Source organism: Hypanus sabinus, chromosome 11 (assembly GCF_030144855.1).
Source record: "Hypanus sabinus isolate sHypSab1 chromosome 11, sHypSab1.hap1, whole genome shotgun sequence".
Classification (NCBI taxonomy): Eukaryota; Metazoa; Chordata; class Chondrichthyes; order Myliobatiformes; family Dasyatidae; genus Hypanus; species Hypanus sabinus.
The window spans coordinates 1,498,860-1,570,948 of record NC_082716.1 but is presented as its reverse complement, the minus strand read 5'-3'; the positions used below and the strand labels follow the sequence as shown (position 1 = coordinate 1,570,948).

Genomic DNA, 72,089 nt, shown 5'->3' with positions numbered 1-72,089 from the left:
TGAAGTGCCAGTTTGGACTGTCCGTGGTCAATTTCCCCGGACACCTCATCAATGCAGCAGGGGTAGTTCTCCTGCCAGCTAAAGTTGATGCCATTAAATGCTTCCCTTGACTAATCACCGTTAAGGCCCTGTAGGAGTTTTTGGGCATTGTGATCTTTTTTCACCGTTTGGTTCCAAAAATGGCTCAGCTCCTGTGACCTCTCTACGAGGCCCTTCAGAGCAAAGTGGCCAAGCATGTTTTGGACTGGACGGAGGAAAGCTCTAAGGCATTCTTGTACACTAAGCAGACATTGTCTAATGCAATGCTGTTGGTGCACCCCTTCCCAGACACCACGGACATGTCAGATTGTGCGGTCAGCATGGTCCACAAGCAGTGGGATAATGGCGTTTGGCAGCTCTCGCCTTTTTTAACTGTCAGCTTCACCCCTGCGAGCGTACGTACAGCAGGTTCGACCGTGAACTTCTCGCCTGTACCTGGCAGTGTGGCATTTTCATTTTCTCCTAGAGGGCCGTGCACATATGGCTCTTGTGGAGCATTCGCCATGGCTAAGGTCTCTGAACCTTGGTCTGCTCAACAGCAGCGCCATCTCTCTTTTATATCAGAGTTCACTATGAACATCCACATGTTGCGGGGAAGTTTATCCTCATGGCTGACTGACTTTCCAGTCCTTCGCTGGTGCTGTCCATTACGCTCAGATGGCATCAGACCAGGTTTCGGACCTGAGCGTGTAAGCGCTGCGTTCAGGAGACACAGGGTTGGAATTGGTGAACGCTGCTTTTGATGACAGTGGCGTTTCACTATTGTGTGATGTGTCCAGGGGGCGACCCAGACTGGTGGTGCCAGCGGTGTGATGTGTCCAGGGGGCGACCCAGACTGGTGGTGCCAGCGGTGTGATGTGTCCAGGGGGCGACCCAGACTGGTGGTGCCAGCGGTGTGATGTGTCCAGGGGGCGACCCAGACTGGTGGTGCCAGCGGTGTGATGTGTCCAGGGGGCGACCCAGACTGGTGGTGCCAGCGGTGTGATGTGTCCAGGGGGCGACCCAGACTGGTGGTGCCAGCGGTGTGATGTGTCCAGGGGGCGACCCAGACTGGTGGTGCCAGCGGTGTGATGTGTCAACAGGGCGACCCAGACTGGTGGTGCCAGCGGTGTGATGTGTCCAGGGGGCGACCCAGACTGGTGGTGCCAGCGGTGTGATGTGTCCAGGGGGCGACCCAGACTGGTGGTGCCAGCGGTGTGATGTGTCCAGGGGGCGACCCAGACTGGTGGTGCCAGCGAGCTGGCAGTGGTGCATTTTCGATGTGGTTAATGGGCTTTCTCAACCAGGCCAGAGGGCATCACAGAAACTGGCTAGAGAAAAGTTTGTGTGGCACGGGCTTACGAAGGACTTCAGGGACTTGGCTAATGCTTGTTTAGCATGTCAGTGTACATAATATTAAATCATTAGAAAGAGGTGACATAGAATCGGAAAGTGTAGGGCAAAGGGTGTACTTGGATTTTCAGAAGGCCTTTGACAAGTGCCACATATGAGACTGCTCGGCAAGATAAGAGCCCATGGAATTACAGGGAAGTTACTAGCATGGGTGGAGCATTGGCTGATCAGCAGAAAACAGAGAGTGGCAATAAAGGTTTGCTATTCTGGCTGGCTGCTAGTTACCAGTGGAGTTCCATAGGGGTTGATGTTGAGCCCGTTGCTTTTTATGATGTATGTCAATGATTTGGACTATAGGATTAATGGATTTGTGGCTAAAAGTGCCAATGATACAAAGACAGGTGGAGGAGCAGGTAGTGTTGAGGAAACAGAGAGACTGAGATAGTTTAGGGGAATGAGCAAAGAAGTGGCAAATTAAATACAATGTTGGAAAGTGTATGGTCACGCATTTTGGTGGAAGAAATAAATGGGCAGATTATTATTTAGATGGGGAGAGAATTCAAAATGCAGAGATGCAAAGAGACTTGGGAGTCCTTGTGCAAGATACCGTTAACCTAACATAAGGTTAACCTCCAGGTTGAGTCAGTTATGAAGAAGGCAAATGCAATGTTGGCATTCATTTCTAGAGGTATGGAATATAACAGCCGAGATGTGATGTTGAGGCTCCATAATGCACTCGTGAGACCACATTTGGATTATTGTGTGCAGTTTTGGACTCCTTATTTTAGAAATGATATACTGACATTGAAGAGGGTCCGGAGAAGATTCATAAGAATGATTCCAGGAATGAAAGGGTTACTGTGTGGGGATCGTCTGGCAGCTCTTGGGCTGTATTCCCTGGAGTTCAGGAGAATGAGGGGGGATCTCATAGAAACATTCCAAATGTTAAAAGACCTGAACAGACTAGATATGGCAAAGTTATTTTCCATGGTAGGTGAGTCATGGGAAGAGGGCACGACTTCAGGATTGAAGGACGTCCTTTTAGAACTGAGAAGTGGAGAAATTACATTAGTCAGGGGGTGGTAAATCTATGGAATTTGTTGCCACAAGTGGCTGTGGAGGCCAAGTCATTGGGTATATTTAAGGCAGAGATAGATAGGTTCTTGATTAGCCAGGGCTTTAAAGGGTATGGGAAGAAAGCAGGGGCATGGGGATGACTGGAAGAATTGGATCAGCCTATGATTGAATGGCAGAGCATACTCGATGGGCTGAATGGCCTACTTCTTTTCCTATACCTTATAGTCTTATGAACACAGTAAGGCTCCTTTAACTCCTTTTGTGGTCCCTGAGTGGCGTTTTGACCAGGTGAATGTCAATTTGGTTGGCTTGTTGCCCTCGTCCTGCAGGTTCACTCATCTCCTCACCATCGTTGATAGGACCATACGTTGGCTGGAGGCAGTGCTGCTGTGGTAAATTCCAGCGATGGAGGTGGCACGAGTGTCCGTTGTCTCGTCGATTGCTGGGTTCTGACCAAGGGATGCAGTTTACATCTGAGCTTTGGTGTGCCATTGCTCTTGACCTGGGGGTCCAACTGCACTGAACCACACTTGGCCCTCAGGCCAATGGTCCATGCAAATGGTTCCACCGTTCGATGAAAGCCACTGTCCATGCATTCCTCAGTGATGATTGTTCAGTGGGCAGACTGCAATGGGTTACGTTGGGCCCGAGGACCCTCCTTTAAGGCGGACCTTCTGTCCTCTTCCACAGAGCTCATTTTCAGACAACCCCTGCAGGTGCCGTGAGAGTTTCTGCCAACGTCCAAAACTTTAGCTCTGGTGCCCACAACACAGCATTGCCCGCCGTGGGTGCCCCTGTTGCCGGGTCTGCGGGAGGCCAAGTATGTGTTTGTGCATCATGATTGACATCGGGGCCCCCTGTGGTCTCAGTATGGCAGCCCCTTCTGCGCGTTGGAAGCAGGGGATAAGTTTTTGACGCTGAACTTTGGAGGTATCCTGGAAATTACTACTGATGAACACAGAAACATAGAAAACCTACAGCCCAATACAGGCACTTCGGCCCACAAAGCTGTGCCTGTATTTCTACCTTAGAAATTACTAGGCTTACCCATAGCCCTCTATTTTTCTAAGCTTCATGTACCTATCCAAAAGTCTCTTAAACGACCCTATCGTGTCCGCCTCCACCAATGTTGCCGGCAACCCATTCCACACACACACCACTCTCTGCGTAAAAATCTTATCCCTGACTTCTCCTCTGTACCTACTCCCCAGCACCTTAAACCTGTGTCCTCTTGGGGCAACCATTCCAGAGAGATCTGGGGAGGTGCCGGGCTTTTCTACTGCAATGCGAGCAGTAGCCATCCACGTACGCCGCGAACAGATCGCAAATAGCTTACATTATGGGGTTGTTGCGAGGAAATGCCTTAGCATAGGCCATCGATATTTGGGAGAAGCAGCCAGAGACCTGCTCTTCCTTCCCCACATTCATCTCAGGAATAAGGAAGATTTTTGACCATGCCGTCTGCGTTAAAGATGCCGCTAAGCGTCTGGTCACCCTCCGTCAAGGCCCACCCAGTGTAGTCGAATACTCCGTGGAGTTCCGGACGCTAGCGGCCGACTCGGGCTGGAATGATGAGGCACTCCAGGAGGTATTCTGGCAAGGTAAAGGACGAGCTGGCGGCTAGGGATGACACTGACGGCCTGGATTCAGTGATCTCCCTCGCTACCAGGCTGGAAAACCGACTCCGAGGACGTCTGAGAGAGAAGACCGGTTACCCCGTTCCTCGGGCCATCCCACGGTCCACCTTACCTTCTCCAACCAGCCCTAACCTCTCTCCCCCTTCCGTTCCTCGCAGAGCTCCCGCTCCTACTGTTCTGGTGAGTCCGATGACACTCCCTTCAGTCCCCCCAGACTCGGATACAGATCCCGGCGACCGTGAATTCCCAACGACACTCTCCGTCCCTATCCGCTTTGGTGGATTCCGGTGCCGAGGGCAATCTGCTGGACGAGGACATAGCCTCCCCGTTGGAATACCCCGTGAGCCGCTAACTACCCCCCGGAGGCCCGGGCCCTGGACGGAAAACTGCTGGCTCGGGTGACCCACTGTACGCCGCCCCTGACCTTGATCCTATCCGGCAACCATCGGGAGGAGGTACGGTTCAGTCTCATTCATTCACCTCAAGCCCCGGTGGTTCCAGGGTGTCCATGGCTGACCCAACACAATCCCCACATCGACAGGTCTACCGGGAGGACAGCCAAATGGAGCCAGTCTTGCCACGCCAACTGTCTGCGGTCAGCCCCATCTCCCGGGAAGCTACCGCGACTCCCCCTGTCCCGGAACCCCTCGATTTGTCCCGAGTCCCCACAGAGTACCATGACCTGTGACCAGTATTCAGTAAACAACGGGCCCTTTCCCTGCCTCCGCACCGCCCATATGATTGTGTCATCGACCTTCTCCCCGGGGTCTCGCTACCCACCAGTCACCATTTTAACCTATCCCGACCGGAGAGAGAGGCCATGGAGAAGTACACCAGCGAGCCCCCGGTAGGGTAGGAAGGGCATTATCACACCTTCATCCTCCCCGGTAGGTGCCGGTTTCTTCTTTGTAGAAAAGAAGGACGGGACGCTTCGCCCTTGTATCGACTACCGAGGCCCAAATAATATAACAGTCAAGAACAAGAACCCTCTACCCCTCATTAGTTCGGCTTTTGAACCACTGCATGGAGCCATCATTTTCTCAAAGCTGGACCTTCGGAACACATACCATTTAGTCAGGGTGAGGGAGGGGGACGGCCTTTAATACACCTCTGGGCCACTTCGAATATTCGGTCATGCCGTTTGGCCTCACCAATGCTCCCGCCGTTCTCCAAGCCCTGATCAATGAAGTACTGAGGGACTTTATCAATCGGTTCGTATTTGTTTACCTTGACGATATCCTGAATTTTTCTAGCACTCCCCCCCCCCCCGAACACATTCACCATGTCCGTCAAGTCCTCCAGAGACTGTGGGAAAACAATTGTCCGTGAAAGCGGAGAAATGCGAGTACGTCGCTCCTTTGGTCAGCTTCCTGGGCTGTATCATCGAGAGCGGGCAGGCGAGAGCAGACCCCGAGAAGATCCGGCCGAGGCCCACGACCCGCAAACAACTTCAGCGATTCCTGGGGTTTGCAAACCTCTACGGTCGAGTGGCGGCCCCCCTTACCCGGCTTACCTCACCTACTACCCCCTTCTGTTGGGACTCCGAAGCTGACCCGGCGTTCACCGACCTGAAGAGATGTTTCACCACCACTCCCACCCTGGTCCAACCGGACCCAGCCCGTCAATTCATTGCCGAGGTGGACTCCTCAGACTCGGGGATAGGAGCAGTCCCCTCCCAACGATCAAGTTCGGATGAAAAGCTTCACCCCTGCGCCTTCTATTCCAGCCTACTGTCCCCCGCCGAGCGGGATTACGATGTGGGGAATCGGGAACTCCTGGCCGTCAAACTAGCATGGGAAGAATGGTTGCACTGGCTGGAGGGGGCAGAACAACCGTTTGTGGTAAGAATTATCATAAAAACCTGGGGTACATTCAGACCGCCAAACGCTTGAACTCCCGCCAGGCTTGTTGGGCGTTATTGTTTGGACGGTTCAAGTTTTCCCTCACATACTGTCCGGGGTCCAAGAACGGGAGGCCGGACGCGCTCTCCCGTCAATACGACTCCAAGGAGGACACTTCCAGCCCAGGGACTGTCCTCCCACCATCCCGCGTGGTTGCCACCCTCACTTGGGAGATCGAGTCGAAAGTAAAAGAAGCCCAACGGGATGACCCCGGCAATGGAGCCGGCGATCGCCTGTTTGTGCCCGTTTCCGTCAGGCCTCAGGTTCTCCAATGGGGGCTCACGTCCCGGTTCGCCTGCCACCCGGAGAGTGATCGGCCCCTAGCGCTCCTGAAAAAAACTCTTTTGGTGACCGTTCATGGAGGCGGATACCCGTTCCTATGTCTCGGCATGTTCCATCCGTGCCCGGGGAAAAGCCTCTCATCGGCCACCTGCGGGTTTATTTCGTCCTCTCCCTGTCTCTGGTCGTCCCTGGTCGCACATCGCCCTGGACTTCATCACTGGTCTACCCCCTTCACATGGGAACACCGCCGTACTCACCGTGGTAGTCCGGTTCTCCAAGGCGGTGCGCTTCGTAGCCCTCCCTCCCCAGACGAACGGGCAGACGGAACGAGTTGTGTAACGGCAAACAACCCGTCGACCTGGAGCGACCACCTCCCGTGGGTTGAGTGCGCCCACAACCCGTCGACCTGGAGCGACCACCTCCCGTGGGTTGAGTGCGCCCACAACCCGTCGACCTGGAGCGACCACCTCCCGTGGGATGAGTGCGCCCACAACCCGTCGACCTGGAGCGACCACCTCCCGTGGGATGAGTGCGCCCACAACCCGTCGACCTGGAGCGACCACCTCCCGTGGGATGAGTGCGCCCACAACTCTCTAGTGACCTCGGCCATTGGCAGGTCTCCATTCCTGTGTTCCCTGGGGTACCAACCCCCGCTGTTCCCCGCGCAGGAAGAGGAGATTGCGGCACCATCTGTTCAGGACCATATCGATGGGTGCCTTAAGGTGTGGGAGGAGACACGCACGACCCTTCTCAGATCAGCAAAACGCGATAAGAAGACGGCCGACCGACACCGGACTCCGGCGCCTGAGTACCAACTGGAGCAGATGGTGTGGCTTTCATTCAAAGACATCCCGCTCAAGAACGAGCATAGGAAGGTCGCCCCTCGCTTCCTGGGACCATTCAAGGTCGAAAGTGCTATCAATCCTGCAGTGGTCCGCCTGAAATTACCAAGATCTATGCGCATCCACCCGACTTTTCATGTTCCCCAGTTAAAGCCAGTCTCCGTCAGCCCCTTGTGTCCCCCGGCTGAGACTCCCCCACTTGCCCGTATCATCGGCAACCATCCGACATACACCGTCCGAAGACTACTGGGTGTGTGCCGGCGGGGCAGTGTTTCCAATACCTGGTAGATTGGGAAGGGTACCGTCCAGAAGAGCGGTCCTGGGTCCCCCGCTCTTTCATCCCAGACCCTTCCCTCATCCAGGATTTTCATCGGGACCATCCAGACAGACCTGGAGGATCGCCCGGAAGCTCCCATTGAGGGAGGGGCACTGTCATGGTCCCTTCTGGCAATCCCCCACCTGGCTATTTACCTCAGGAATTGGAGCACAATCCCCTCTTTTAGTTTCCAATATCTCACAGCTTCCCCTAACTACAAACACCTGCTTTCCATCAGCAAAAGCAGAATAAAAACCCTGGGACCACAACAAAGAGCTGCCAGCTCGTTGGTCCACTCGAGTGTGAGTAACCTGGTTTCATGGTTCTTAGGACTGCCAGTTCTAAGTCTAACATCGCTCCTGGATACCAACTCCATGCTCACTACGTTAACAATGTCCCCTGATTTTGCATCCACCCCCGTGTTCTGCACTTGGGTTTGTCCACCGCCACACTCGTGTAACACATTTATAAAAATCACGAAGAGTAAGGGTCCCAGAACAGATCTCTGAGACACTCCACTGGTGACCGAACTCCATGCAGAACATGACCTGTCTACAACCATTCTTTGCCTTATGCGGGCAAGCCAGTTCTGGATCCACAAAGCAATGCCCCCTTGGATCCCATGCCTCCTTACATTCTCAATAAGCATTTCATGGAGTACCTTATCAAATGCCTTGCTGAAATCCATATACACTGCATATACTGCTCTTCCTTCATGAATGTGTTTAGTCACATCCTCAAAAAATTCAATCAGGCTTGTAAGGCACAACCTGCCTTTGACAAAGCCATGCTGACTATTCCTAATCATATTATACCTCTCCAAGTGTTCATAAACACTGACTCTCAGAATATTCTCCAACAACTTACCAACCACTGAGGTAAGACTCACTGGTCTATAATTTCCTGGGCTATCTCTACTCCCTTTCTTGAATAAAGGAACAACATCCACAAACCTTCAATCCTCCAGAAGCTCTCCTGTCCCCATTGATGATGCAAAGATTATCACCAGAGGCTCAGCAATCTCCTCCCTTGCCTCCCACAGTAGCCTGGGATACATCTCATCCAGTCCCAGCGACTTATCCAACTTGATGCTTTCCAAAAGCTTCAGCTCATCCTTTTTCGTAATAGCTACATGCTCAAGCTTTTCAGTCCACTGCAAATCATCACTACAATCACCAAGATCCTCTTCCATAGTGAATACTGAAGTAAAGTATTCATTAAGTACTTCTGCTATTTCCTGCGGTTCCATACACACTTTCCCACTGTCACACTTGATAGGTCCTATTCTTTCATGTCTTATCCTCTTGCTCTTCACATACTTGTAGAATACCTTGAGGTTTTCCTTAATCCTGCCCGCCAAGGCCTTCTCATGGCCCCTTCTGGCTCTCCTAATTTCCTTCTTAAGCTCCTTCCTGTTAGCCTTATAATCTTCTAGATCTCTAACATTACCTAGCTCTCTGAACCTTTTGTAAGCTTTTCTTTTCTTCTTGACTAGATTTACTACAGCCTTTGTACACCACGGTTCCTGTACCCTACCATAACTTCCCTGTCTCATTGGAATGTACCTATGCAGAACTCCACACAAATATCCCCTGAACATTTGCCACATTTATTCTGTATTTTTCCCTGAAAACATCTGTTTCCAATTTAAGCTTCCAATTTCCTGCCTGTTAGCCTCATACTTCCCCTTAGTCCAATTAAATGCTTTTCTAACTTGTCTGTTCCTATCTCTCGCCAATGCTATTGTGAAGGAGATAGAATTATGATCACTATCTCCAAAATGCTCTCCCACTGAGAGACCTGACACCTGGCCAGGTTCATTTCCCAATACCAGATCAAGTATAGCCTCTCCTCTTGTAGGCTCATCCACATATTGTGTCAAGAAACCTTCCTGAACACATCTAACAAACTCCACCCCATCTAAACCCCTTGCTCTAGGGAGTTGCCAATCGATATTCGGGAAATTAAAATCTCCCATCACAATGACTCTATTATCATTACACCTCAATTGTCTTAAGCCTGTCCATTTGGACCTGGAGCAGCTACCGGCGAGAGGCTGGTCTCCCACCTCCAGATACCCCAACATTGACTGTTCTTCCTCCCATGTAGGCAGGAGTAGGTTCAGTCAAGTTTTGCAGGCCCCTGCTTATCTGGCTTTGTGCGCTAGAGTGAATTCAGTGGGGCGGCGGTGGCACGGGTAGGGACTCCACTCCGTAATTCCATTACACAGAGTTCATTCAGACTGTTAGGGGAAGAAAGTGTACGTTAGAAGTCATTGCACTCATGCTGATTTTGTCAACATGCCTACAACATAGAACATAGCACATTACAGAACTTTAAAGGCCCTTTGGCCCATGATGTTGTGCTGACCCAGTAACCTATGCGGTTGTGTGTGTGTCAGGGTGTGTGCAAATGTGAGGATGGGTGTGTGTATTAGGATGTGTATGTAGGTGTGTGTATGTCATGTGTGAGAATGGGTACGTGAGTGTGTGTGTATGTGTAAGGGTGAGTATGCATGTGTGTATGAGACTGTGTGCGTGTGAGTGACAGTGTGAGGGTGAGTATGCATCATGTGTGTGTGAGGATGTGTATGTGAGGGTGTGTGGGTGTGTGAGAGGGTTGTGTGTTAGAGTGTGTATGGGGGTGTGTGTAGATGAGTGGCTGTGAGTTTGAGTCGATGCTACATTAACTTGTCCCTTTAAGATTTTTTACTTCACCTTCACTGTCCTGCTGCATCTGCTGGTATTGATAACACAACTCTGAAACCTGGCTTGGGTATGTTACCAAGGTGAACAGTCTGGTTCAGTTGCAGACAGTGAAGCTCCTTTCATAGAAACATAGAAATATGGAAATCCTACAGCACAATACAGTCCCTTTGGCCCATAATGCTGTGACGAGCATGTATTTAATTTAGAAATTACCTTGGGTTACCCATAGCCCTCTATTTTTCTAAGCTCCATGTACCTATTCAGGAGCCTCTTAAAAGACCCTATCATATCCGTCTCCACCACCATTGCCAGCAGCCCATTCCACACACTCAACACTCTCTGCATTAAAAACTTACCCCTAACATCTACTCTGTACCAACTTCCAAGCACCTTAAAACTGAGCCCTCTCATGTTAGCCATTTCAGCCCTGGGAAAAAGCCTCTGACTATCCACACGATCAATGTCTCTCATCATCTTATACACCTCTATCAGGTCACCTCTCATCCTCCGTCACTCCAAGGAGAAAAGGCCGAGTTCACTCAACCTACTCTCATAGGGCATGCTCCCCAATCCTGGCAACATCCTTGTAAATCTTCTCTGCACCCTTTCTATGGTTTTCATGTCCTTCCTGTAATGAGGCGACCAGAACTGAGCACAGTACTCCAAGTGGGGTCTGACCACGGTCCGATATAGATGCAACATTACCACTCGGCTCTTAAACTCAATCCCACAATCCTACTGTATGCTTTCATAACCACAGAGTCAACCTGTGCAGCTGCTTTGAGTGTCCTATTGACTTGGACCCCAAGATCCCTCTGATCCTCCACACTGCCAAGATTCTTACCATTAATTCTATATTCTGCCATTATATTTGGCCTACCAAAATGAAACACCTCACACTTATTTGAGTTGAACTCCATCTGCCGCTTCTCAGCCCAGTTTTGCCTCCTATCAATGTCCCACTATAAGCTCTGACAGCCCTCCACGCTATCCACAACACCTCCAACCTTTCCTAGGTGGGCACCACTGGAAATGACAGCATTTATTTCCTAATCCTGTCTACCCCTTGAGAAGGTAAAGGTGAGCCACCTCCTTGAACAGCTGCAATCTGTGGGGGGAAGGTAACCCGGCAGTGTTATAGGGATGCAGTTCTGGGCTTTCAACATGCTGACAATGAAGGTACGTCAATAGATATCCCGGTCTGGGAGTCGAATCTGAGGACAGCAGTGTTCCCCTACACCTGCTAGCCTCTCCGTATTGGGGTTAAAGGTGACGGATCCTACTCAATGCAATACATTGGACTTCCTCTTCATTGAAGACTGTAGGACCCTAAGATGCAGTAGCAGAATGAGGCATTCAGCCCATCGTGTATGCTCTACCATTCCATTATGACTGATTCATTATCCCTCTCAAATCCATTCTTCTGTCACCTTTGACACCCTGAATAATCAATAACCTATCTGCCTCTGCTTTAAAAATACCCAATGACTTTGCCTCCCACAGCCATCTGTTGCAACAAATTCCACGGATTCATCACCCTCTGGCTAAAGAAATCACCATTTCTTTAAAATTATCATTTTTTTTTCAATGTTTCCCCCCACAATTTCAAACACATCAAACCCTATCTGGCAACGTCCCCATGTGTGGTTATTTAGTTACTGGTCTGTATCTCTTTGTGTGCTGCTCTCTCCTTGCTGACCCAGCTGTCAGTATCATCAGCACGTTTGACGATGTACACAATCCCTTCACTCAAGACTTGATTGTTTCATGTCATTATCAGTACACAAGAACTTAATTGTTCTTACTCCGGAACTGATGCAGCACAAAAAAGCACACAATAATACAGAGAGCACAATAATAATAGGTTTCCAGCCTCCCGGGTAACCACATCTGCAGCAGGTGCATCGAGCTGCAGCTCCTCAAAGAGCATTAAGGAACTGGAGCTGCAGCTCAATGATGTTTGGGTCATATGGGGGAATAAGGTGACAGATGGGAACTACAGGGAGGTTGCAAGAGTCAAGTACCTGGATGACTATCAGGAGAGGGAAAGGCAATGGACGGCCAGTACAGAATACCCCTGTGTCCATTCCCCTCAATAATAAGTAAACCACTTTAAATGTTCAAAGGTTAATTTTATTATCAAAGTGTCTGCAGAATACAACTTTGAGATTCATCTTCTCCCGACAGCCATGAAATACAGAAAGAACATGGTAGCCATTGAAAGAAAAGACATCAACCCCACCCCCCATGAAAAAGAAAAAGAAACACAAACTCAAACCCAAAACCCCCAAACCCTTCTTCACATAACAACTAACATTTCCCCCCCCAAAAAAAAACAGCAGCTAAAACAACAAACCCCAACCTCCCTCTCTCGCACACAAAAAATAAAAGATCTCCCACATGGGAAAACACCAACAAGAACATCAGACCCAAATCCCCAACTCCCTCCCTCGCACAAAAACTTAACACATCCCCCACAAGGGAAAACACAAACAAAATTCCTCCCTCGCACAAAAACTAACATATCCTCCACAAGGACCAGACCCCTGACCCCCAACTACCGAATTGGCCACTTGAAAGAAAGCAGAGAAAACTGAAGGAGACCAATATAAACTACAGTCCACACCAGTAATCACTAGAATCTCAGAATTTTGAAAACAGCCTCTGTCAGCATCAAGGAGAGCAACCACTTGAACTCGGTCTTCCTTGGAGAGTGACTACCGACCCACTACTGGGGGGCACGACCAGCTGGGGGGAAGCAGCAGTAATCGATCTCTGGCACCGTGGCTCAGAAGGGAAGGGGAAGACAAGGACTGCAGTAGTGATAGGGGATTCCATAGTCAGAGGAGAAGATACAAGATTTTGTGGACATAATAGAGATACCAAAATGAACCACCTCACATTTATCTGTGTTCAACTCCATCTGCCACTTCTCAGCCCAGTTTTGTATAATATGAATGTCCCACTGTAACCTCTGACAGCCCTCCACACCATCTGCAACACCTCCAACCTTTGTGTCATCAGCAAACTTACTAACTCATCCCTTCACTTCCTCATCCAGGTCATTTATAAAAATCACGAAGAATAGGGGTCCCAGAACAGATTCCTGAGGCACACCACTGGTCACTAACCTTCAAGCAGAATATGCCCTATTTACAACCGCTCTTTGCCTTCTGTGAGCAATGTCTTCCACAGTGAAGACTGATGCAAAATACTTATTTAGTTATTCAGCCATTTCCTTATCCACCATTGCTACCTCTCCAGCATCATTTTCCTCATCCCTTTACATTTTCCACCTATCACCTTCCAGCTTCTTACTTCATACCCTGTCACCTATCACCTGCATATACTGTTTCCCCTCCTCCCACCTTCTTGTTATGGCTTCTGCCTCCTTCCTTTCCAATCCTGATGTAGAGTCTCAGCCCAAAATGTCAACAGTTATTACCCTGCATTGATGCTGTCTGACCTGCCGAGTTCCTCCAGCATTTTCTGTGTTGCTGCAGATCCCAGTATCTACAGTCTCCTCTGTCCATACTAATCAGCTTATTCCCTTTTATCTACTTTGTCTGTTCCCTTCTCAAAGAGATCGCCTCATCATTTTGAGAAAACCATGTTGACTTTGTTGATTATCTGGCAATTTTCTCAGTGTCCTAACACTATCTCTTTCATAATGGATTCCAGTGTATCTCTTATTCAGTTGTTCGGCTGAATAGCCAGTTGTTTATTTCCTGTTCCTCGTTCAACAGCAATGTCACATCAAGTACAATTCACTCTACTGCCGCCACAAAACAACACATTTCACAACATCTCTCAGTGATAATAAACCCGATCTGGATTTCTTTCCAGTCCTCTGGGATGTCTCTAGAAACCAGGTGATTTTGGTGGATTACAACTATTTCATCCACAGCCAAATGTTCTGATGCTGAGACCCTTCATCTGGCCTCCGTAAATGCTGCCTAACCTGTTGAGTTTCTCCAGAGTTTTGTGTGTGGTGGGCAGTCCTCTAGTGTACTTGGAAAGACAAAGTTCATACAGCACATAAGTGGGCCCCATGGTATCACAGCGGTTCGCGTGGTGCTATTCCAGATTGGGGCGTTCGAGAGTTCAGACTTCAATTCCAGCACTATCTGTAAGGATCTTGCACTTTCTCAGCATACTGCATAGGTTTTCTCCAAGTGCTCTAGTTTCCTTCCGTAGTCCAAAGACATACTGTTTGGCTAATTGGACTGTGATTAGGCTAGTGTTAAATAGGTGGGTTGCTGGCCAACAGAGCCTACATCTCTTAATAATTAAGAAAAATAAATATACAGGCCTTTCAGCCCATCCTGTCTATGCTATACTATTATTTTGCCTGGTCTCAATGTCCTGCCAATGGACTACAGATTTCCTTACCCCTCCCATCCAGAATGTGAGAACTCCCATGGCTGGCTGTACTGCATTAGAACAGAAAGGAGCCACAGAATACAGCATATTGGGATAAATCCATCATTTTCAGTACACCTTGGAATGGTCACGGACCAATACCTGGGCCTTCGACTACGTCGATTATACCTCTTCCCACTCTGCCAAATGCAAAAATGCTATTCCCTATTCCCAGTTCCTCCGTCTCTGCCGCATCTGCTCCCAGGATGAGGCTTTCCGTTCCAGGACATCTCAAATGTCCTCTTTCTTTAAGGATTGTGGTTTCCCTTCTGCCGTCATCAATGATGCCCTCACCCACATCTCCTCCATTTCCCGCACGTTGGCCCTCATCCCATCTTCCCATCACCACAACAAGTTCCCCTTGTCCTCACCTACCAGCCCACCAGGCTCCGGATCCAGCACATTATCCTCCGCAACTTTCGCCTCCTTCAACAGGACCCCATCACTAAGCACATCTTTCCCTCTCTACCCCTCTCCACTTTCCGCAGGAATCATTCCCTCCACACGTCCCTCCCCACAGATCTCCCACCTGGCACTTATCCCTGCAAGCGTAAGTGCTACACCTCCTCTCTTACCACCATTCAGGGCCCCAAACAGTCCTTCCAAGTGAGGCAACTCTTCACTTGTCAGTCTGTTGGGGTCATCTATTGCATCATTTGCTCTCGGTGCAGCCTCCTCTACATCGGCGAGATCTGATGCAGATTGGGGGACCGCTTCGTCGAGCACCTCCGCTCCATCCGCCACAACAGACAGGAACTCCCGGTTGCCACCCACTTCAACACTGCTTCACATTCCCATTCAGGTATGTCCATACATGGCCTCCTCTACTGCCATGATGAGGCCAAACTCAGGTTGGAGGAGCAATACCTCATATACCATCTGCGTAGTCTCCAGCCCCTTGGCATGAACATTGAATTCTCCAACTTCGGGTAATTCCCGTCCCCCTTCCCCCATCCCATCCCCTTCCCCCATCCCCCCATGCCTCCTCCTCCAGCTGCCTATCATCTCTCTCATGATTCCACCTTCTTCTACTACCCATAGTCTTTCCCCTTACATTCCTTCGTCACCTTTCCTGCCTATCCCCTCCCTGCTTCCCCTCCCCCACCCTTTGATCTTTCCCCTTACTGGTTTTTCACCTGGCACGTACCAGCCTTCTCATTCCCACCCTCCTCCCACCTTCTTTATAGGGCCCCTGCCCCTTCCTCTTCAGTACTGATGAAGGGTCTTGGCCTGAAACATTGACTCTTCATTTCCATGGATGCTGCCCAACCTGCTGAGTTCCTCCAGCTTGTTGTATGTATTGCTAAGACTATAAGACATAGGAACGGATTAGGACATTCGGCTCATCAAGTCTGCTCCACCATTCCATCATGGCTGATCCAAAATCCCACTCAGCCCCATGCATCTGCCTTCTCACCATATCCTTTGTTGACCCGACCAATCAGGATACAATCAACATCCGCCTTAAATATACCGATGGACTTGACCTTCACTGCACTCTGTGGCAAAGCATTCCACAGATTTACTAATCTCTGAATAAAAGAATTCCTCTTCATCTCTGTTCTGAAAGGTGTCCCCTCAATTTTGAGGCTGTGCCCTCTAGTTCTAGATACCCTCACCATAAAAAACATCCTCTGCACATCCACCTTATCTAATCCTTTCAACATTCATTAGGTCTCAATGAGATCCCCACATATTCTTCTAAATTCCAGTGAGTACAAGCCCAAAGCTGACAAACTCTCTTCATTCCCGGAATCATCCTTGTGAACCTCCTCTGGATTTTCTCCAATGACAACATATCCTTTCGGAGATATGGGGCCCAAGACTCCGTATGGCCTGACTAGTGTCTTCCCTGTAACACCATAGGATTTTATCTTGTTAAGCAGTCTCATGTGTGGCACCTTATCAAATGCCTTCTGAAAATCCAAGTCAATGACATCCACTGCCTCTCCTTTGTCCACCCTGCTTGTTACTTTAACAGACATGTCAGGCAATGTTTCCCTGTACAGAAACCATGCTGACTTATTTTATCATTATTCTCCAAGTACCCCAAAACCTCATTCTTAATAATAGACTCCAACAATTCCCTAACCACTGAATTTAGGCTAATTGGCCTATAATTTCCATTATTTCCATTAGGAAGACTTCCTGAACTCTTCCTCACTTTTTAAAGAGTGGAGTGACATTTGCAATCTTCCAGTCCTCCGGGACTATGCTAGAATCAAGTGATTCTTGAAAAATCATGACCAATGCATCTATTATCTCTTCAGCAACCTCTCTCAGGACTCTGGGATGTAGTCCATCTGGTCCAGGTGACTTATCCACATTAAGACCTTTAATTTGCCTCTCACTTTTTCCTTTGTAATAGCAATGGCACTCACTCCTGCTCCCTGACACTCATGGACCTCTGGCACACTGCTAGTGTCTTCCACTGATGCAAAGTACCCATTAAGCTCATCTGCCATTTCTTTGTCCCCCATTACTACCTCACCAGCATCATTTTTCAGTGATCCAATATCAACTCCCACCTCCCTTCAGAGAACTGAAAAAAACCTTTGGTATCCTGCTTTATATTATTGGCTAGTTTGTCCTCATATTTCATCTTTGTCCTTCCTATAGCTTTTTTTAGTTGCCATCAAAAGCTTCCCAATCATCCAACCTTCCACTCAGTTTTGCTACCTTATATGCCATTTCCTTAGTTTTTATGCCACCCTTAACTCCCCTTGTCAGCCAAAGGTTGCCTACCCTTGCCATTTGAGAACTTCTTCTGTGGGACCTATCTATCCTGCACCTTGTGAACTATTCCCAGAAACTTCAGCCACCTTTGGTTTGCCATCATCCCCACCAGTACCCCCCTCCATTCTACTTAGGCAAGCTCCTCTCTCATACCTCTGAAATTCCCTTTATTCCATTGCAATACTGATACATGTGACTTGTGTTTCTCTCTCTCAAACTGCAGTATGAACCCAATCATATTATGATCACTGCCTTCTCTTACATTAAGCTCTCTAATAATATCTGGGTTATTAGACAGCTTTGAATCTAAGATGGCCTTTCCCCTAGTAGGCTTGAGCACAAGCTGCTCAAAAAAGCCATTTCATAGACATTCAACAAATTCCCTCTCTTGCGATCGATACCAACCTAATTTTCCCAATCCCCTTGCATATTGTTTCCCATTATAATTGTGTTATTGCCCTTCTTATACGCCTTTTCTAGCCCCTACATCTTGGCTACTGTTTGGAATCCTGTATATGATTCCCACAATGGTCTTTTTCCCCTTGCAGTTTTTTAACTCTACACAAAGCTTCAACATTCTCTGACCCTATGCCCCTCTTTCTAAAGATGTAATTCCATCTCTTACCAACAGAGCCTCACCACCACCTGTGTCTTCCTGCCTGATCTTCCAATACAAAGTATATCCTTTGATGTTAAGCTCTCAGCTATGGCCTTCTCTCAGCCATGACTCAGTGATGCCCACAATGTCATCCTGACCAATCTCTCATTTAAATACAGCACCTTCGGTTCTGGATTCTTCACCCTTATGAATTTTGCTGCTGTAGTACAATTTCACTCTTTGCTCTGTCTGCATTTGTACCTAATCATTGGTTTGTCCTTCCTTACATCATGTTACATCTATCGTCCATCATCTGCTGACTCATCCTCAGCTCTATCATGTTGGTTCCTATCCCCCTACTATATTAGGTGTCAGCATAGAAGGATGTTGGCAAATGAGACTAGCACGGAATGACTCCTTGGTCAGTAATGATGAATTGGTATGAAGGGCCTGATTCCATGACCCTGCATCTGTGTCCAATGTCAGTGGCCATGACCTTGACACTGGAGGACTTCCTGCTCTGCCTGGGTCTGGACACACAGTCAGACAGTTCTTGGGATGGGTAGTGCACATGATCCCAAAATAGGATGGTACAAATGTTCCAGAAATAATGCAGATGATCCTGGAATGGGACAGTGCAGACATTCCCAGATGAAATGGTGCAGATGTTTCCAGGGATGTCACAGATCATCCTAGGATTTTGCAGATATTTTCTAGTATGAAGTGGGAAACCTCTCCCAGCTATTGGTGCAGGAACAACTATGCGCTCATGAATCCTCCTTCAACCCAGATATTCCCCTCTTCATCTTTTACCACACCTACTGATTTTATCCATCCCACCAGTAACTTCCCGAAGACACCACTTTCCCAGAGGGACCAGGACACTCAGTGTTTCCTTCTCTCATTTGCTTTTCATCTTTCCTGGTCACTCACTTGTCCCACACTGGTCATCCAACCCCATACCAGAATGAAGGGCCAGTTATAAAGCAAGGGATCAGACTCAGTGAGTGATCAGACAGTTTTTTGATGGTGGCTGAGGGGAAATGTGAGGAGGTGGATGAATCTCTGGAATTCCCTGCCCTGTAGCTGTGGCATTTCAGTCACTTTCAATCAGATCAGAACTGCTGGATCTGGAATCAAAGTTCAAAGTAGATTTATTATCAAAGTACATATATGTCACCATATACAATCCTGAGATTCATTTCCTTGCAGTCAATAAATCCATAATAGAATAATAATAATAATAATAGAATCGACGAAAGACTCCACCAACTGCGCACATCTGATGTGCAAACGACAACAAACTGTGACAAAGACATCAGCAATGAATATTGAGAACATGAGATGAAGTGTCCTCAGGTTGTGGGAACTTTTCCGTGTTGAGGCAAGTAAGGCTGAGTGAAGTTATTCCCTTTGTTTCAAGAGCCTGATGGCTGAGGGGTAATAATTGTTCCTGAAGCTGGTGGTGAGAGTCCTGAGGTTCCTGTACCTTCTTCCTGATGGCAATACTGAGAAGAGAGCATGGCCTGGATGGTGAGGTCCTTGATGATGGATGCTGCTTTCCTGCAACAACGCTCCATGTAGATGTGCTCGATGGTGGAGAGGGCTTTACCCTTGATGGAATGGGCAGTATCCACTACTCTTTGGAGGATTTTACATTCGGGGGCATTGGTGTTTCCATGCCAGGCTATGATGCAACTAGTCAATATACTCTCCATTACACATCTATAAAAGTTTGTCAAAGTTTTAGATGCCATGCCAAATCTTTGCAAACTCCTAAGGAAGTAGAGGCACTGCTGTGTTTTCTTTGTAATTGCACTTATGTACTGGGCCCAAGGAAAATCCTCTGAAATGATAACACCCAGGAATTTAAAGTTGCTGACTTTAATCAAGGGATATTGGGATAGTGCAGGGAATGGGCAGATTGATCATGTGATGGTGATAGCAGAGCAGATCAAGGGACTGATTGGCCTCCCCTGCCCGTAAACCTTTTGTTGATGAGGAATTATTTTACCAGCCACGGTACAAAGATGGGGGCAGGAACCTGCCTTTGCTCTCAGAAAGCAGGAGGCAACTTCTGTCCCTTGTTTCCCAACTCTCTGCACTTTCACAAACGCTGTCACTGAATGTTTCAGAGATGCGCAACTATTTATAGTGAGACACCAAACATCATTCTTCAACACTCCAGTGATGGAGTTATCCAGCTGTCTAACATACCGAGTGTGGGCCAGTGGAGCAGAGAGAGGCTTGTCAACGTGTATCTCTGAAAAAATTAATGTGTGGGTATTCCTCAATTTCACTCGGAATCTGACCCCAGGAGGGTGTGATGGACAGCGTGAAGGGACTTCACTGTGCCTGACCCCGAGACAGTGTGATGGAGTCATGCAGAGTGAATTTCACTCGGAATCTGACCCCAGGAGGGTGGGATGGACAGCGTGAGGGGACTTCACTGTGCCTGACCCCGAGACAGTGTGATGGAGTCGTGCAGAGTGAATTTCACTCGGAATCTGACCCCAGGAGGGTGGGATGGACAGTGTGAAGGGACTTCACTGTGCCTGACCCCGAGACAGTGTGATGGAGTCGTGCAGAGTGAATTTCACTCGGAATCTGACCCCAGGAGGGTGTGATGGGACAGTGTGAAGGGACTTCACTGTGCCTGACCCCGAGACAGTGTGATGGAGTGGTGCAGAGTGAATTTCACTCGGAATCTGACCCCAGGAGGGTGGGATGGACAGTGTGAAGGGACTTCACTGTGCCTGACCCCGAGACAGTGTGATGGAGTCGTGCAGAGTGAATTTCACTCGGAATCTGACCCCAGGAGGGTGGGATGGACAGTGTAAAGGGAGTACCCTGAGAGTGTGTGATGAACTAGTGGAGGGAGCACTCTCTGTCTGACCCTAGAAGTATTTATTGCAATGGTGTGGACGGTGTGTCATTCTGTGACTAACCCTAGGAGTGTGCAATGGGATGGTGGGGAGGAAGCTTCACTCTGTTTCTTACCCCGGGAGTTTGTGATGGGGCAGTGTGGAGGGAGATTCACTCTGTATCTGATCCCGGGAATGTGTGATGGCACAATACAGAAGGAGTTTCACTCTGTGCCTGACCCCAGAAGTGTGTGATGAGGTGGTGTGGAGGGAAATTCACTCTGTATCTGCTCTCGGGAATGTGTGATGGGTCAGAGTGGACAGAGTTTTACTCTGTGCCTGACCCAGGGAGTGTGTGATGGGCTGGTGCATTGGGAATGTCACCCAGTGCCTGACCCCAGAAGCTGTGTGACGGGCACCTGTCCCTGTGTCTGACCCTCTGTCCTCTCTATTTTCAGGAGAATCCGTACATGTGTTATAATGAATGTGACGCTAACACCCCCGAGCTGGCACACCCACCTGAGCTGATGCTGGATGACGAGGGCCGCATCCCTAACACCTTTTGGCAGAGTGTCTCCTGGAAGAGTTTCCCCAAACCACTGCTGGTCAACATCACCCTGTCCTGGGGCAAGAGTATTGAGCTGACTGAGGACATCATCATCACCTTTGAATCGGGTCGGCCGGAGCAGATGGTCCTTGAGAAGTCCCTGGACCATGGGCGGACATGGCAGCCCTACCAGTTCTATGCAGCTGATTGCCTCAATTCCTTTGGGATGGAGCCGCGGAGGGCACGGGAGCTGAAGTCGGCCTCCGTGTTGGACATAATCTGCACAGAAGAGTATTCCAGGGGCTACGTGTGGAAATTGGACAAGATGGTGCGCTTTGAGATACAGGAGAGATTTGCATTGTTCGGTGGCCCCCGACTGCGGGACATGGCCTCACTCTATGGTCAGCTTGATACCACCAAGGAGCTCAGGGACTTCTTCACACTGACTGACCTGCGGCTCAGGCTGCTGAGGCCCGCCACCGGTGCCACCAGTGTGGACCAGCAAAGGCTCTCCAAGTACTTCTACGCCATCTCCAACCTGGACATCCGCGGCCGGTGAGAGCCTTGACAACACTCACAGTTGGGTCACAGGTCAGGGAAACATCTGGAAAACAAGGTCAGGAAGACATATGGGGCATGGAATCAGGGAAACATCTGGGATACAGGGGCAGGAAACATCTGGGACACAGAGTCGGGGAACATCTGGGACACAGGGGCAGGAAACATCTGGGACACAGGGTCAGGGAACATCTGAGTCACAGGGTCAGGGAACATCCACCAGGGATGTGGTCTACAAATTATAATGGGAGGTAGAAAATGCATGCCAAAAAGGCAATGTTACAAAAGTCATGTGGAACTTCAATATAGATAGACAGATACTTTATTGATCTGTAAGGAAATTACACTGTCATGGCAGCATTATAGGTGCAGGGAGATTAGGAAAATCAAGTTGGTGCTGGATTACAAGATTACAGAAGGGAGAATTTCTGGAGTGCCTAGAGATGGTTCTTTAGTGCAGCTTGTGGTTGAGCCCACAAGAGGAAAGACAATTCTTGACTGGTTGTTGAGTAATGAACCAGATTTTATTAGAGAGTTTAAGGTAAAAGAACCCTCAGGGGAAAGTAATCATAATATGATCATATTCACCCTGAAATTTGAGGTGAAGGTAAAATCAGATGAATTGGTATTACAGTGGAATAAAGGGAATTACAGATACATGAGAGGAGTTGGCCGGAATTGATTGGAAAAGAACACTGGCAGGGATGACGGCAGAGCAGCAATGGCTAGAATTTCTGGAAGCAATTCCTAAAGCACAGGATATATATATCTCAAAGAGGAAGACGTATTATAAAGGGAAGATGACACAACCATGGCTAGCAAGAGAAGTCAAAGCCAACATAAAGGCAAAGAGATGGCATATAATAGAGCAAAAATTAGAGGGAAATTAGTGGGAAGTTTTTAAAAACCAACAGAAGCCAACTAAAAAAGTCATTAAGAAGGTAAAGATGGAATGAGAAAGTAAGCTAGCCAATAATAGCAGAAAGGATACCAAAGGTTTCTTCAGATACATAAAGTGTAAAAGAGAGGTGAGAGTGGATATTGAACCACAAGAAAGTAATGCTGGAGAGGTACTATTGGGGGAGAAGGAAATAGTAGATGAACCGAATAAGTATTTTGCATCAGTCTTTGCTGTGGAAGACACTAGCAGTATGGTGGAAGATCCAGGTGTCAGGCGGCATGAAATATGTGAAGTTACCATTACTAGGGAGAAAGTTCTTGGGAAGCTGAAGTTGCCTGGACCAGATGGTGTACACCCCAGGGTTCTGAGAGAAGTGGCTGAAGAGATTGCAGAGGCACTAGTAATGATCTTCCAAATATCACTAGATTCTGGAGTACTGGAGAATTTCAAATGTCACTCCATTCTTCAAGTAGAGAGGCTGAAAAAAGGGAACTATAGGCTAGTTATTTTGACCTCAGTGGTTGAGAATATGTTGGAGTCGATTATTAAGGATGAGGTCTCAGGGTACTTGGAGGCCTCAGTGAAAAATCTTGTCTGACAAAGCTGTTGGAATTCTTTGAAGAAATAACAGACAAGATAGACTAAGAATCAGTAGATGTTGTGTACTTGGATTTTCAGAAGGCCTTTGACAAGGTGCCACACATGAGGCTGCTTAGTAATGGTATTACAGGAAAGATTCTGGCTTGGATAAATCAGTGGCTGATTGGCAGGAGCCAAAGAATGGGAATAAAAGGAGCCTTTTATGGCTGGCTGCTGGTGGCTAGTGGTTTTCCAGGGTCTGTGCTGGGACCAGTTCTTTTTATGTTACATGTCAATGATTTGGATGATAGAATTGATGGCTTTATTGCAAAGTTTGCAGACAATAGGAAGATAGGTGGAGAGGTAGGTAGTTTTGAAAAAATATAGAGGCTACAGATGGACCTAGACAGATTAGGAGAATAGGCAAAGAAATGGCAGGTGGAATACAGTGTCGGGAAGTGTATGGTGATGCACTTTGGTAGAAGAAATGAAAGGATTGACTATTTTCTAAATAGAGAGAAAATACAAAAAAAAACTGAGGTGCAAGGGGACTTCGGAGTCCTTATGCATGATTTATAACGATATAACATATAACAATTACAGCATGGAAACAGGCCATCTCGGCCCTTCTAGTCCGTGCCAACACTTACACTCACCCAGTCCCACTGGCCTGCACTCAGCCCATAACACTCCATTCCTTTCCTATCCATATACCTATCCAATTTTACTTTAAATGACAGTACCGAACCTTCCTCTACCACTTCTACTGGAAGCTCATTTATACTGTATGTATGCAAATTAACCTTTAGGAATGCATACTGTTAGACCAACATACTGTTGCATACTGGGCTAGCTGGAGTGAGCCAAGTGTTCAGTGAGTTTCATGGCATGCAGAGATTGGAATATGCTCTTTTACTCTCAGCGAGGCTCTCAGTGTTCTCGGGCTCCTGATACCAAGCAATGATAAATCTCTGGGAGAGATCTATCTCTAGTTGCTATGGGGAGCAAGAGAGGAGATAATTGGGACCCTGGCAGAGGTTTTTGCACCTTTGTTAGCCACAGGTGAGGTATCAGATGACTGGAGAGTAAACAGATTTCACTACCACACACAGTTTTCCCTCCCCTAACTCTGGACTCTTTAGGGATCACTCTGTCTGTGACTCCCTCATCCATTCATCCCTCCCTACCAGACTCCCTCCTGGTACTTAACCCTACAACTGCAGAGAGTGCTACACTTGCCCCTAACCTCCTCCCTCACAAACATTCAGGTTCTCAAGCAGTCTTTCCAGGTGAGGCAACATTTCACCTGCGAGTCTGTCGGGGTCATCTACAGTATCCAGTGCTCCTGGTATGGCCTCCTCTACAATGGTGAGAACCAACGCCGAACACCTTCACTCCATCCACCACAAAAGGCAGGATTTCCCAGTGGTTACCCATATCAATTCCACTTCCCATTTCCATTCCAACATGTCAGTCCATGGACTGCTGCTCTGACATATTGAGATCAGATATTCCATCTGCGTAGTCTCCAATCTGATGGCATGAACATTGATTTCTCCAATTTCTCCCAACTATTCCCCTCTGTTTTCCTTCATTCCTGTGCTTCTTCACTCCTTCTTTCTCCTCCCCTTCTCTTACAACCTACAATCTTATCTCCCTCTGGCTCCCCATCTCCTTCCCTTTGCTCCATGGAAACAGATTACTGTTTCTTCATCCCATTACCTTTTCCCAGCTTCTTATACCCCTCCCCACCTACCCACCTTCCTTCTCACCTCTTTACACTTATTACCAGCCAACATATACTCGTTCCCTTCATTCACTGTCTTATTCTGACTTTCCAGTCCTGATGAAGTATCTCAGCCTAAAACATCAATAGTTTTCTCCCCTCCATTGAAGCTGCCTGACCTGCTGAGCTCCTCCCGTGGTTTGTGTGCTGCTGGTTAGCAAATGATCTACAGGGATAAGCCAGGTAACAACAGGTGGTGACCAGGGAAGCTTGCAGTTGACACTAGAACTACACTGAGGGAACTTGTCCAAAGCTATAACAGTGCTCAGCGGACAAAAGCTCTTGGAGAATCGATAGCAGGTCGGAGCGGGGATAGAATCCTAATGAATATCAGGAAGGGAGAGAGGCAGAAGAAAGGAAACTATAGTCCAGCAGACAAGTAATTGGCTATAAATAAACACCCAGTAGAGTTATCGCCCCCATCCTGTTTCTGACTTCTACTCATACCGACTCAGTAGCCCATCCATTGTTTCGGCCCGAGGTTGACTATTCTTTTCCAAAGGTGCTGCTTTGTCTGCTGAGTTCCTCCAGCATTTTGTGTGTGTCCCTCCATGGCTTCCTCCTTTTCTGCAGCTGTGATACTATCCCTGATGTGCAGTGCCACACCTCCACTTCTTTTGCCTCCCTCCCTGTCCTTTTTGAATAATCTAAAACCTGGCACATTCAGCAGCCATTCCTGCTTCTGAGTCATCTAAGTCTCTGTAATGGCCACAACATCATAGTTCCACGTATTGATCCACACTCTAAGTTCACCTGCCTTGTTTATGACACTCTGCATTAAAATAAACACATCTCAAACCATCAGGTTGAGTGCATCTTTACTCTATCATCTGCCTATCCTTCCTCACAAACTCCCTACAAGCTGTCTCTACTCGTGCACCAACCTCCCCATCCTCTGCCTCTTCACTTCACTTCCATCCCCCTGCAAATCTAGTTTAAACCCTCCCCAATTGCATTAGCAAACTTCCCTCCCAGGATATTGGTTCCCCTCCAGTTTAGGTGCAATCCGTCCTACTTGTTCAGGTCATTCCCTTTCCCCAGAAAAGGTTCCGATGATCCAAGAACTCGAAGCCCTGCCCCCTGCACCATCTCCTCAGCCACTCATTTGTCTGCACTGTCTTCCTGTTCTGATCTTCCCTATCTCGTTGCACCGGGAGTAATCCAGAGATTACCACCTTGGAGGTCTTGCTCTTTAGCCTCCTTCCTAATTCCCTAAGCTTACTGTGCAGTAACTTACACAGCAAGTTTACATACCCCTTTCCTTCCAATGTCATTGGTACCCGCTGCTCACCCACCCCTTCAAGAATATTCTGCAACCGCTCAGAGACATCCAGGACCTGAGGACCCGGGAGGTAACACACTATCCTGGTGTCTTTTCTGCTGCTGCAGAATCTCCTGTCTGTCCCCCTATTAAGTTCCCTATGACTGTTGCTCCACTTCACTTCACCCTTCCCTTCTGAGGCTCAGAGCTGACCGCAGTGCTATTGGTCTGGCTGCTGCTGCCTTGCCCAGATAGGTCATCCCCCAAAGCAGTATCCAAAGGGGTAAACCTGTTACTGAGGGGAATGGCCACAGATGGACCCTGCACTGACTTCCTTCTCCTTTTACTGCTTTCAGTTTTCATCCATCTACTCCCCGATTGATATCTATCAATTGCTTTGCCTACCTGATGATCCTTAGTTCATTCAACTCTAGCTCTAGCTCCTTAATCTGATCTTTCATGAGCTGGAATTGGCTGCACTTCCCGCAGATGTAGTCATCAGGGGTACTATCAGGTTCCATGAATTCCCACAACCTACAGGAGGAGCATTCCACTATATCTGCCATCCTGCCTACACTGTACAATGATCAGAAATAAGCCAGAACAAAAGGAAAAACCTACCCTTTTTCCCTGTTTCTTTGGCCTCGGCCTCTTCTCATCAAAGCCTCTAAGTTCCCACTCTGACTCTACCCCCACTCCAACGATGCCCACTGTGCTAGATCTTCTCTTATATGGTTTAAAAAAATAAGAAAAACTCCCATGCAAGGAGAAAAAAAACTCACCCAAGGATAGCGACAGTTTGGTGCGCTCAGATCACAATAGTCCAAAAGTCTATAGTAGGTGATTTTTCAGCATATGGTACTTTTAGCACTCAGGTAGCTGTTCAAACATCGAAAAATAGAAACACAGAAAAACTACAGCACAATACAGGCTCTTCAGCCCACAAAGCTGTGATGAACATGTCCTTACCTTAGAACTACCCAGGTTTACCCATAGCCCCCTATTTTACTAAGCTCCATGTATCCATCCAGGAGTCTCTTAAAAGACACAATTGTTTCTGCCTCCACCACAGTCGCTAGCAGCCCATTCCACGCACTCACCACTCTCTGCGTAAAAAGCTTACCCCTGACATCTCCTCTGTACCTTCTTACAAGCACCTTAAAACTATGCCCTCTCGTGCTAGCCATTTCAGCCCTGGGAAAAAAATCTCTGACTATCCACACAATCAATGCCTCTCATCGTCTTGTACACCTCTATCAGGTCACCTCTCATCCTCTGTCACTCCAAGGAGAGTAGGCTGAGTTCCTTCAACCTACTCTCATAAAGAATGCTCCCCAATCCAGGCAACATCCTTGTAAGTCCTCTCTGCACACTTTCTACAGTTTCCACATCCTTCCTGTAGTGAGGTGACCAGAAATGAGCACAGTGCTCCAAGTGGGATCTGACCAGGATCAAGTATAAGGGCAATATTACCTCTCTGCTCTTAAACTCAATCCCGCGATTGATGAAGGCCAATGCACCGTATGCCTTCTTAACCATAGAGTCAACCTGCTTACTGGGACCCCAAAATCCCTCTTATCCTCCACACTGCCAAGAGTCTTACCATTAATACTATATTTGACATATCAAAATGACCCACCTCACATTATCTGGGTTGAACTCCATTTGCCACTTCTCAGCCCAGTTTTGCATCCCATAAATGTTTAGCTGTAACCTCTGACAACCCTCCATACTATCCACAACACCCCTAATCTTTGTGTCATCAGCAAATTTACTAACCCAGCCCTTCACTTCCTCATTCAGGTTATTTATAAAAATCATGAAGAGTAGGGGGTCCCAGGTCAGATCCCTGAGGCACACCACTGGTACAACCTCCATACAGAATATGACCACTCTACAACCACTCTTTGTCTTCTGTGGGCAAGCCAGTTCTGGATCCACAAAGCAATGTCCCCTTGGATCCCATGCCTCCTTACTTTCTCAATAAGCCTTGCATGGGAAACCTTATCAAACGCCTTGCTGAAATCCATATACACTACATCTACTGCTCTACCTTCATCAATGTGTTTATTCACATGCTCAAAAAATTCAGTCAGGTTCATAAGGCACGACTTGCCTTTGACAAAGCCATGCTGACTATTCCTAATCATATTATGCCTCTCCAAATGTTCATAACTCCTGCCTGTCAGGATCTTCTCTATCAACTTACCAACCACTAACGTAAGACTCACACGTCTATAATTTCCTGGGCAATCTCTACTCCATTTCTTGTATAAGGGAACAACATCTGCAACCCTCCATTCCTCCAGAACCTCTCACATCCACATTGATGATGTAAACATCATCTCCAGAGGCTCAGCAATCTCCTCCCTCACCTCCCACAGTAGCCTGGGATACATCTCATCTGGTCCTGGCAACTTATCCGACTTGATGCTTTCCAAAAGCTCCAGCCCATCCTGTTCCTTAATATCTACATGCTCAAGCTTTTCAGTCCACTGCAAGTCATCCCTACAATCACCAAGATCCTTTTTCGTAGTGAATACTGAATCAAAGTACTCTTTATGTACCTCTGCTCTCTCCTCCGGTTCCATACACACTTTTCCACTGTCACACTTGATTGGTCCTATTCTCTCAAACCTTAACTTGCTCTTCACATATTTGTAGAATGCCTTGGGGTTTTCCTTAATCCTGTCCGCCAAGGCCTTCTCATGGCCCCTTCTGACTCTCCTAATTTCATTCTTAAGCTCCTTTCTGCTATCCTTATAATCGTATAGATCTGTATCATTACCTATTTTTTTAACCCGACGTAAGCTCTTCTTTTCTTCCTGACTAGATTTACTACAGCCTTCCTGTATGCTACCAACCTTTCCCTGTCTCATTGGAACATACCTATGCAGAACTCCATGCAAATATCCGAAGTATTTGCCATATTTCTTCCGTACATTTCCCTGAGAACATCTGTTCCCAGTTTATACTTCCAAGTTCCTTCCTGATAGCCTCATATTTCCCTTTACTCCAATTAAACGCTTTCCTAACTTGTCTGTTCCTATCCCTCTCCAATGCTATGGTAAAGGAGATTGAATTGTGATCACTATCTCCAAAATGCTCTCCCTCTGAGAGGTCTAACACCTGACCAGGTTCATTTCCCAATACCAGATCAAGTACAGCCTCTCCTCTTGTAGGATTGTCTACATATCATGTCAAGAAACCTTCCTGAACACACCTAACAAACTCCACCCCATCTAAACGTCTCATCTAGGAAGATGCCAATCGATATTTGGGAAATTAAAATCTCTCACCACGACAACCCTGTTATTACTACACATTTCCAGAATCTGTCTCCCTATCTGCTCATCAATGTCCCTGTTACTTTTGGGCAGTCTATGAAAAACACTCAGTAGAGTTATTGACCCCTTTCTGTTCCTAACTTCCACCCACAGAGACTCAGTAGACAATCCCTCCTTAACTTCCTCTTTTTCTGCAGCTATGGCATTATCTCTGATCAACGGTGCCACGCCCCCACCTCTTTTGCCTCTCTCCCTGTTCTTTCTGAGACATCTAAAGCTTGGCATTTGAAGTTAATTTGAAGCCATTCCTGCCCCTGAGCCATCCAAGTCTCTGTAATGGCCACAACATCATAGCTTCAAGTACTGATCCAAGCTCTAAGCTCATCCCCTTTGTTCATAATACTCCTTGCATTAAAATGGACACATCTCAAACCATCAGTCTGAGTGCATCCCTTCTCTATCATCAGCCTATATTCCCTCTTGCACTGTCTCCAGGCTTTCTCTTTTTGTGAGCCAACTGCCTCTTCGTTCGTCACTTCAGCAATTCTAGTTTAAACTCTTCCCAGTAGCCTTTGCAAACTTCCCACCAGGATATTGGGCCCCTTTGGATTCAAGTGCAACCCATCCTTCTTGTACAGGCCACACCTGCCCCAAAAGAGGTCCCAATGATCCAGAAACCTGAATCCCTGCCCTATGTTCCCATCCCTCAGCCACGCATTTATCTTCCACCTCGTTCTATTCCTATACTTATTGTCACATGGCACAGGCAGTAATCCCGAGATTACTACCTTTGAGGTCCTGCTTCTCAGCTTCCTTCCTAACTCCCTGTAGTCAGTTTTCAGGAACTCCTCCCTTTTCCTACCTATTCTTTGGTACTAATGTGTACCACGACCTCTGGCTGTTCTCCTTCCCACTTCAGAATAGCATGGACACAATCAGAAAGATCCCGGGCCCTGGCACCTGGGAGGCGAACTACCATGCAAACAAGACTTGCCACTCTGGCTACTGTGGAACTGTTCCGCGATGCTGCTGTATTGTAATATCCGCGGAGGTTTCTCACAGTGCAAACTGGGCTTCACCTTGTACAAACCACACAACGGCATGTTGCTCCCAAAACTGCGGCAGTTTGAAAATGACTGCTGTGTCTGATGTGGTCAGTAACTCTGGAATCATCCTGGACCATCAGGGTCATCAATGTACTTTTGTGTATATAAAACAGCAAAGCTATTTAACGTTGAAGGGAAACTGTAACAACTACTTTATTGTCCTACAAACACAGATCATTACATCATCATGTCAGAGTGAACCGCAACTCAATGTGGCTGGTTGTGATATTGCCACCCATCAGCTTGCCCTACAAATGCAAGTGTTTGTCAGGTCTATAAATGACCACAATGGGTGGGATGACACAATGATTGCTGCTATTATGTATAGTGGAGATACTTGGAAAGGATACAGTGATCCATACCGTACTGTGCAAGTCTTAAACGCATATATATATAGCTCAGATGCTGAAATTTTTGAACAGTACTGAATAGTTGTAGATATGAGCAAAGAAAAGGCAGATGACAAGTGTGAGGTGTTACAGTTTGGGAGGTCAAATGTAAATGGACAGGACACAAGTTAATGGCAGAACTCTTCTTGCAAAGAGGGCTATTGGAGTACAAATCCATAAGTCCCTGAAAGTGGCTGTAGTGAAGAAAGTACATGGCATTTGGCTTGAAATTATGAGGCGAGGCAAGTACACAAGTCTGGAAATAGTCTGGAGTATTGCATACAGTTCTAATCATCCCATTACAGGATAGATATGAAGATTTTGGAGAGGGCACAGAATGAACAGCATGCTGCCATGATTAGAAGGCTTGTGCTATAACGAGAGGTTGGACAAACATCAGTTCTATTCTCTGGAACAGCAGAGGCTGAAGGGAGATCTGACAGAGGTTTATGAGATTATTGGAACCACAGAGAGAATAATCCCCGGGGATGAAATATCTCATGCCAGAGGATTTCCAAAGAGATGTACATAGCAAGCATTTCACACAGTATTTTGGGTTCAAGGAATGCCCTGCCTGTGGAGATGATGGTGGTGGGTTTCAGGGACACTCAAGGATGTGGGTGTGTTGAACTACATATACCTGTCTGGACACGCCCCCCCCCCCCCCCCCCCGCTGACTGCTCCTGTGGCCCCTCCCACACCCGGTATAAAGGTGATTGGAGGCACTGCTCCTCCCTCAGTCTCCAGGATGATTTTGTTCAGGATATTTTGGGTTCAAGGAATGCGCTGCCTGTGGAGATGATGGTGGTGGGTTTCAGGGACACTCAAGGATGTGGGTGTGTTGAACTACATATACCTGTCTGGACACGCCCCCCCCCCCCCCTGCTGACTGCTCCTGTGGCTCCTCCCACAGACCCCTGTATAAAGGTGATTGGAGGCACTGCTCCTCCCTCAGTATCCAGGATGATTTTGTTCAGGATATTTTGGGTTCAAGGAATGCGCTGCCTCTGGTGATGATGGTGGGGGGTTTGAGAGACACTCAGGGATGTGGGTGGAGCGACTGAGGGTTTTACAGGCACACCTGGGTGTGCAGGGAATGCAGACAGAAGAGTTAAGTGTAATTAGGCATTATTACCTTGAACAATTCTGCTCATCATTGTGGGCCACATGGCCTGTCTCTGGCTGTAATGTAATTGTTTAAGGTGAGAGGAAGGGTTTCAACATGGATCTGAAGGGTTTTTACACAGGGTATTTCATATTTTCTATGCCCGTTTTGAGGTGGAAAATGACGTGGCGGCGAAGAAGTCCACCCCTCCTACAAATGACCAGGTGCTGTGTCTCACTCTGACCGATGTAAGAACCCCGTGTAGGGTCAGCCCACGGAAGGTTGCTGGACCAGACAACATCCCTGGTAGAGTGCTTAGAGGATGTGCGGACCAGCTAGCAGATGTTCTCACCAACATCTTCAACATCTCCCTGAACAGCGCCACCGTTCCAACATGCTTCATGAGTCATTATGACATATTGCACTCATATTCAGCCCATCGTTTCCTTGCTAACTCGTCTACACTGATGACATTTCATCCCTGTGCTGAACTCTCACCCGCTTGTAAATGCGGCAACTGATTCTCACCACTGAAATCTGCCCTCTTCCATTCCTTGATGGGGACTTAGGGACTGCCCCTGTTCCTTGGCAACATGTGACCTGGGCGCTGGAATCCGTCGCAACAAACAATCCACCGTGCGACTCAGCAAATCGAGCAGTGTCTGTGGGGGGAGCATTTCAGGCTGAAGCCCCATGTTAGAACTGTCAACAATTCCCTTTTACTCACAGGAGAGTCTAGGACCAGAGGGCACAGAATAGAGAGATGTCACTTTAGGACAGAGATGAGGAGGAATTTCTTTAGCCAGACTGTGGTGAGCTTTTGGAATTTTTTTGCCAAGCCACTTGGGATATTTAAAGAGGATGTTGATAGGTTCTTGATTAGTCAGGGCCTCAAAGGTTACAGGGAGAAGGCAGGAGATTGGGGTTGAGGTGCAGCAGACCCAAAGGCTAATTCTGCTCCTGTGTATTAAGGTCTTGGGGTCTTATAGATGCTTCTCAAGCCATCTGCTCCTTTCCAGAGTAACAGAGTTACCAACACTATTCCCAAAACTCCCCTCTCCCCCACTGATACCTCCACTAGCTTCCCTGCCCATTTTGCAAAGATTATGTCCTGTGTAACAGCTGAAGTGTCGGGGAGGATGGGGTGTTAGTGGAGAAAGGAGGGGAATCCCTCAGCCCAGGACTCGGCCGCCAGAGAAGGGCAGCACCTAGGGACTTTAAGCTTCTGTACATCTCTGGCAATGTGCAGAATATTCCCCCTCCAAAGGGTTCCATTGGGAAGGGGTGGCTGCAGTGAAGAAACCAGCTCCTGCAGGAAGAGCCAGTGACTGGCCCATTAACCAGAGAGAGTTGGGGAGGAAATCTTCACAGACCCCTTCCCATCAGGGATCACTGCCTTCTCATCCTCCTGCGGGTCAGCCCGTCTGAGGAAAGTTCTAAGCCCCAGTTTTGAAGGGGGTGCCAGGGAGAGGGCGCATTTTCCCAGCCAGAGGGAGCACTGTCCAGGGGAGAGGGAGAGGCTCCTGGACAGATGGAGCTTTGTCCCAGGAAGAAGGAGTACATCCCTGCTGTTGTCCTAAGGGGGGGAGTAGGGTCCATGACAGATAGAATACCCTCCTAGCGAGATGAAGAGGACCCCAGGCAGATCGAGTGCCATCCCAGGGAGACAGAGAGTGTCCTGGATGGCTGGAGTGCCATACAGGGGAGAAGGAGAGTGTCCTGTGTAGAGGGAACGACCTCCCAGGAAGATGGGAACTTTGTAGAAGGAACTCCCTCCTGGAGAGGGGTCCTGTGCAGACAGAGCTCTCCCCACCCCCTGAGAGCCGGACAGGCTCCTGTATAAAGGGAGCGCTGCCCCCACCCAGTGAGATGGAGAGGATCCTATGCAGAGAGAGTGCTCTCACGAGGAGATGGACAGTCTTGTCTAGAGGGAGCACCCCCCCCCCCACCCCTGGAAACCAGAGAGGTCATGTGTCAAGGGAGCACCCTCCCTGGGAGATAGACAGGGTCTTGTGTATAGGGAGCACCCTCCCTGGGAGATAGACAGGGTCTTGTGTAGAGGGAACACCCTCCCTGGGAGATAGACAGGGTCTTGTGTATAGGGAGCACCCTCCCTGGGAGATAGACAGGGTCTTGTGTAGAGGGAACACCCTCCCTGGGAGATAGACAGGGTCTTGTGTATAGGGAGCATCCTCCCTGGGAGATAGACAGGGTCTTGTGTAGAGGGAACACCCTCCCTGGGAGATAGACAGGGTCTTGTGTATAGGGAGCACCTTCCCTGGGAGATAGACAGGGTCTTGTGTAGAGGGAACACCCTCCCTGGGAGATAGACAGGGTCTTGTATATAGGGAACACCCTCCCAGGGAATTAGACAGGATCTTGTGTAGAGGGAGCAACATCCTGCAGAAAGGAAGAATGCTGTCCTGGGGAGATGGAGCAGGTACCTATCAAGCAGATGGATGCCATCCCAGAGTTTGCGAGAGGGTCCTGTGAGAAGGAGCACAATCCTGGGGATATAGGGAGGGTACTGAGCATATGGAATGCCATCCTGACGAGACAGAGAGGGTCCCAAGCAGATGGATGGTTCTCCTGGGGAGATGGAGAGGGTCCTAAGTAAAGTGCACTGACCTGGGGAGATTAAACAGGTTGCAAGTAGAGCAAGCACTGTCCCAGAGAGATGGACCCAGTCCCAAGCAGATGGGGTGACATTTTGGGGATGTGGATGGTCCCAGGCATAGGCTGAGCCCTTTTGGGGAGATAGAGAGGGCCCCTGGCAAATGGATCTCCTTCCTGGGGAGATGGAGAGGGCCCCTGGCAGATGGATCTCCTTCCTGGGGAGATGGAGAGGGCCCCTGGCAGATGGATCTCCTTCCTGGGGAGATGGAGAGGGCCCCTGGCAGATGGATCTCCTTCCTGGGGAGATGGAGAGGGCCCCTGGCAGATGGATCTCCTTCCTGGGGAGATGGAGAGGGCCCCTGGCAGATGGATCTCCTTCCTGGGGAGATGGAGAGGGCCCCTGGCAGATGGATCTCCTTCCTGGGGAGATGGAGAGGGCCCCTGGCAGATGGATCTCCTTCCTGGGGAGATGGAGAGGGCCCCTGGCAGATGGATCTCCTTCCTGGGGAGGGAGAGGGCCCCTGGCAGATGGATCTCCTTCCTGGGGAGATGGAGAGGGCCCCTGGCAGATGGATCTTCCTGGGGAGATGGAGAGGGCCCCTGGCAGATGGATCTTCCTGGGGAGATGGAGAGGGCCCCTGGCAGATGGATCTCCTTCCTGGGGAGATGGAGAGGGCCCCTGGCAGATGGATCTTCCTGGGGAGATGGAGAGGGCCCCTGGCAGATGGATCTCCTTCCTGGGGAGATGGAGAGGGCCCCTGGCAGATGGATCTCCTTCCTGGGGAGATGGAGAGGGCCCCTGGCAGATGGATCTCCTTCCTGGGGAGATGGAGAGGGCCCCAGCAAGATGGATCTCCTTCCTGGGGAGATGGAGAGGGCCCCTGGCAGATGGATCTCCTTCCTGGGGAGATGGAGAGGGCCCCTGGCAGATGGATCTCCTTCCTGGGGAGATGGAGAGGGCCCCAGCAAGATGGATCTCCTTCCTGGGGAGATGGAGAGGGCCCCTGGCAGATGGATCTCCTTCCTGGGGAGATGGAGAGGGCCCCTGGCAGATGGATCTCCTTCCTGGGGAGATGGAGAGGGCCCCTGGCAGATGGATCTCCTTCCTGGGGAGATGGAGAGGGCCCCTGGCAGATGGATCTCCTTCCTGGGGAGATGGAGAGGGTGCCGGGCAGAGTGAGCACCACTTCTGGGAGAGGTGGGGTGAGACCAGGGGAGCATACAGATGGCACAAGGGCTGGAGAGAGACTTGCTTCAGAAAGCACAGCTGAGGCCTCGGTCTGTCCTGATTTCCCATTTGCCCTGTCTCCAGCTGCAAGTGTAATCTACACGCCAACAACTGCGTGGTGGAGAAGGGGAAGCTGACCTGCGAGTGTGAACACAACACGACTGGTCCCGACTGCGGACGGTGCAAAAAAGCGTTCCGAGGCCGGCCCTGGAGAGCAGGGTCCTACCTGCCCATCCCCAAAGGCACGGCCAACATCTGTGAGTAGCTGGCTCCTCCACCCTGCTCCTACAGCATGGGATGGAGGGAATGAGAAAGAGGAGTGGGAAAGAAAAGGGACGGGTTGGGAGAAGAGTGAGAGGAGAATAGGGAGGAGGGAAAGAGGGAAGGAGAATGGAGAAGGTAAAGGAGAGAAGGGGTTGTAGGGGAGGGATGGAGGGAGATAGGGGATAGAGATAGGGTTTGGAGAAGAGGAGGAGATGGAGGGGAGAAGGAGGGTTGGTGAGGGGGGGAGAGGAAAAGGGAGGGAAGTGGGAGGAGAGGGTGGGAAGGAGCAGGAGAGAGGTAAGGAGGCCCAAGGGGAGAGAAAGAGGGGTAGAGTGGGAGAGTCTCCACAGCACGGATTGACACCCAAAGGGGCGGGGGAGTCTCCATGACACACAGACGATGGGACGGGGCTCAGCTGGTGAAATAGATATGGAGAAAGCACAAGAGTAAGGCAGAGTGCTGGATGAAGAGAGAGAGAGTGAGAGGTGGGAAGAGGGAAATAAATACATTTGGAAAATGGTTGAAGCATTCAAAAGAGATCAGACAGGATCTGCGGTGGGAGAATCAGTCGATGCTCTGGACTAGAAATGTCAGTAGGGGAGGAGGGAGTGAGAGAGGGGAGAAGGATGGAGAGAGACCATTGGGCAGGAAAAGTGAGGGAACGGGAGTGAGAGAGGGGTGAGGGATGGAGAGAGTTTATCTAGCAGAGAAAGTGAGGGCAGGAGAGTGAGAGGGGGTGGAGACCATCAGGCAGGGAAAGTGAGGGGAGGGGAGAGGGGGTGGATGAAAGAGTGAGTAAGAGAGAAAGGGGATAAGAGAAGGGAATGGGCACTGTTAGGTCCATCAGGACATTACCAGTACCAGAGTTTGATTTATAACAAGACTGAGACTGTTTACCCTGGACCGGTGGAGGCTGAAGGGTGGCCATATAGCGGTTTATTAAATCATGATGGGTGTATATAAGCTGAATAGTGACAGTTGTTTCTCCCGGGCAGGGGAGTTTACAAGCCCGGAGGGTGGAGAGTTAATGGAATCTGAGGGTCAGGTTTCTGGGTGTGTAAAAGCTGCCAGAGCGGGTGGCATAGGCAGGGACAATTACAACATTTAAAATAGCATTTGGACAGTCCCTTCCCTCCAGGACAGGGAGGTGTGAAAAGCCTCCCCCTGGAATAGAGTGGTTTGAACACCCCCCCCCCCCCAGTTAGTGAGGTCTAGAGTGATATGGGAAATAGGACTAACTCTGGATAAATATCATGGGTGAGTGAAGCTGAGGGGCCAGTGTAATCAGTGACTGGCTGTTGCTGGGGTGGGGGCTGTCACTGCCATGTGATGAAAGTGGGAGGAGGGGACATCCCCAAGGTGATGAGTATGTGAAGAGGTGGAAATAAAAGTTGGGAGCAGGAACCAAGGTGACGAATGGATACTGAAACAACAACACACACAAAATGCTGGTGGAACACAGCAGGTCAGGCAGCATCTATAGGGAGAAGCGCTGTCGACATTTCAGGCCAAGTTCCCTCTTACTATCTTTCCTTTCCGTTAGCCCTGACAAAGGGTCTCGGCCCAAAACGTCGACAGGCTTCTCCCTATAGATGCTGCCCGGCCTGCTGTGTTCCACCAGCATTTTGTGTGAGTTGTTGCTTGAATTTCCAGCATCTGCAGATTTCCTAATGGATACTGATGGTGGTTTAGTGACACCCCCTCCCCCGGTGGTAACCCCGGGACACAGACTGATGGGTGGAGGGTGGGGGGCTTGGGTGATCTACTTCCACAACGACCCAGTGCTTCTTTCCCATGACAAGCAGACTGGGGGTGCAGAGGGGGCAGCAAGCAGCTCCTGCAATTTGAATGTGCTCTTACTGTTAGTAGGTGACCAGCAGAAATGAGTATCTGTCATCTCTCTCACTCTCTGTTTCTCTCTCTCTCTCTCTCTTCAGGCATCCCAGACACTGTCTCTAGTGTCCGTAAGTATAATCCAGACTCTATGACCTGAGGGACAAACCTGCCCCATCCCGCACTGATGGGATAATAGTGTGAGTGTGAACTGGCTGGTAGTGTGAGCAGCTGTGTGTTAGCAGAGTCTGGCTGTGAGCAAGTGGGTATGATCAGGTGGGTGTGAGCAGGTTAAGCATGAACAGGTAAGTGTGAACAGATCAGTGTCAACAGGTGTGTGTGAACAGCAGATGTAAACAGGTGTGCATGTGAACAGATGGGGGTGCGTGTGTGTGTGTGAGAGAGAGAGTGAACAGGTAGGTGTGGATAAGGGGATGCAAACAGATGGATGTGAGCAGGTAAGTTTGAATGGGTGGGTGTGAGCAGGTGGGTCTGAACAGTTGCGAGTAAAATGGTAGGTGTGATGGAGTGGATGTGAAAATGGGGGTGTGAACCAGTAGGTTTTAACAGGTGGGTGTGAACATGTGTGTGTGAACAGGTAGGTGTGAATAGGTGGATGTGTACAGGTGGATATTGACAGCTGGTTGTAAACAGGTGTGAGTAGGTGGGTGTGAGCAGTTGTGTGCAAACAGGTTGGTGTGGATAGGTGGTGTGAATAGGTGTGTTAACAGGTGGATGTGAACAGTTGGATGCGAACAGGCAAATGTTAACAGGTGTATGTGAGCAAGTAGGATTTAATGGGTGGGCATGAGCAGGTCAGTGTTCACAGCTGAATGTGAACAGCTGGGTGCAAACAGGCAGATGTGAACAGATGAGTGTGAACAGGTGGTTGTGAATGGACAGGTGGGAGTGAACAGGTCTGTGTGAACAGCTGGGTATGAGCAAAGGTGGATCTACTCCCAGTGTATCTGATAAATGTGTCCAAGCATCGGCACAAACACTTACAGGGGTGGGTGTGTTCACAGTCTGTCCACACTGTCTGAGGGGGGTGCCTGGTGGGAAGCGACGGGACTACTGGTCGCCGTCCGCATGTTTTTCTTCACTGTGGATAGTGGGCACTGGCTATCACCCTGACCTCCCAGTACAGGGATGGGAAAGGGCCCAGATATCTGTCCCTGGATATCAACTCATTCATGCTTGTTTAACTCTTTGCATGCCATCCATGTCATCCACTGCATCACGCAGCGTAAAGCCCCAAACCCTCTTTCACAGTGAGAATGAACTGAAGTGACCATAACTTGCCACACTGACCAGGAGTAAATATTACTCTCTACACTGACCAGGGGTGACCACAACTCCCCACACTAACCAGGAGTGACCATGACTCCCCACACTGACCAGGAGTAAATATTACTCTCTACACTGACCAGGGGTGACCACAACTCCCCACACTAACCAGGAGTGACCATGACTCCCCACACTGACCAGGAGTGACCATGACTCCCCACACTGACCAGGAGTAAATATTACTCTCTACACTGACCAGGGGTGACCACAACTCCCCACACTAACCAGGAGTGACCATGACTCCCCACACTGACCAGGAGTGACCATGACTCCCCACACTGACCAGGAGTGACCACAACTCCCCAACCTGACCAGGAGTGACTGTTACTCCCCACCCTGATCAGTAGTGGCCATATCTCTCCACACTGAATGGGAGTGACTTGTGCGTGGGAAGTCGTATCTGACAAACCTCAGAGTTTTTTGAGAAGGTAGGTAAGGGTAGGGCAGTGGATGCTATCTAAATAAACTTTAGCAAGGTCTTTGGCAAGGTTCCCTCATGGCAGGCTAATCTCGAGATTAGATCACATGTGAACCAGGAAAAGATTGTATGTTGACTTCATACTTGTCTCAGTGGTTGGAAGCAAAGGGTGCTGGTTGAGAGTTATTTCTCAGAATGGAAACAACAGGGATCAGTTCTGCAAATCTCTGTTGTTTGTGATTATTATAAATAATTGAGATGAGAATCTATGAAGTATGCTTAAGAAGTTTGCAATGGTGTTGTAGATAATGCAGAAGACTATGAAAATAACGTGGATCTTGATCAGCTGCTACATTACATGGGCTGGGGATGGGCAAATGGCTTTCAAATGGGAGATTTTGCATTTGAAAAGTCAAACTAGGGTAGGACATACGGTGAATAGTAGGGCACTGGCAAGTGTTATGGAACAGAGGGACCTAGGAGTATGGGTATGTAATTCACTGTAAGTGGAGTCACAACTAGATACGCTGGTGAAAATGGCCTTCATCAGTCAGGGCACTTAGAATAGGAGTTGGGTTGTTTTATTTCAGGTTTTGAAGTAATTGGGGAGACTGCACTTGGAGAACTGTACAGTTTTGGTCACCAGTTATACAAAAGAAAAGACCAAAACACCATAAGGCATAGAATTAGGCCATTTGACCCATTGAGTCTGCTCCACCATTCGATCATGGCTAATCCCTTTCTTCTCCTCCTCAATCTCATTCACCAGCCTTCTCCCTGTAACCTTTAATGCCATGTCTGACCAAGAACTTATCAAGCTCTGCCTTAAATACACCAACAACCTGGCCTCTCCAGCTGTCTGTGGTAATAAATTCCACAATTTCACCACCCCTTGACAAAAGAAATTTCTTCACATCTCTGTTTAAATGAGTGCCCGTCTACCCTGAGTGTTTTCCCTCATGTCTTAGATTCCCCCAATGTGGGAAACATCCCTTCCACATCTACTTTGTCTGGGCCTTTCAACATTCAAAAGGTTTCAATGAGATCCTCCCTCATCCTTCTAAATTCCAGCAAGTACAGACCCAGAGCTATCAAACGTTCCTCGTATGATAGCCCGTTCATTCCTGGAATCACCCTTGTGAGCCTTCTCTGGAATCCTCTTCAATGCCAACAAATCTTTTCTTAGATGAGGAGCCCAAAAATACTCACAGTACTCAAAGTGAGGCCTCAGCAGTGCCTTATAGAGCCTCAGCATCACATTCTGCTCTTGTCTTCTAGACCTTGAAATGAATGCAGACATTGCATTTGTTTTCCTCACTACCAAATCAACCTGCAAGTTAACTTTTAGGTTGTCTGCACAAGGACTCCGAAGTCCCTTTGCATCACAGAAATTTGGACTTTCTCCCCATTTAGAAAATAGTTTCTACATTTATTTCTTCTACCAAAGTGCATGACCATGCATTTTCCAATATTGTATTTCATTTGCCACTTCCTTGCCCATGCTTCTAATCTAAGCTCTTCTGCAGCCTACCTGTATCCTCAACACTACCTGCCCCTCCACCAATCTGCGTATCATCTGCAATCTTGGCAACAAAGCCATCTATTCCATCATCTAAATCATTTATATACAGCATAAAAAGAAGCGGTCCTAACACCGACCCCTGTGGAACACCACTAGTCACTGACAGCCAACCAGAGGAGGATCCTTTCATTCCCACTCGCTGCCTCCTACCAATCAGCCAATGCCCTAACCATGTTAGTAACTTTCCCATAATATCATGGGCTCTTAACTTGGTAAGCAGCCTCATGTATGGCACCTTGTCAAAGGCCATTTGAAAGTCCAAATATACAACACCCACTGCATCCCCTTTATCGATCCCTTTATCAAAGAATTCCAACATGTTCGTCAGGCAGGATTTTCCCTTAAGGAAACCATGCTGACTTTGTCCTAACTTGTCCCATGTCACCAAGTGCTCTGTAACCTCAACTTTGAATCATTCTTGTGAACCTCCTTTGAACCCTCTCTACTGCCATCTTTTCTCAGATAAGAAACCCAAAACTGTTCAAGGTCAGGCCTCACCAGTGCTTTACAAATACTCAGCATTACATCCCTGCTCTTGTCTTCTAGACCTTGAAATGAATGCTAACATTGTATTTGCCTTCGTCACCACCCAATCATCCTTTCAGGTGTTCTGCACAAGGACACTGAAGTCCCTCTGCATCTCAGATGTTTGAATTTGAGATATAGTAAAACTGGGAAGAGTGCAGAGAAGATTTATGAGCATGTTGTGAGGACTCGATGACCTGAGTTACAAGGAAAAATTAGGCAGGCTAGGACTTTGCTCTGTGGAACATATGAGATTGAGGGGTAACCTTATAGAGATATATAAAATCATGAGGGGTATACATAGGCTGAGCCTTCCCCAGGGAAATAACACACGTTTAAGATGAGAGGTGAAGGAGTAAAGGAATCTGAGGGGCAATTTTTCACATGGAGGATGATGGGTAAGTGATGCGAGCTTTCGGGGGAAGTGCTAGACGTGGGTACAAAAACAAGATATTTGAATAAGTACAAGGATGGAAGGGGATTGAAGGGGCATGGGTCAAATGCAGGCAAATGGCACCAGCTTGTGGGCAAATGAACTAAAGGGTTTCCCATCTATATTCCTCTGTGACTGACCAGGAGTGAACATTACACCCCATAATAAGTAGGAGTGACCGTAACACTCCATATTGATCAGGAATGATCATAGCTCCTTATACTGACCAGGAGTGACCATTACTCCCCACACTGACCAGGTGTGACCAATACTTACATCACTAGGGTCAGTAGGAAACAGCGACTCTTCACCTTCCCCACAGACTCCATCCACAGTGGACACCTCCCCATCTCTAATCTCCATCCCTCTATGATCTCCATGCTCCCTCACCTTAACTTCCCCCACTCTCTACTCCATCACTGACACTAGCTTCCATTTCGGAACACCCTCCTGCCCTTTGCTCTCTTGATCCATCTGGGGGTAGGGCTGGTTAGTGTCCCTGCTGATTTGTGATCGGGCATGTCACACCGGCCATTCTCTAGGAAGCTGCTGGTGGACTGGTCCGGTGCTGGTGGCCGGGCATCGGTCTCTCAAGACCAGACGAAGGTAGTTTCAATGTAGACTGTTGGGCAACCAGCAGTGATCCAGATGTTCTACTGAAGACCCCCTCCCCAACCCTCACCTCCACATCTCATTGCTGTAGCATGTGACCTGTCTGCGGCATGTCTTTGTCCTGTCTACACCCCCCCGTCTACTCTGTCTGTCCTTTCCTTGCAAGACTGTCATTGCTTCGGCCACTCGACACGCTGCAGTTACCTCCAGCTGCTCAACGCCGCCATTTGCGTGGGCTGTAGGCACAACACTAGAGGGCCACACTGCCAATTCTGCCGCCTGGGCTCACACCGAAACCACGCGGTGCCGCTGGACCATCACCACGTTTGCCTAGGTCAGTTCCCGCTGCAGCCTCCGCTCTCGCCGTCTCGACCCACCCCCACCCTTGGGGCAAGAAGGCAGGACTTTGCCCTTGAAAGGGAACATGGTGGAAACTTTGCCTCTATCCCTCTGAAGCCAGATCCCCTTCCCCACCCTCACCCTTTGGGGCCAGTCTCTGTGGAACAGCCTATAGGCCAGAGGCAGTACTGGCCCCACCACAAAGGTATCTTCTTCCCCACACCCTTGTACTATGGCCCACATTCACAGGGTCACACAGTACAAAAACAAACTCTTCTGCTCACTATGTCCATCCTGACTATTGTACCCGCTGTACCAATCAGTCTTTGTCTATCCTGACCCCCAGAACCCCTCCTGTAACTTTCCCACCACTGTGGTTAGTCTTACTGACCCCATGTCCCTGACTTGTTCTTGCAACACTTCTTCAATAAAATTACTTCATTAGCTATCCCTAATCTTCCAGTACCTTGGCCACAGCTAAAGATGATTGCAGTATCTCCGCCAGGCACTAGTAATGTCCTCTCACTCTCCATAATGTTCTAGGATACTTTTGGTTAGGTACTGGGTATTGATCCACCTTCAGACACCTCAGAATCTCCTGTTTCACACCGTCTATATGGTTTCGGGCTGTGATCTTTACCTGAACCCCCCGTTTCCAAGGTGCTCATCTCAGTAAATAGAGTTGAGAATATTTCACATAATAGCTCACCAGCCTTCTGCGGTTCCACATATAGACACCCACAGTGATCCATAAGGGGATCCTTTTTGCTCTTAAAATGCCTGAAATATCTCTGAAGATTTCCTTTGATGTTATCTGCAAAGGATGTCTCTTCTTCCCTTTCTCACTCCTGACTTCCTTCTGATTTGTATTCCTCGGCTTCACCCAGCTGCCTGATGCATGCCTTGCTCTTCCTGAACAAAGCCTCAATATCCCTCATCATGTTGGATTCCCTAATCCTGCCAGCCATGCTGGCCTTGAGCTCTCCCTCGCTCTCACTTTTCAAATCCTTCCGCTTGCCAAACATCCCTTTACTTGTAAGTAACCTCCCCCACTCAACCTTGGTAAATTCCTATCTAAGACCATCAAGGTGAACCTTGCTCCAAGTTAGGACTTTAACTTGTTGATCAGTCCTACCTTGTTCTATAACTATTTTAACACTAATGTGCACCCCACTGACACCTGGCTGGCTGGTGGCACAATGGCATCAGTGCCGGACTCCGGAGCAAAGGTTCCCGAGTTCGAATCCGAGTTGAGCCACCCCAAGCACGTTTTTCTGCCGGGTTGAGCATCGAGCTAGCCACTCGGCCTCGTAAAAAAAGAAGGGGTCTAGTCAGGAATGATCATACTGTGACCCGGTTAATCCGAAAGGAGACCATGCGCCAGACAAGAATGGCTGACTGTCAAAAAAACCTGGCACCTCATTCTTGCCTCCAAGGAGGTCCAGTAGATGCTGAAAATCCAGAGCAACACATACACAATGCTGGAGGAACTCAGCAGGTCAGGCAGCATCAATGAAAGGAAATAAAGAGTGGATATTCTGAAAAATAAATGCTACCTGACCTGCTAAGTCCTCCATCTGTTCACATGTGTTGCTTTTGAAAACTTAACAAATTCTGACCCAACTAATCCCTTAGCACTCTGGCCATCCCAGTCAATGTTGGGAAAGGGCAGATGAGACACCCAATAAGTGAATGAGAAGGAATCTCATCAGCCTACGTCAAGCTCCCCTCAGCCTCCCCACTTGAAGGAAAACTAATCCAGCCTATCCAAACTCTCCTCACAACTGATTCAGCAAACTCCTCATCCCTCGATTCCAGAGCACCCATCGCACTTCCACTTAGTCACCCATCAGCTGCCCCCATGTCCTCCTGATCTATTTCAGGACAAGAGTTCCCGTCTCTTGCATTTTATTATGTAGATAGAGAACATGGAACCTGGCCCTTCAGCCCATCACTGCAAGGGTCACAACTGAGCAGAAATTCAATAACCATGGACTAAAGCCAATTCAGAATCTGCTTAATCCCCTGTTTGTGATCCACGGAATATAGAAACAGGGCCTTCTGCCTGTTGTGTCCATGCTCTCCAACTGTACTAATCCTATTTCACGGCACTTGGTCTGCAACTTTTCTGCCTTACTGATTCAACTATCATAGTTTCTTCAATAATGTGAGAGTGTCTGCCTCCACCCCCCCCCCCCCCCAGGCTGTAACCTTGATCCATAAGATATCGGAAAGAATTGTGCCATTCAGCCCAATGAGTCTGCTGTGCCTTTCCAACATGACTGATAACCCTAAAGCATCTGAAACCTATTCTCCTGCCTTCGCCCCATAACCTTTGACACCCTGACTAATGAAGAATCTATCAAACTCTGCTTCAAATATACTTAATGGTCTCCACAACCATCTGTGGCACTGAATTCCACAGATTCACCACCCTCTGCCTAAAGAAATTCCTCCTCATCTCTGTTCTAAAAGGACATCCTACTATTCGGAGCCTGTGCCCTCTCAACAGGAAACCTTCTCTTCACATCAACTATCTGGGCCCCTGAGATCCACTCTGAACCTGTTCCTGCTGGTTTTAGAGCCCTCAGTCCGCGAGGTTCTGCTCTGAGCTGCATGAACTATATTCCACACCCCCAATCCAGTTGGTACGTACTGCTCCTGCGATGTGCAGCCTCTCTGCTGCTGAATCCTTGCTCCGGTGAGGATCAGTCTGTCTTGTTGTTAGTCCCGTGCCTTCTCCCAAGAGTGTGGGATCTGGGAGCACTGAATCCAGCAGGCTGTGGGGAATCGAACCTGTCTCCCGTTCCAAGACCAGCCCCACTCCTGCCCGGGGTGGCAGAACATCGCCGGGTTTGTGTTAGTGAGAATGGCAGTGTGCAGCGTGTGTGTGTACTGTCTTGTCTCTGCAGACTGTGAGTGTCACCCTGATGGCTCTCTGCATCGAGGCTGCAATGACACGGGACATTGTGACTGTAAGGAGGGTGCCACCGGGCCCAAGTGTGACCGATGCCTGCCCGGATATCATTGGCACCAGGGCTGTCGAGGTGAGTAACACCCCTGCCTATGGTTCTGTAGTGATCCCAGATTAGGCCATTCAGCCCATTGAGTCGACTCCACCATTCCATCATGACTGATTTGTTATCCTTCTCAAACCCATTGTCTTGCCTTCTCCCCATAACTTTTGACATCCTGACTAATCAAGAACCTATCAACCTCCTTTAAATATACCCAAATAACTGGCTGCCACAGCTGTCTGTGGCAATGAATTCCACAGATTCTTCACCACCGGCTAAAGAAGTTCCTCATCATTTACATTCTAAATGGACGTCCCTCTACTCTGAGGCTCTGACGCCTGGTCTGAGACTCCCCCACTACAGGAAATATCCTCTCCACATCCACTCTATCTAGGCTTTTGAATGTTCAATAGGTTTTAATGAGATTCCCGCTCATCTTTCTAAACTTCAACGAGTACAGGCCTGGAGCTATCAAACACACCTCATATATTAACCCTTTCATTCCTGGAATCATACTTGTGAACCTCCTCTGGACCCTCTCCAATGCCAGCACGTCTTATCTTAGATAGGGGGCCCAAAACTACTCACAATATTTCAAGTGCAGTCTGACCAATACCTTATAAAGCCTCAGCATCACATATTGAATGAATACTAACAATGCATTTGAAATATTCCCCCTCCATTCCCTTGTTGTCTGCTCTGAGATTTATCCCTTCCTGCCGAGCCTATGCTCCTCGTGTGCTGCTAGATGTTAGATTCAGCAGATTGCCCTGTCTCCACATACTGGTGTTACGCTAATTGCTTCAGATTTATTCCAGCTGGGATCTCTCCGAGCCATGCCGGTGCTGGATCATCCCAGGCAACGTCAGCACTGTTTATGCCTCCTCACTCGACACCCCGGCCTGTATTGATATGCATCGATAGATTTCAGTCGGCCCCTCTCTCAGAATGGGGGGAGAGGATTTCAATGGGTGATATGAGTATCATTGGAGTGTCTCTGTGATACCCAGAAGGAAGTTGCCCAGGTTGTTTTAAATGCAGTGGTGAACAGTCCCACAACTGAATATTTCACTGTGTTTCCCTGTCAGTTTATTCTGTGTCCCCCACCAGGGTTCCTTGCGGGAGCATCTGTGTCTGTAGAATGTTTGACCCTGTCTTTATAGTTTATTCGAAGCTTCTTATTACTCCCCATAAGATCTCTTCCTGTTTTTCATCACTTCCGCCCATCGAGTCTGTGTAGGCCATCAACCACCCATCGGCACCAATCGTACACTGATCTCATTTCATTTCCCCCACATTCCCATCGACTCCCCCCAGATTCCAGCCCTCACCCACCCCGGGGGAAACCCACATGGGTCACAGGAAGAACGTGCAAATTTCGCACAGACCGCAGCAGAGGATGGGAGCGAACTCGTGTCCCAGGGACTGTGAGACAGCGGCTGTACCGATGCATCACTCTCCAAAACTTTTGAATTCAATAGCATCGAGGGCCGTCCATTTTGCACTGCGTGTCTGCTATCGCATTAACTGAGAACGGCCGATTGTTGTTCGCTGTCTCTGTGCGTTGCCATTGAACCCTGGAGTGAGAATGAATGACGGAGGTGATGGTGACGGGGTGGGCGGGCACTGGGGAGCCGGGGTGGATTCCCACTGAGCTGACCTCTGCTTTCCCTGCTCCTACAGCGGGCGTGTGCGATAATTTGCTGAGGCGGTGCGAGAACGGCGGAGTGTGCGAGGACAACGGCAGGTGCCTTTGCCCTGCCCCATACTCCGGACTCCTGTGTGAGAAAGGGCCATGTGTAAAGGAAGCAGGAGGCTGTTCCTCACAGTCGCCACGGGACCCGCCCCTACACCGGGTGTTGCTGTCGCTGACTGCATTGTTGACCGCCGCTAACGGGCGTCCGCCGCTCTGAGCGGCCCCTGCCGGGGGAGGTGGAGAGTGCGCCGAGGATTCCAGTGTTGACCGTGTCGCCGTTCAACACGCTCCTCCCTCACTGTCCAGCCCCCACACACCTCTCCCCCACCCCCGGGAACCTCGTACCCTTGAGTGTAGCCAGACACATCCCAGGCGCTGGAGACCAGAATCGGGAAGAATGTGCTCCTTCCCCGGGACTCCCCGGTTCCCGGGGGCCACACAACGGCTGGAATAGGTTCTGCAACCTTCGGGTACCCGCCCCACACCCGCACCCAAACCTCGGAACGTGAGGAGGAACAGATCTCGGAACCCCATTCGGAAAGAGGGTTCTCCCACCTCTTACGCACCCGGTATGGGAGGGAACCTGGCGGACATAGCAAGATCCCACGACCTGCCACGTGGAACGGCCGGGACATCTTTTTAGCGGAGGAGGAATATTGGCCTTAGAACCGCTGGGAGATCATTTCATTGGAACATAAGCTGCAGATGCTGGAAATCTGAAATAAAAGCAGACAAAAAGGCTGGAAAGTCTCAGCAGGTTGAGCAGCGTCTGTGGTGGGAGAAAACTGATGTTTCTTGCCAATGCTCTTTCGTCGGGACCTTGCACTGAGCTAAACCGCGTCCCTGGTGAAGGCTAGACTCTTCGCTCTGCACAGGGCAGAGACTCAGCATGGAATGCTCCCTCACTCTCCTCCGTCACTCAATGCTTTGGGCTCCAACATTTCTTCTGTCTCTCAAACCACATCCCCTCCCCAACCATCTCTATCACCGCACAGGGGAAGAGGCAGGCAGCTCCTGCGATACTGTACACCCGCACTCAAGGAGTGATTTGGGGCGGGAGTTTACAGTGTCTTCCGGTCAGAACTTTGAGCGCAGTTGGGTAAATCTGATCTCTGGGTAACCGCTGCCCCACCCTTCCCGCCGTCTGGGACTGACACAGGGCAGTCGGCCCTATGATGATGAACTGGTTTCTTGCGGTGGCGCTCGATGCGGCCCAATAGCGGCTTGTGCCGATGGATTTGCGTGGATATCCCGACCACACTGCTGATCTGGACTGACTTGCCCACTCAGAACTGACGAGATTCCGGCCCGGGACAGGATCCCGAGACGCAGGAACCGCTGGGTATTATCTCCAGTTCTCCCGCTCCCCAGGGTGAACGGGCTTCTTCAGTATCTCTCCGCAAAAGATGAGGCACTCCTTGAACCCTGGCGCTGTCGGGGTAGCGCTCGCTCACCACGCCGCTCTGAGCATCACAGACACATCAGTGCGGCCGCCGAGAGCGCGGCGCTCCCTCAGTAATGTACTTTCCAAGCGCGGCGCTCCCTCAGTACTGCCAGTCCAGTGTGACAGACTCTTAGTACCACCTCTCCCACAGTGTGACCCTCCCTCAGTACCTCCCCTCCCAAAGTGAGACCCTCCCCATCAGTACCACCCCTCCCACAGTGTGACCCTCCCTCAGCACCACCACTCCCACAGTGTGACCCTCCCTCAGTACCACCCCTCCCACAGTCTGACCCTCTCTCAGTACCTCCCCTCCCAAAGTGAGACCCTCCCCATCAGTACCACCCCTCCCACAGTGTGACCCTCCCTCAGCACCACCACTCCCACAGTGCCAGGCTCCCTCGGTACTACCCCCCGCCCCACAATATGACCGCCCCTCCCACCGTGTGACCCTCCCTCAGTACCACCACTCCCACAGTGTGACCCTCCCTCAGCACCACCACTCCCACAGTGCCAGGCTCCCTCGGTACTACCCCCCGCCCCACAATATGACCGCCCCTCCCACAGTGTTGACAGTTACCGTACCACCACTCCCACAGTGTGACCCTCCTTCAGTACCACCACTCCCACAGTGCCAGGCTCCCTCGGTACTACCCACCCCCCCCGCCCCACAATATGACCGCCCCTCCCACAGTGTTGACAGTTACCGTACCACCACTCCCACAGTGTGACCCACCTTCAGTACCACCACTCCCACAGTGCCAGGCTCCCTCGGTACTACCCACCCCCCCGCCCCACAATATGACCGCCCCTCCCACAGTGTTGACCGTTACCATACCACGCTCCCACAGTGTAACCCTCCCTCAGTACCACCTCTCCCACAGTGTGACCCTCCCTCAGTACCTCCCCTCCCAAAGTGAGACCCTCCCCATCAGTACCACCCCTCCCACAGTGTGACCCTCCCTCTGTACCACCACTACAACGGTGCGACTCTCTCTCAGTGCCAGGCTGCCTCAGTACTGCCCCTTTCACAGGGTGACGCTCCCTCAGTGCCACCCTTTCCACAGTGTGACCCTCCTTCGGGTCCACCCCCCCCCCCACACACACACACAGTGTGAACCTCCCATAGTGCGCCCCACCCACAGAATCACCGCCCCTCAGTCCCACAGTGCAGTGCTCCGTCAGTACTATGCCACTGGCAGGAATGCATGATCTCAGTACTGGAAGAGTTAACGGGGATCTTCGGTCACAGGGAAAGGGTCGCCCACTGACCCCCAAACACTGCTCACTTGTCCCGGAGTTGACGGCTGGAATCTTTTCCAGAAGAAATTAGATCAGACTTTATTGCCTGAGTTCGGGTCCCACGGCGGCCGCTGAAAATTTAAAATTCTAATAATTCAATAAACGTGGAATTCAAAACAAAAGATTCTAGCAGCCTCGCTGGTGATGAAAGTGATGTTGTCTAAATAGGCCTTGTTCAAGTGTTTGACAAGAGCCCACACTGGAGAATATTTCGAAATATTGGTGCAGGCAAGTCGGAAAATAGCATCCAAAGTTGGCTTTCTGTGGCATTGGGAACGGAGAGGTGATTTATGATTGGAAACCCTTGACCTGCGGTGTGTCGGAAGAATCGGTGTGGAAACTCTCTCCTTTGTGTTTTCTACATTAATAATTTAGTAATGAATGTCGAAGTAATGATTAGTCACTCTGCCGATGACAATACCGAAGATGGGTGTTGTTGATAGTGAGTCTGTAGTTTCAGATTACAGATCGACATTTGTGAGATGGATGGAACGCAGGCAAGTGGAATTTAATCCCGAAAAGTGTAGGCTGATACACTTTGATACACAATTCTACAGCATGCGGGGTGAGTGGTAGGGCCCTGGGGAGTACTGAGGGACAGAGGGACCTTGATGTATAAATCCAAGGATCTCTAAAGGTGACATTATAGATAAAATGCGTTCAACATTCCAATAACCCTCTGCGTAAAAATAAGTCGTCACTTTTAAACCCATGCCCACTGGTTTGGACTTTTGTGTTTCTGTCTACCCGCCCTATCGCATTATTTTGTGCACCTCAGTCAGGTTCCCCATTCTGCTGCGAGAAAACGGAACTCGGCCTATCCCGCGTTCCCATGAGAACCGCAGCCTTGCGCCCGCTCCGCGGCAGTCAGTTCCTCTCTACTGCGTGGTGACCACGGAAGCCTGCTGCAACTTTGCCAAAGTTTTACAAAGCTATAGAACGTAGAGACCCTCCGGCCCTCGTTGTGCCGAACTGAAGCTGAATCAAGATCTCCACCATCCTTATCTTCGATTATTCAACGTTCAGCGTCTTTTTCACTGCCCGATCTATCAGCGATGCGACCATCGTGGGCCGAAAGGCCTCTTCCGAACAGCTGTACTGTTCATTGAGGCTTCTCAAGAGCCGCTCGGAGTTTCCACATTTACCCCCGCCTTCCATGTGCGCGGTTAACCTCTTCAGTTCGCCCACATTGCCCGCGTAGTGCTGAGTTGAACAAACCCTCCCATTCCCCGTGTACTGGGCGGGTCGACACTCACTCACACCTCTCCGCTGCCCGAGAATCCCTTCCCAACTTGTCTGAGGAGTCGGTGCCAAATATTTCTTCATTTTTCCTATATCGACGTTTCTGCTGATTAAATGATGAAATATCACTGACTGGTTCAGTATCTGCACAGCGCTCTTTAATCTCAATCTCACTCCGCACTCACTGAACAGTCAGCGACACACTTATGGGCTGTTTCACCATTAGTGTATCGCGGTTCAAGCCGAATCCAATCTCCCTGTTACCGTCCAAGTGTCGGCTCAGGTGAAGAGCTCAGGTGAAGCAGGTTAATGGGTCATCTGTTTCCCCTATACAGCACAATCCTTTCAGCATTCCCCACCAGTTCACCCTGTAACCTCTTCAACCACATTTCTATCAACTCGCCCCACACCCACATTTTATCCCATCACTCACACTCGAGACATTTTACTGCGGCCAATTACCCCCGCGACCCGGACATCTTTGAGATGCGGAGGGAACCGTAGCATCCGGGTCAACCGAGGAGAACTCACCAACTCCCCGCAGACTGCGTGGCTCGGAATCCAATGAAGCTCTCAATCTCATTCTGACATCTGGCAGTGCAGTGACGAAGCTACTGCCTCACGCTCCCGGGTTTAGTCCTGACCTCTCACACTCTGGCGCTCCCTCAATACCAGTTCTAGCGCCGTCCCACAATGCGGCACTCTCACAGAACCGGCCGTCCCAGGGTGCTGCCCCTCCGGCCGGGTTGAAATACCCAGGCCAGAATTGTCAGTAATACAACGCATTGTTTCTTGTGGCTAGTGAACGGAATCTGTGACCAGACCCCCGAGGAAAAGGGAGCCCCAGTAACCTCTGTCCTGCTCACAGTACACTGACCCTCCGCCCTCCTCCTCATCGGATATCACTGGCAACTGGAAACAAGCCCGTCTTCATTGATGGCTCGAACCAGCCGGAATATTGACAGATAATTGGTGGGTGGAGTTTAATCCGGATCAATGAGAGGTGCTACACTGAGAGTTCGAACACAGGGTGGTAGGGGTATATTTGCCTTCGTCGCTCGGGCTATAAAAGTAAAGGCGTCAATTGCAGCTGTATAAACCTTGCGTCATGCCACATCTGCACTGCTGTACTGTGTGCAGGAAGGATGTAGGGGCTTTGGAGAGAGTACAGAAGAGGTTCACCAGGACGCTGACTGGATTAGAGAAATTTGTGCTGTTTTCTCTCGAGCGTCAAGACTGTGAGGTGACCTGGTAAAGGTTTATAACGTTATTAGAGGCCCAAATAGAGTAGAGAGTCGGAGTCTTACCTCAGGGTGGCAATTTAAGATGTTCTTTCACCTTAAAGTGCGGAGCAAGTTACTTTCCAAAGGGCAGACACTTTGCCGGGGAAGTGGAAGAAGCAGGTAAGATAGCGGTGTTTAACAGGCACATGAACAGGGAATGGGAGTAAGTAGACCAAGCGAAGACAAATGTGCCGTTTAAACTGGCCTGATGGATCGGACAAACACGGCGAGCCGAAGGACCAGCTCCCGTGCTGTTTGTTCCAATCTTCAAATGATGCTTTCAGTGAGGGATGTGTGGAGGTTTGCGGAGAGTCTGCAGTCTGCCGAGAGTAGGGAGTCAGGAGTAGCGGGAATATCAGTGTCGTATCCCCGGGAGACGCATGAGGAGGGGAGTCTCCTGTTTCTGGGCCGCGTCACAACCTGGGGTCCGGAGACTGGATGAACCGCTACCCAGACCCTACAGTCTAAAGTAACACCCCTCCCTCCCTGACCAGAGGAACTCAGCAGATCAGGCAATATCTTTGGAAATGATTTAACAGTGGACGTTTTGGGCCGAGACTTATCATCAGAACTAGAAAGGAAGGGGGGAAACAAGAATAAGAAGGTGGGGGAGCGACAGGAGGACAAGCTAGAAAGTGACAGGAGAAGCCAGGTGGGTGAGGGAAAGTCGTATGAAATGAGAAGCTGGGAGGTGATAAGCAGAAAGGGTAAAGGAAACTGATAGCAGAAGAGAGTGGAGCGTTTGAGAAAGGGAAGGAGGTGGGGCACTCAGGTTTTAGGCAGGTGATGAGAAGGGAAGGGAGGAAAATCAGAATGAGGAGTTAAATAAGACGGAAGGAGGAGGGGGACTATTTGCTGCCTCTCTAGGCCACTCGCATGGGCGAGTCAATGGAAGAGACGTGCCGTCACTGAGAATCAGCTGGGATCAGTTGTGCCTGGAACCCAGTGAACCGGACATCGGCCCCCGCATCATTGCGGCTTCAAAGTGGGAAAGACGGATTGGTGGGACTGGTTGAAATGGACACTGATTTCAGGGAGACACCCGGCCACATCTCTCGGAAATGCCCTGAGCCCCACATGCAGTAACACAGTCTCTGTAGGCCAGGGAGTCGGGAACGTCCCAAATACGGTAGAAGGGTCACTGATCATAGTGAGGAACAGGAGATCAGCCTCTGAGTGTCAGTAATGTAATCAATCTGTCACCTCAGCACCCCTCACCTTTCCTGACCAACTGGACCCCTGATCCCTCCTCTCTGACCAGTTCATCCCTCACCCTTTCCCATCTAACCCACTGCACCCCTCAACCCTCCCTGACTAACTGCAGCCCTCACCTCACCTATCCCTGACCCAGTATCCCTCACCCCTCATCCCTCTCTGACCCACTCCATCCTCACCCCTCCCTCTCTGACCAGTTCGTCCCTCACCCTTTCCCATCTAACCCACTGCACCCTCCCCCCCCCCGTCTCTGTGACACACTCCCCAACCTATCCATCTATTCGTCATCCTGACCCCTCCACTCCTCACCCTCCCTGCCTGAACCGCTCCCTGGACCATTCATACCTCATCCCTCGGAAATACCCCACCCTCATTGTTCCCGTCTGTCTGACTTTCCCCGCCCCCCTCCCCCCGCCACTTCTTCCATTCCGACCTCCTTCTCTGGTCAGAAACTTCACCATTGACGGCCATGCCTTCAGCCGCCTGGGCTCTGCGCTCTGGAAAAACTGCAGCCACCGCCTCTCCCTATGCCCGTGCAGGCTTCTCTCCCTCCTCCTGGAAACCCAACTCTGTTACTGAGCTAAGCATTTGTCGATATAACCCTGAGTGAGGGGGTTGTGCAGATGATGGGACGGGTAGGCTTGGTGTGGGAGCGGGGTGTAACGCAACCCCTGTCCTGTTCACGTTGAGAAGTTCCTCAGTGGGAGCTCCTCGTTCAGTTCGGCATCAATCCCACCGGCAGAGTGGTGGGTCTCACAGCACAGGGCAGGGGGTTCTCAGTGTGAACACCGGATGTATCCCTACGGGAGCGGGCGGACACACCTTCCGCCGTTGCCATGGGTGGCCACATCTCCGCTCGCCTGAACTGTCACTGTAAATTAGACAAGCAATCGCCATGGTTCTTGTGTTAATATTTCCTGATCACGATAATCCAATCTCTGTCATGTCCAGTGATATATCAGTACTGGGTTCCTCTGATCCCGCACGGCCAGCGATATATCAGTCCTGATTAAATAGAGATTAGTCAGTTATTGCCTGTTAATTGTCTCACTGCCGACACATTAGGAGCAGCTTCGGTCGAGTTGTTTAGTCTGAATACAAATCACTAAATGTACACAGGGTGAATGCTAATCTGAACCAGCCTCACCTCATCGCTACACAGGACTCTCCGGTACAGTTCCGACACCCCAGACTGCACCGCTATATGGAGGCCAAGTCAATGGGTATATAGGAAAATAGAAACAAATGAGGTGTTCATGGAGAACAAATGCAAGAGAACACTTAAGGAAGAAATCGGCAAGACTAAAAGAAGGCATGAAGTTGTTCTAGCAGACAAGATGAAGGAGAATCCCAACGGATTCTACAGACGTATTAAGAGCAAAAGAATCGCAAGGGGTCCTCTGGAAGACCAGAATGGTAAACCATGTGTGGAGACAAAACATATGAGAAAGATCTTAAATGTATTTTTTGCATCTATATTTAGACCATAAGAGCAGAATTAAGCAATCTGGCCCATCGAGTCTGCTCCACCATTCAATAATGGCTGATCCTTTTTAAAATCTCTTCCTCAACCCCAGATCCCAGTCTTTTCCCCGTAACCTTTGATGAAATGTCCAGTCAATCTGAAGAACCGATCAATCTCTGGCTTAAATATACCCAATGACCTGGTCTCCACAGCTGCATGTGGTAACAAATTCCACATATTCACCACCCTTCTGCGAAATAAATATCTCCGCATCTCTGTTTTGAAAGGGCGCCCCTCTATCCTGATCCTGTGGCCTTTCGTCCTAGACTCTCCCACCATGGGAAATATCCCTCCCACCTCTACTCTGCCCAGGCCTTCCAACATTCGAAAGGTTTCAATGAGATCCCCCCTCATCTTTCTGAATTCCAGCGAGTACAGACCCAGAGCCATCAACCTTTCCTCGTATGATAACCCCTTCATTCCTAGAATCGTCATTGAGAACCTCCTCTGGATCCTCTCCAACGCCAGCACATCCTTTCTAAGATGAGGAGCCCAAAACTGTCACAATATTCAAGGTGATGCCTCAGCAGTGTCTTATAAAGACTCAGCATCACATCCTTCCTCTTTTCTTCTAGACCTCTTGAAATTAATGCCAACATGGCATATGCCTTCCGACTCTACCTGCAAGTTAACCTTCAGGGAGTTCTGCACAAGGACTCCCAAATCCTTCTGCGTCTCAGATTCCTGCATTTTCTCCCCGTTTAGAAAATAATCCGCACATTTATTTCTACTACCAAAGTGCATGACCTTGCATTTTCCAACATTGTATTTCATTTGCCACTTTCTTGCCCATTCTCCTAATCTGTCTATCCTTCTGCATCCCACCTGTTTCCACAACACTATCTGCCCCTCCATCAATCTTTGTATCATCTGCAAACTTGGCAACAAAGCCATCTATTCCATCATCTAAATAATGTATATACAGCATAAAAAGAAGCGGTCCCAACACCGAACCCGACGGAACACCACTAGTCAGAGACAGCCAATCAGAAAAGGAACCTTTTATTTCCGCTCGCTGCTTCCTACCAATCAGCCAATGCTCCAACCATGTTAGTAACTTTCCTGTAATACCATGAACTTTTAACTGGGTAAGCAGCCTCATGTGTGGCACCTTGTCAAAGGCCTTCTGAAAATCCAAATATACAACATTCGAAGCAAGAAGGCTGCAATTGAAGCGGCAAAGGGTTTTCGGAGCGAAGGCATTTTACTACTCGGGGTAAAGAGAGTCAAGCGTGACGTCAACCAGTTGAGCGGGAAAAGTTTAAAAAGAAGACCGCCATATCCAGCGGGCAGCGGAGTGAGAGGGTAGCAGAGTGAGAAGGACAGCCTACCTAGGGGAAGAAACAGTGGCCGTGCCTCTGGCACAGAGGCCGGCCCGGTGGCTCAGAAGGGTAGGGAAAGGAAGAGGAAGGCAGTAGTGATAGGGGAATCTATAGTCAGGGAGTCAGACAGGCGATTCTGTGAACGCAGGAAAGAAACTCGGATGGTAGTTTGCTTCCCAGGTGCCAGGGTCCGGGATGTTTCAGATCGCGTCCAAGATATTCTAGCAGTGGAAGGGAGAACAGCTAGAGGTCGTGGAACATATTGGTACCAATGACATAAGTAGGAAAAGGGAAAAGGTCCTGAAAACAGACTACAGGGAGTTAGGAAGGAAGTTGAGAAGCAGGATTACTGCCTGTGCCATGTGACAGTGAGTATAGGAACAGAATGAGGTGGAGAATAGAATGTGGCTGCGGGATTGGAGCAGGGGGCAGGGATTCAGATTTCTGGATCATTGGGATCTCTTTTGGGGTGGGTGTGGCCTGTACAAAATGGTCACTTGAATCCCAATATCCTGGAGGGGAGGTTAGCTAAGGCTACTGGGGAGAGTTTAAACTAGAATTGTTGGGAGGGGGGGTGGGAACCGAACTGAAGAGACTGAGGAACAAGCTGTTGGCATACAAATAGAGAAAGCTTGGAGACAATGTGTGAGGGATGATAGGCAGGTGATAGAGAAGGGACGCGCTCAGATCGACGGTTTAAGATGTGTTAATTTAAACGCATTGTGAACAAAGCGGATGAGCTTAGAGCGTGGATCAGTACTTGGAGCTATGATGTTGTGGCCATTACAGAGACAGGGACAGGAATGGTTACTTCAAGTGCCAGGTTTTAGTTGTTTCACAAAGGACAAGGAGGGAGGCAAAACAGTGTCACTGTTGATCAGAGATAGTGTCGTGGCTGCAGAAAAGGTGGACGCCATGGAGGGATTGTCTACGGAGTCTCTGTGGGTGGAGGTTAGGAACAGGAAGGGGTCAATAACTCTACTGGGTGTTTTTTACAGGCCGCCCGATAGTACAGGGATATCGAGGAGCGGAAAGGGAAACAGATCCTGAAAAGATGTAATAATAACAGAGTTGTCGTTGTGGAAGATTTTAATTTCCCAAATATCGATTGGCATCTCCCCAGAGCGAGGGGTTTAGATGGGGAGGAGTTTGTTGCGTGTGTTCAAGAAGGTTTCTTGACACAATATGTAGATAAGCCTACAAGAGGAGAGACTGTACTTGATTTGCTATTGGGAAATGAACCTGGTCAGGTGTCAGGTCTCTCAGTGGGAGAGCATTTTGGAGACAGCGATCATAAATCTATCTCCTTTACAATAGCATTGGAGAGAGATAGGAACAGACGAATTAGAACAGCGTTTAATTGGAGTAAGGGGAATTATGAGGCTATCAGGCAGGAACTTGGAAGCTTAAATTGGGAACAGATGTTCTCTGGGAAAGGTACGAAAGAAATGTGGCAAATCCGGGGATATTTGTGTGGAGTTCTGCATAGGCACTTTCCAATGAAACAGGGAAGTTATGGTAGGGTACAGGAACCGTGGTGTACAAAGGCTGTAGTAAATCTAGTCAAGAAGAAAAGAAACGCTTACAAAAGGTTCCGAGAGCTAGATAATGTTAGAGATCTAGAAGAACATAAGGCTAACAGGGAGCTTAAGAAAGAAATTAGGAGAGCCAGAAGGGGCCATGAGAAGGCTTTGGTGAGCAGGATTAAGGAAAAGCTCAAGACATTTTACAAGTATGTGAAAAGCGGGAGGAGAAGACATGAAAGTATAGGACCTATCAAGTGTGACAGTGGGAAAGTGTGTACAGACCAGAGGAAATAGCAGAGGTACTTAATGAATATTTTACTTCAGTATTCACTAAGGAAAAGGATCTTGGTGATTGTAGTGATGACTTGCAATGGACTGAAAAGCTTGAGCATGTAGATATTAAGAAAGAGGATGTGCTGGAGCTTTTGGAAAGCATCAAGTTGGATAAGTCACCGGAACTGGATGCAAAGTAGGCTACTTTGGGAGGTGAGTGAGGAGATTGCTGAGCCTCTGGGAATGATCTTTGCATCATCAATGAGGATGGAAGAGGTTCTGCAGGATTGGAGGGTTGCAGATGTCGTTCCCTTATTCAAGAAATTGAGTAGAGGTAGCCCAGGAAATTATTGACCAGTGAATCTTACTTCAGTGGTTGGTGAGTTGATGGAGAAGATCCTGAGAGGCAGCATTTATGTACATTTGGAGAGGTATAATATGATTAGGAATAGTCAGTATGGCTTTGTCAAGGGCAGGTCATGCCTTACTAGCCTGTTTGAATTTTTTTGAGGATGTGATTAAACACATTGATGAAGGAAGAGCAGTAGATGTAGTATATATGGATTTCAGCAAGGCATTTGATAAGGTACCCCATGTAAGGCTTATTGAGAAAGTAAGGAGGCATGGAATCCAAGGGGACATTGCTTTGTGGATCCAGAACTGGCTTGCCCACAGAAGGCAAAGAGTGGTTGTAGACGGGTCATATTCTGCATGGAGGTCAGTCGCCAGTTAGGTGCCTCAGGAATCTGTTCTGGGACCCTTACTCTTCGTGATCTTTATAAATGACCTGGATGAGGAAGTGGCGGGATGGGTTAGTACGTTTGCTGATGGCACAAAGGTTGGAGGTGTTGTGGATAGTGTGGAGGGCTGTTCGAGGTTACAGCGGGACATTGATAGGATACAAAACTGGGCTGAGAAGTTGCAGATGTTCAACCCAGATAAGTGTGAAGTGGTTCATTTTGGTAGGTCAAATATGATGGCAGAATATAGTATTAATGGTAAGACTCTTGGCAGTGTGGAGGATCAGAAGGATCTTGGGGTTCGAGTCCATAGGACGCTCAAAGCAGTTGCACAGATTGACTCTGTGGTTAAGAAGGCAGACGGTATATTGGCCTTCATCAATCGTGAAATTGAATTTAGGAGCCGAGAGGTAATGTTGCAGCTATTAAGGACCCTGGTCAGGCCCCACTTGGAGTACTGTGCTCAGTTCTGGTCGCCTCACTACAGGGAGGATGTGGAAGCCATAGAAAGGGTGCAGAGGAGATTTACAAGGATGTTGCCTGGATTGGGGAGCATGCCTTATGAGAATAGGTTGAATGAACTCGGCCTTTTCTCCTTACAGCGACAGAGGATGAGAGGTGACCTGATAGAGGTGTATAAGATGTTGAGAGGCATTGATCTTGTGGATTGTCAGGGGGGTTTTCCCAGGGCTGAAATGGTTGCCACAAGAGGCCATAGGTTTAAGGTGCTTGGGAGTAGGTACAGAGGCGATGTCAGGGGTAAGATTTTTACACAGAGTGGTGAGTGCGTGGAATGGGCTACCGACAATGGTGGTGGAGGCGGATACAATAGGGTCTTTTAAGATACTTCTGGATAGATACATGGAGCTTAGAAAAATAGAGGGCTATGGGTAACGCTGGTAATTTCTAAGGTAGGGATATGTTCGGCACAGCTTTGTGGGCCGAAGGACCTGTATTATGCTGTAGGTTTTCTATATTTCTATGTTTCTATCCACTGAATCCCGTTTATCTATCCTACTTGTAATTTTGGAATTTACTTGGGAGACGCATAGGCAGAGTGAGCCAAAGTAGCATCAGTCGACGGGAGTAAACAGCTTAAGTGGTTTCAGCATGCAGTAGACGAGCCGAAGGGCCTATTTCTCTGCTGTTGTTCTCTCCAACTCAAGCAAAGCCCTCCAGAGCACCCCCTTCTTTGCAGACCGCATTGGTACCTGGATCTCGGAGGCGGGCACTGGTCCCCTTTCCAGACTTACGAAGGTTTCGGGGGAAAGGCGGGAGTATAGGTTAAAAAAAACAAGCGGTCGTAATTGGATATCGGAGCTGATTTGATGGGTCGAATGTCCTAATTATGCTCCAGAAATGAGGAAGAACTGCAGCCAGAGGGTGGTGAATCTGTGCAATTCATTGCTGCAGGCGGCTGTTGGGACCAGATTATCGGGTATATTTAAAGCAGCGGGTAATAAGTTCTTCATTAGTCAGGTCGTCAAAGGTTACGGGGAGAAGGCGAGAGAGTAGGGTTGAGGGCGATAATAAATCAGCCATGATGGAATAACGGAGCAGATTCGATGGACTGAATGGCCTAATTAAGCTTCATTGTCTTATGGCCTTATGTTTTCTGGTGTTGAAAATACGACACCAACAGCAGCAACCTCTGTGGCTGAGCCGTTAGGAGTATAAAGACACCGACCTCCTATCGGTGTGGTCAGCCGCGACTTGGTGGGCAGGTCCTTGCTTTGTGCCAGATTTGGAATCAGTTTTAAACTGTCACTCCAGTCTGCCCTTGGACACTTTGTAAAGGGTATATAGATAGACGCAGGAAACTGCCCCGAACTGTTCCTACAGTGATATTGTGGGGTTTCGATGACTGACCGCACCCCCACCCCCCCAGAAACAGCTCGTGGGTGGTGGGCGGATGGGAGGACGATGGGGGGTTGTTTTGTTCTGAATTTGGCCCATTTCCTAAACTGTTGGCACTGCACTGACCCGCGTAACTGCCGAGTGTTCCATCACGCTCCTGACTTGTGGAGTCTGGGGATCCCGCCAGGCTCTTCCGGTCAAACAAGCCGACCCGGCCCAGTTACTCTCATCTGACCAACTAACCTACTAACCGTTATGTATTTGGGATGTGGGAGGAACCCATGTGGTCCGGTGGAAAACGTATTAACTCTTCACATGCGGCTACCAGCGACTCTGCCACTTCCGGACTTTGCGTAAGGAGGCTGAGTATTCACGATAGTGAAGATAGTTGGAAAACTTCCCCGAGCGGCTGAGTCTTGGCTGCATAAATCTCAACATAGAACACAGAACGTTACAGTACAGTGCAGGCCCTTCGGCCCACAATGGTGTTCCGACTTTCAGCAGCCACAAGCATCGTCCATCGCGCCAGCCGTGTGAACCGATTGTCATGTACACGATCTGAAAGAGAGAGAAAGGCCGCTATAGAAATGCAGGCATGTCTCTTACTTTGAAAACCTCCTTCAGAGTTTACAGCGGGTTGGAGTGGGGGCGGCAGCAGGCTAGGAGGAGGAGAGACCATCAAGGACAAAAAGGTTTAAATTGTACAGCAGCGTTAAAGATGATCTTCAAGATTCAGGATTTGTTTAATAATTGCTACTCCAGATATGATGCGGCATTAAAAAAACACAAAATATTTTTAAAACACCATAATAATAAAAACACCATAAATATAAAAGCATAAGACAGCTTCTCTACATAGATTGATCGTACGTCCATAAAGTGACGCTAGGCAGGTGTATCTATACAAAAGGAGACTGGCAAGAAATGATAAAGTAGTGGTGGTTAGGTGTATAGAGGAGAAAGTAACTGTTTTTGTGCCTGGTGGTCCCAGCGTGGATGCTATGTAGCCTGCTCCCTGATGGGAGTGGGGCACAGTCCATAAGTAGGGTGGCTGGGATCTTTTATGATGTTAATGCCCCTTTTCCAGCACCTTTCTGTATATATGTCATTGATGGCGGGTAAACTGGCGCCGGTTATGCATTGGGCAGTATTAGCTACCCTTTGGAAAAAGGGAATACTTCACCCCCAATCTGTCAGAAAATTGGATTGGAACATCCCTGGGTGTTTGTCTGTGATGGATGGTGGAGGTGGTGGTGGTGATGGGGGACGGGGTGGGTGGGGAGGGGGAGTTCGCTCTTACTGAACGTGCGAGGCTCCGTTGCAGTGTTGGTAAGGCCCCAGTTCCCCAGCGGCCAGACCGACCGTGAGTGTGATGGGAGTCACGGTACCGAGGAACTGCATAAGGACCCGGGATTACATCGGGAGCTGTGTTTGCAGCTCAGTGGCAGCGAACTCGGATCGGAAAATTAATCCTCTCAAATGACAACAGAGCACTTAACGGAGCATAACACAATTAGGCAGAGTAAACACAGTTTTATCAAAGAGAAGTTGCACTCAGTAAATTTATTAGAGGTCTTTGAGCATGTAACTGGCAGGGTGGCGAAGACAAGGCGGGAGATATATAATTATCCGGATTTCCAAAAGGCATTGATAACAGCGCCAGGTATGCGTTCTCCGGGGCTGGCAACCAGAGATTAATGTGGGTGACAGGTTGGGGTAATGAACGGGAGACAACCAATAGGATAAATAGATCATTTTAGATTGACAGCAGTAGCGAGTTTTGTCTACAGGACTCAGTCCTGCATCGGCAGCGAATTATAACCAGTATTATCGACACAGGTGATGAGACTCTATGCAAAGCGAGCAAGTGAGATGACAATACTGAACTATGTGAGGAGTAGATGGGGGGGGCGGGGAAAGTTAAAGGGGAGGAAAGTAGAGCCACGTAACTGAGGTGACTGGGATTATCCACTTCCCGGAGTATTCCAGGACTGTTAAACTTCAGAAAGGTCTGTTTGTTCTCCGGGGGAGGACGTGAGCGAGATGGCACAGAGGGATTCATCGTGCTTGTACATAAATCTTTGAAGAAAGTGGCAGACAAGAGAGTTGTTAATGGAGATTATGGATATAAGGAGAGACACGGGAGCTGGATCATTCGCTGGGTGTAATGGAACAGTTCGTTTAATGCTGGGTACCCAACTCCTGGGGAAGATGTAACGTCTTATTCATAAAAGGGGAAACAGGCCACTCGACGCAATACATTCATACTGACCAGAGGTGCCCGACTCATCCGGTCCCATTTCTCTGTATTTAGTCCATATCCTTCTGAACCTTTTCGTTCCCCATATCTGTCCAAATATCTTCAAAATGTTAATCACAGGAGATTCAGCAGATGCTAGAAATCTAGAGCAACACTCATAAAATGCTGAAGGAATTCGGCAGGTCAAACAGCATCTATGAAGAACAATCAAATGGCGACGTTTCAGGCTGAAGCCTTTCATCCGGACTTTAAATGATGTTAATGCACCTGTCTCAACCACATCCTCCTGCATTACGTTCCATATACCCACCACCTCCTGGGTGAAGAAGTTGGCTCTCCCCCCCCCCCCCCACCCCCCGGCAGGTTCCTGTCTATCGTTTCCCCTCTCACCTTAAACCTCTGCCTTCCAGGTTTTGACTCCCTTTCCCAAGGAAGAAGATTGAATCTATCCACTCTATCTGTGCCGCTCACGATTTCATACACTCTCAATCTCCGACACTCCTGTCCTAGCCTGTCCTGTCTGTTTCCATAACTCCGGTCCTTGATTCCTGGCACAAAGTTCCAACTCCTGAACTATGCCAAATAGCTTCTTCACCACCCTGTCTACCAGTGATGCCAATTTCAGGGAGTCATGCACATGTACGTCCAGGTCCTTCTGTTCTACATCACGCCTCAGAACCTGCAGCGAAAGTCCTGCTCTGATTTGGCCTCTCAGTTCATCCTGTATTATCGGGATTAATCTCCATTTACCGTTCCGCGGTTCTCTTTCCCAGCTAGCAATGGCGGAGTAGACTCGATGGGCCGAATAGCTTGCTTCTGCTCCTATATCTTATGGTCTTATGGTCTATCAAGGTGCCCCGCGAAATTTTTCATAACCTCTGCACTGGTTACAATAAAGCAATTTTAATATAATTTACAAGCCAAATCTTGTACAATCATACCCAAAGCATTGATTTAGATGGCACTCAAAACGGTCCCTGAAGGAATTTCTGAGGTATACCACTAGTCACAAGCACCAGTCCGAGAAACGATCTTGTTCCTGCAGTCTCTACTTTCCACTACCGAACCACTTCTGTATCCACTCACCTGGCTCTTCAGCGGCTTAACTTTCCAAGCCAGCCTGCTACACGGAACCTTGTCAAAGGCCTTGCCAAGTGGAGCTGTAGAGCAGCAGAAACCACAGCCGGAGACAGAAACGGAAAGTAGGACGTCTTGTCCTAGAGATCGGGGTGATGAATAATCCCCACCCGCATTGATGACTTGTACATTCTGCCTCCACAGATGCTGTTCATTCCGGCGTTCTGCTTTCCCATGCTTCGTGTTTTCCAGTGTCCAAGCATCGGCCTCTCTCCGTCTGTGGAATCTTGCTGCGCACTAACTGGTTGCAGTGGTTCTGAGATCACATCAATCGTTCTCTCATACACACACAAACATGTGCGCTCACTTACACACCCACTCACACACACACTCACACACACACACACACACACACATGTGTGCTCACTTACACACACACTCACAAACATGTGCGCTCACTTACACACACACTCACAAACATGTGCGCTCACTTACACACACTCACAAACATGTGCGCTCACTTACACACACTCACAAACATGTGCGCTCACTTACACACACACACAAACATGTGCGCTCACTTACACACACTCACAAACATGTGCGCTCACTTACACACACACACAAACATATGCACTCACTTACACACACACACAAACATGTGCGCTCACTTACACACACACAAACATATGCACTCACTTACACACACACTCACAAACATGTGCGCTCACTTACACACACACACAAACATATGCGCTCACTTACACACACACACACAAACATATGCACTCACTTACACACACACACACAAACATGTGCGCTCACTTACACACACTCACACAAACATGTGCGCTCACTTACACACACACACAAACATGTGCGCTCACTTACACACACACACACACAAACATGTGCGCTCACTTACACACACACACAAACATGTGCGCTCACTTACACACACACAAACATGTGCGCTCACTTACACACTCACAAACATATGCGCTCACTTACACACACACACACACACACACAAAATGTGCGCTCACTTACACACACACTCACACACACGCAAGCACTTTCACATACTCACACGTACTTACATATGCTCACACACACTCACACGCACTCACAGACACATTCACACACACATACACACCCCTGACTCTCAGCACAGGAACCCCTCAGGGCTATGTACTAAATCCCTTCCTTTACTCCCTGTATACCCATGACTGTGTCGCCACCCACGGCTCTAATCTGCTAAATAAATTTGCCAATGACACTACATTGATTGGCCTTGTCTGAAAAAATAACAAGGTGGCCTACAGGGAAGAAATCGTCTCTCTGACGCAGTGGTGTCAAGAAAACAACCTCTCCCTTAACGTCGCAAAAACAAAGGAGCTGGTTGTGGACTACAGGGGGAATGGAGACGTGCTAACCCCTATTGACGTCAATGGATCTGGGGTTGAGAGGGTGAACAGCTTTAAGTTCCTCAACATCCACATCACTGAGGATCTCACGTGATCTGTACACACCAGTGTGTGTGTGTGTGTGTGTGTGTGTGTGTGTGTGTGTGTGTGTGTGTGTGTGTGTGTGTGTGTGTGAGTGTGAGTGAGTGTGTGTGTGTGTGTGTGTGTGTGTGTGTGTTTGTGAGTGTGTGAGTGAGACTGAACACTGCCGGGGTTCTCTCTCTCTCACTGTACAGCCGTGTGTGTGTGTGTGTGTGTGTGTGTGTGTGTGTGTGTGTGTGTGTGTGTGTGTGTGTGTGTGTGTGAGTGAGTGAGACTGAACACTGCCGGGTTTCTCTCTCTCTCACTGTACAGCCGTGTGTGTGTGTGTGTGTGTGTGTGTGTGTGTGTGTGTGTGAGTGAGTGAGACTGAACACTGCCGGGTTTCTCTCTCTCTCACTGTACAGCCGTGTGTGTGTGTGTGTGTGTGTGTGTGTGTGTGTGTGTGTGAGTGAGTGAGACTGAACACTGCCGGGTTTCTCTCTCTCTCACTGTACAGCCGTGTGTGTGTGTGTGTGTGTGTGTGTGTGTGTGTGTGTGTGTGTGTGTGTGTGTGTGTGTGTGTGTGTGTGTGTGAGTGTGTATGAGTGAGTGAGTGTGTGTGTGTGTGTGTGTGTGTGTGTGTGTGTGTGTGTGTGTGTGTGAGTGTGTATGAGTGTGTGTGTGTGTGTGTGTGTGTGTGTGTGTGTGTGTGTGTGTGAGTGTGTGTGTGTGTGTGTGTGTGTGTGTGTGAGTGTGTGTATGTGTGTGTGTGTGTGTGTGTGTGTGTGTGAGTGAGACTGAACACTGCCGGGTTTCTCTCTCTCTCACTGTACAGCCCAGTGTTTGATAATCGCTCTCCCTGAGACTAACTGCCTGCAACCTGGGATAATGTAAATGAAACATGAATCACTCAGTCCTGGGCAGAATCAGGATTACCCGCTGGTTAACGATTGCACATAATCGAGGCCCACACACTCCATAACTTATAGTTAGTGCTGGAAACTGTCGATGTGTTCAAGGCCATTACTGGGAGTGATGGGCCCAGATCCCTCAGTCTGAGCCTTGAGCGACGCATCACCTTGTCTTATTCCAGTAATTATGTGTCATTTAGCTGCCCTGATCCAACATACAGATGTTCTCTGTACCGGGACCGTGTTCACACAATCTGTCAGCATTATGGCTCTGGTTATTGATGCTATTAGTGGCTCCCACTAATTACAGGAGGTCCCAGAGACAACGGAGCCCAGGAGTAACAGGAGAACACACCCATCCCACGCAGCCCACCCATTGGTTCGCCATTCGTAACTATGGTAACAGGATCATGGAACGGATCACAGGAGGGGAATGGGGAAGGGATTGTGCTATAACAACGACTCGCATTTATATAACGGGTTGAGTGAGAAAGTGTCCCGAGAGTGGAGAAACGGCTAACACGGAACCGAAGGAAAGCGATGAGAACTGGAAAGGAAGGAGGTGGAAGGGTGAACACAGGGCAGTACAGCTTAGGAACAGGCCATTCGATCCATCATGTCTGCGCTAATTAAAGTAATCCCATCTGGCTGCTCATGGTCTTATCTGGCCAACCCCTGCCCGTCTAAATGCATCTTAAGCGTTGCTATCCGTTTCCACTCCGCTTTCTGGCAGCACATTCCAGCCACTTACCACCCTGGGTACTTTCTAAAACTATCTACAATAATTCCTCTCTCACCTTAAGCCAATGTCCCCTGGTATTTGACATTTCAACCGGCGGGGTGGGAAGCTCATAATTTTACAAGCTCCTATCAGGGTATCTCCTGTATTCCTAACGCTCCAGGGAAAACAGTTCATGTTTGTCCATCCTCCCCTCATAGCTTTGAGGCCCTCAAAGGGTCGACAATGGATGGTGCGACCTAGCCGTCTAGATAAGCAAGCCTGCACAGTCCGATATGCAGAGCAAGCTGTTGCCCATGTAGCAGTGTCTCCTTCTCCACGGCCGAGACCGATACAGTTTGGCATCAGCAGCATCGCAAGAGCTGCCAATCAGCTTCAGGGACTCCAGCTCCGCACTTTTCCATCGTGTTTACTCCCGAAACCTTTCCGATGAATGGATATAGCCGCAAAGCAGCGGAGGATTAGTATGAGAATTTTCTTTCTCATAGACGAGCTGCCAACCGCGGCTGACTAGCTCCATCAGCCCGGAGCGACTGGTTTTAAGGCTGTCTGTAAAACGGTTTCGATGGGCTTAGTAGCTAGACCGCACGTGAAGGCCAGGAGCTGGACTTCATGCCAGAGGCTATTTGAGGTCCACGCCATCGGGAACATTAAATAGGTAGTGGAAGCTTATCCGATTTCCACCTCCGTCTATAACAAACTTAAGGAACCTCACAGTTAATCCAGTCTAAACCAGCCGAACCTCTTTCGCACCCTTTCCAAAACTTCCACATCTTTCCTGTAATGGGTGACGAGAAGGCTCGAAGGACTCTGGGTTCGGCCTGACCAGAGTCTTATACAGCTGCACAATGACTTTCCTCCTTTTATCGTCACCACCCTGACTGTTGAAGGAGAGAATGTCGTTCGTCTTTACCATCTTGTACACCTGGGTTGCCTCTTCCAGAGAACTATGGCCTTGCACCACCAGGTATTGCTCTTCCAAGGGTCATGACATTTAGAGTGCAATTTCCTCTTACATTTGTCCTCTCTAAAGTGCATCACATCGCACTTCTCCGGATTAAATATATCTGCCACTCCTCTGCTCAGATCTGCAACTGTTCTCGATCCTGCTGCAAGCTTAATAACCTTCTTCGCTACCTACAACTCTTCCATTTTTATATAATCTACAAATTTACCTATCCCCAAATCACTTATAAATATCACAGACAACAGAGGAGCCAGCACTGATCCCTGAGGAACACCGCTGTTTCCAGATCTCCACTCAGAATAACACTTACCCCCACCCCCCGCCACCGCTACCATCACGAACCTCCCCATGGCGAAGTCAATTTGAATTCAATCTGGTAAATCACCATGGATTCCCCGTATCTTAAACAATCTACCAAGATGGACCTGAAACGCCTCACTGAAGTTCACGTAAACAATGTCCTGGGCCCTGTCCTCACAAGGTTGGCAGGATAGGTTAGGGGTAAGTTTTTTACACAGAGAGGGGTGAGTGCGTGGAATGGGCTTGCAGCGACGGTAGTGGAGGCGGATACGATAGGGTCTTTTAAGAGACTCCTGGATAGGTAGAAAAATATCTCAGAGCTTAGAAAAATAAAGGGTTATGGCTAACCCTAGCTAATTTAAGTAGATGTTGGGCACAGTACAGTAGGTCGAAGGTCTGTATTGTGCTGTAGGTTTTCAATGTTTCTATGACATGACCTCCAGGCATAAAATCAAGCTGACTATTGCTAATGTCCACGTTTTTTCCAAATGTGTGCGAACTCTCTTCCTTAGACTCTTAAAGAATAATTCCCCTTTCACTGATTATCTCGATGGGACTTTTCAAACAAAGGAACAACGCTGGTCATTTTTCAGTCATCTGACCTCACCTGTGCCTAGAGAGGACACAGGGATCTCTGTGCAGGCCGTTTATCTTTCTCAGTCATCTGAGACAGACTCCATCAGGCCTCGGGGACCCTGCCACGTTAATATCCGCGATGTCCTTTTCCTTGGTGAATATCAGTGAAAGAGGATGGGAGGTGACTTTGATAGAGGTGCACAAGACGATGAGAGGCATAGTTCAAGCGGACAGCCAGAGACTTTCCCTCAATATAGAAATGACTAATAATAAGTTCTAAGTCATGGATTCTAAATTTGGACCTGCGGGTGGAGGACATAGGGGCCACAGGGGTTACAGAGATGGAGATGTGAGTAGGGGCCGAAGGAAATTACAAAGTCGGGAATGAGTGTAGAGGCCTGAGGAGATTATAGAGACGGGAATTAGTGTGGGGGCCAAAGGGGATTACGGAGACAGAGATGGGTGTAGGGGCCAGAGGGGATTATGAAGATGGAGATGGGTGCAGAGGCCGGGGGGGGGGGTGCAGAGACAGAGATGGGTGTAGTAGCCAGAGGGGATTACAGAGATAGAGATGTTTGTGGGGGCCAAAGGGGATTACGGAGACAGAAATGGGTGTAGGGGCCAGAGGGGATTATGGAGATGGAGGTCTTTGTAGGAGCCAGAGAGGATTATAGAGGTAGGGGTGTTTGTAGGGGTCTGAGGGGATTATGGAGATAGAGATGTTTGTAGGGGCCACAGGGGATTATGGAGATAGAGATGTTTGTAGGGGCCTGAGGAGAGTATAGAGATGGGAACGAGTGTAGGGGCCAGTGGGGATTACGGAGCTAGAGGTCTTTGTAGGGGCCAGAGAGGATTACAGAGATACAGATGTTTGTAGGGGCCAGAGGGGATTACGGAGCTAGAGGTCTTTGTAGGGGCCAGAGAGGATTACAGAGATAGAGGTGTTTGTAGGGGCCAGAGGAGATTACGGAGATAGAGATGTTTGTAGGGACCAGAGGGGATTATGGAGACAGAGATGGGGTGTAGGGGCCAGGGGTGTGACAGAGATAGAGATGGGTGTAGGAGCCAGAGGGGATTACAGAGATAAAGGTGGTTTTAGGGCGGGGGGGAGTTACAGAGATGGGGAGGAGTGTAGGGCAGGAAGTTGTTACAAAGACAGGGTATAGGGTAAGGGCCAAGATGGGTGGATTACTGATACAGGAAGGGTATAGAGACAGGATAGGGTACAGAGATGGGGTGAGGTCCATAGGCCGGAGATGGGTTAGAGAGACAGGGAGTGATGTAGAGGCCAGAGGGGTTACGAAGACAGGAAATGGTGGGAGACGGGAAAGAGCGTGGGGTACGGTACAGAAGATTTACAGGGAAAGGGAGGGGTGTAGGGGTCGGTGGTGTTTTCAGAGACAGCCGGGTGAATAGGACCAGGAGGGATTTACATAAAAGGGGAGAGTAGAGGTTCCAGCCCTGTCTCACTTCCATCTGTTTGCATCCCCTTATCCACACCTACCTGTTCTCTCTCTCTCTCTCTCTCTCTCTCTCTCTCTCTCTCTCTCTCTCTCCCTCTCTCCCTCCTCTCCTCTCCCTCTCTCTCTCTCTCTCTTCTCTCTCTCTCTCTCTCTCTCTCTCTCTCTCTCTCTCTCTCTCTCTCTCTCTCTCTCTCTCCCTCTCTCTCTCTCTCTCTCACACACACACACACACACACACCAGTGTCCCGGGAATCCGGGAGCTCACAGTGTAATATTGAAGGTGGGAAATAAACGGATTATCCGTGAGTATATTGGTTTATTGCAACCTGGCGCGTCACCATGGAAACAACACCGAGACACAGTGAAGACATAATGTGCCTCTAAATCGATCAGAGCGATG

The 72,089-nt window shown here is 49.0% G+C and overlaps 1 protein-coding gene across 1 annotated transcript; it reads left to right on the top strand.

Annotated features, from left to right (window-relative positions):
- Window positions 1-21,218: 21,218 nt before the first annotated feature.
- Window positions 21,219-51,297, top strand: ntng1a (netrin g1a). The gene is made up of 5 exons (XM_059983659.1): window positions 21,219-21,856; window positions 36,202-36,374; window positions 38,319-38,345; window positions 46,383-46,517; window positions 48,171-51,297. Exons 1-5 carry the CDS (start codon window positions 21,225-21,227, stop codon window positions 48,398-48,400), a joined length of 1,197 nt encoding a protein of 398 aa, XP_059839642.1. The 5' UTR covers window positions 21,219-21,224; the 3' UTR covers window positions 48,401-51,297.
- The last annotated feature ends 20,792 nt before the right edge of the window (window positions 51,298-72,089 follow it).

Excerpts from the sequence above, each read along its gene's own strand:
- ntng1a (XM_059983659.1), top strand. The coding sequence starts at position 21,225 with ATGTGTTATAATGAATGTGACGCTAACACCCCCGAGCTGGCACACCCA. Across the intron at positions 36,375-38,318 it reads CAAAGGCACGGCCAACATCT|GCATCCCAGACACTGTCTCT; the intron begins GTGAGTAGCTGG and ends CTCTCTCTTCAG. Across the intron at positions 38,346-46,382 it reads AGACACTGTCTCTAGTGTCC|ACTGTGAGTGTCACCCTGAT; the intron begins GTAAGTATAATC and ends TTGTCTCTGCAG.